The 63676-nt window shown below is 36.5% G+C and overlaps 3 protein-coding genes across 6 annotated transcripts; 2 read left to right on the top strand and 1 right to left on the bottom strand.

Moving 5' to 3' along the window:
- The first annotated feature begins 17903 nt into the window (after positions 1 to 17903).
- LOC142630738 (pterocarpan synthase 1-like) lies at positions 17904 to 18443 on the top strand. Its single transcript, XM_075804779.1, has one exon. The coding sequence runs from the start codon at positions 17904 to 17906 to the stop codon at positions 18441 to 18443; it is 540 nt and encodes a 179-aa protein (XP_075660894.1).
- A 4658-nt stretch (positions 18444 to 23101) lies between these two features.
- LOC142630987 (uncharacterized) lies at positions 23102 to 29686 on the top strand. 2 transcript variants are annotated; one of them, XM_075805041.1, is made up of 8 exons: positions 23102 to 23245; positions 25375 to 25472; positions 26378 to 26451; positions 26615 to 26709; positions 27251 to 27359; positions 28214 to 28227; positions 29169 to 29270; positions 29354 to 29686. In XM_075805041.1, the coding sequence occupies exons 1-8, from the start codon at positions 23174 to 23176 to the stop codon at positions 29492 to 29494; spliced, it is 705 nt and encodes a 234-aa protein (XP_075661156.1). In that variant the 5' UTR covers positions 23102 to 23173; the 3' UTR covers positions 29495 to 29686. The 2 variants fall into 2 exon arrangements, with proteins under 2 accessions (XP_075661156.1, XP_075661155.1); XM_075805040.1 differs by having other exon boundaries at positions 27251 to 27360; positions 28203 to 28227.
- Positions 29687 to 32799: 3113 nt separating this feature from the next.
- Positions 32800 to 57721, bottom strand: LOC142631783 (uncharacterized). Of its 3 annotated transcripts, none has more exons than XM_075806097.1 (16): positions 57550 to 57721; positions 56566 to 56767; positions 56125 to 56347; positions 52715 to 52794; positions 51468 to 51506; positions 51134 to 51152; positions 46701 to 46754; positions 42654 to 42781; positions 42502 to 42570; positions 40180 to 40265; positions 39700 to 39809; positions 38904 to 38954; positions 37432 to 37490; positions 36290 to 36334; positions 34609 to 34683; positions 32800 to 33210 (listed from the first exon to the last, which is right to left on the bottom strand). In XM_075806097.1, exons 1-16 carry the CDS (start codon positions 57717 to 57719, stop codon positions 33088 to 33090), a joined length of 1533 nt encoding a protein of 510 aa, XP_075662212.1. In that variant the 5' UTR covers positions 57720 to 57721; the 3' UTR covers positions 32800 to 33087. The 3 variants fall into 3 exon arrangements, with proteins under 3 accessions (XP_075662212.1, XP_075662214.1, XP_075662213.1); XM_075806099.1 differs by lacking the exon at positions 57550 to 57721 and adding an exon at positions 57330 to 57457; XM_075806098.1 differs by lacking the exon at positions 46701 to 46754.
- Positions 57722 to 63676: the final 5955 nt, after the last annotated feature.

Genomic DNA, 63676 nt, shown 5'->3' with positions numbered 1-63676 from the left:
TCATTTAATATTTTTTTTTTAGAAACACAAATTATTTAATAATAATTAAAGGTAATTGATCAATTTTTAATAACATGATATTAAAAAAACTTTTAGATTTAAAATCTATACTCTAATCCACAAAAATGTATTTATTACGTTTTCTTTAGAATTAGCTTGGACAAAAAAAAAGAAAAAAAATCAACCTTTTTCCTTCTAAAATAAAAAGCTTGGACAAAAAGTAAAAATATAAAGTAATATCTGCACAATTCCTTAATTGGTGTACCTTAAGCTCCTCAATTAAATTCCATCATGTAATTGTATTTACCAATAAATCACATAGTTGAATTAGTTTTTCTTGAAAAATATAACATCGCTTTTGTATATTTTTTTAATTAAATTAAATGGTTGTATTCAATTGTAACCCAAGATACACTAAAGTAATTTTATCTAAGGTTTGTCCATAAAATATTACACAAGGTATTGTATTTTAGATTCCTCTCAAGTATGTGTTGCATTGACCAATAAACATGGTTGAATTTAATTGTTCTTTTCAAAAGATAGTACTTTTGTATTATATTGGTCAATAAGACCATGATTGAATTTAGTTAAGAGATGTAAGAAGCATGCCTAAAATTTTTCACTTAACAATTTTTTTTTTAAAGTCAAAAAAATCAATAATTTTTCACTTAACAATTTTTTTTTTAAAGTCAAAAAAATCAATAAAAATACTCTATCCCAAATGGGCACTTAATCAAAAATAAAAAGAAAGTGAAATTCAAATTAAAAAATATTAGTATATTCATCTAGTCTAGACAATGTGTATGAATCAAAAGCTTGAGCTACTTAAGCTTGTGACAAATCTAAAAATAACGTTTGAGCTTGAGCTCGTGAGAAAGCCAAAAATATTAAGCTTGGCTCGGCTTGGCTTGGCTTGATTAATTAATCAAGCCAAATTCAAGCTTAATATCAAGTTCAAACTCGAGCTCAGATCAAGTTTTTGAACTTAAGATTTTAAAAAAATTACATTATTAAATGCTTAAATCTCTAAAATTAAGGAAAAAGAAAAAGAAAATAGTATACTCATTTTATCATGCATCGAGTCTTACTTACGATTAACCATTATTCAAATTAATAATTTAGATAATTAAATTCATTCATTCATCATTCCTTATCTACAGCTTCAGCAATTATTCAAAATATAATTTTTACATTCACGTTAGATGGTGAAGAACTAGAAAAATACATATTTGTAACTATTATGAATGAGAAAATACTAACATGTTTCATAACTTTATTTTAGATGATTGATAGGAAAGGGTCATATGTAGCCTACTTAATTTTTTATTTATTTTTAAATGTAGCTATAGTCTAAAGTGGTTCTTGATCAGTTTAAAGGGAATGAAAGAATTAAGGTAATATATGTAATGGTCTCATGTTGGCCATGTCATTATTAAGATATGTGAAATGAGTATATTTATCTAATACATATAAACTTATAAATGAGTTTATGCTTGAATTGTTGTGTATCAAGCCTAATAGCTCGTAAGTTTGTTCGTGAACAAACTTTTTTTACTTGGACTTGGCTTGTTTATTAAACGAGTCTAAAATTAAGAGTCAAGCTTGGTTTATTTATAAACAAACAAACATAAACAAGCTTTTCATTGAGTTAAATCCGAGTTGTTCATGATCAGTTTGGTTTATTTACAACCATGTGTCAATGTGTGCAATCCCTCAAAAAAGGAGTGGACTAAATTACAATCAACTGCTACACTTGACAATCTTAGCACCATAGGATTGGCGTTTGACCCAACTTGGGATCCCATAGACGTTTCTACTAAATTCATACTGGCTAGAGTCAGGCAGTTGGAGATAAAGTGCTCACATACAACGTAGAGAAGGAGCTATCTTGGTTAATTTTAGTACCAATCTGTTATGATCCTAGTGTCCTATATGGATTAAATATAAACTTAACCATGTGTCTAAAAACTTTTGAGCACCTTCTCCTTACAAGTTGGTTTTCAAGGGTGATTTCTACCCATGGATTTGTAACACAATCCTTTTGATTTTAATTACAATCATGAATGAGCTTGGAATAAATCTTTGAAACTTATAATTTATTTAATGGAAAATTTGATAACAGGGTAATTCTATGGTACCCCCCCAAAAAGGGGGGGTACGATACCCACTAGTAGGTAACCTGCGATACTAGGTTACTTTTTTCTCACATTTGACGGTTCCTTCCTTACATTATGTAGTTCCAACATCACATATGATAGTTATTTTCTTACATTTGGTGGTTCCCTTATTTTTTTTCTCACATTTGACGGTTCCATCCTCACATTGTGCAGTTCCAACATCACATGTGACAGTTCTTTTGTCATATTTGGTGGTTCCCTTACTTTTTTCTCACATTTGACGGTTCCATCCTCACATTGTGCAGTTCCAACATCACATGTGACAGTTCTTTTCTTACATTTGGTGGTTCCCTCACTTTTTTCTCACATTTGACGATTTTATCCTCACATTGTGTAGTTCCAACATCACATTTGACAGTTCTTTTGTCACATTAGGTGGTTCTCTTTCTTCTTCTTTTTTTTTCTCATATTTGATGGTACCAGTCTCACATTACGCAATACCATCGTCATATTGGGTAGTATCGATATCAAAATGGGTAGTACTAACATCACATATGACCATACTTTTATCACATTCAAAGGTTCCCTTATTTGTTTTCTCACATTTGACGGTTCTACTGTACACATTGGGAAGTACTAACATCACATATGACCAAAATACTCCCAAAACTCTCAAAAAAATACTAGGATAAAACATATAAGACCGAAATATACCTAGAACCTATAAAATGACCGAAATGACTCTAAACTTAGAAAATGACCAAAATACTCTTAGAACCTAAAAAATGACTGAAATGACATTGAAATCTAAAAAATGACTAAAATGACCTTGTAACCTAAAAAGTGACTAAAATACCCTTAGGATCTAAAAAAATGTCTAAAATGTACTTGAAACTTAAAAATTAACCGAAATGTCCTTGAAACCTAAAAAATGACCAAAATACCCCCTCAAGCCCTCTAAAATTACCGAAATACTCTTAGAACCTAAAAAATAACTGTGATGCCATCGAAACCAAAAAAATGACTAAAATGACCTTGAAACCTTTATTTGCAAGACCAAAATGATAATAAAAATTTTATATAACCACTCTACTTGCTTCCCCCCCACCCCCCCAAAAGTCTCGATGGAACTTTTAAAATTTTCTTTTGTCATTAAATTGTTGTATTTTGTTGTATACTTTTTTTTTTTTTTTGAGAAACATTGTTGTATACTTTTTGTAATTTAAAAGATGACAAGTTTTTTATAAAAAAAAAAACCTATCTAGTATACACACACACATGCATGTGTGTGAGAGGTTTGTCTTAACTAATATATTTAGTACCACAAATAATTACATGAGATAATGAAAAAGTCATTGATAACCCTTGACAAGATAATGACTAAAAATCTGTCATCATAGACAACTAATAATTTGCTATTAGTAACAACTTGGACTTGCAAATTATGAATTTATCATATAATTAAAAATAATTTTTATTGTTCCATCATAATTATTATTAATGGAGAGTACAGTCATAATTGATCTAGATATTATGGACAATCATGCACATTCATGCAAAAGATTATCCAGATCTACTGTAATCAGTATAACGAAGCTGCCTGAATTTTGTTTAACAATTAGTAGTTCAAACCCTACGCAGAGGAGAGGTTGAGACTAAGTCAAAGTAAGAAGGAAAGACAATTGAGGTTTACAATTCTCTACATGCATGCGTATTTTATATGCAATTAACTAGTTGTTGTGATAATCACTTTCAGTAAGTGCCTGCATTCAATGTCTGCGCAGTTTATTACTCTTACAGATCCTTATTTACTACTATTCATGTAACCTAACCTCACCTTGATCCACATTTTCCAAACTTGGTTCCTCTAAAATATCCATTTCTTTTACATTGTTCCGGTTTTGTTTCACCTTTTAACTGTAGTTCCTCCATATCTTAATTTTTTTAGAATCCAATTCTCAAGTATATTTCTACAATTTCTGTCATCTTATGTTGAAATTTAACATGTTTCCCACTTTTAGTTCCATTTTTTCTGGTGAATTTATATACGTGACGTGTAGATTTGGACAACTTTACTACCATAAAGAGGAAATAGAAAAATAACCAGTATATAACACCTTTAATTCCTTTGTCTTTCTGTGATCCTTTTTCTTCCTTTTAACATTGGATGATCCCAGTCCTGGTCTTGCCCCACCTCCTCCTTTGTGAGTACCCTTCTTGTCACTAAGATCAAGTGCTGACAAAAAACAATGCTTCTGTTGCAGCCTTAGACTTCTCTTCAGCATCTTTGTAAGCCAAATCCTCTAGGCGTGCCTATGAAAAAAATAATACTACTCTGAAAACATTAAATTATAGAAAGGAAAGAAGGTAACTATATAGAATTTTCAACAAAACTGCAAGGAGAATCCAACATAAACCTGCATTAATGACTTCAGCAAGGGCATCATAATTGATTGGTAGTCATAAGCAGTTACTGAATCAATTTTCTTCCCTGTCTGTTGCATAGCAATAGAAGTTGTCCTAATTATAGCATCAAATTTGTAAAGCTGCCACAACAAACATACTAAGATTCAATCATCCTATAGAATATAATAGTTTATCAAGCAACATATTTAATATACTACAACAAACAACTTGGAAAATTACACATGATCAAAAATTTGGCTATAAAAATTTGCTCTAGTTGGTTTGTCAGTTGGCCTCCTCTAGCTTGAAGAAGTTCTACATATTATTCAATTTCATACATTTTTTTCCAAATTCTACAAGACTTGTGAGTGAATTAAGTGTGATTTTCTGAATGATTGAGGAACAATATGCATGTGAAGCCTTGTACTCTCAAATTTTGTTTTTATAGTTCTTATATCATAAGTAATGAGGAGAGAAAATTAGTTTCTCGATATTGAATTTGTAATTCTGAAGGGTGAGGAAAGGGATCCAGCAAAAACATTTCTTGTTTTCTTGCTTCACTCTTGCTAGGATTGCTTGTAATTGTTATATTTCTTCCATGCCTAAGTGGTAAAAGGAAAAATGTCTTTGCAAACATAATAGGTGAATGGCACAGCTACCTTTATAGGATTGGTTGCAACATGGTTATGAATGTGTGGTTTTCTATGTGGTCTAATACCTTTGCATCTAGTTTAGTTCTAGCCACCAAAAATTGGTAGTGTGGAGAAAGTCTAAACATTCTAATCTATTGCTATTGGTTGTCGTCATTTTATTTTATTTTTAAAACAGTTTTCATATTTCAGGCATGATTGCGGCATGTATGTAATTAACCACATGTATACACATATTTTCAACACCAATTTACCTTTTTTGGTAATATATTTCTTGGAAGTAAATTTTCTAGTTGTCACATAATTTGTTTAAACCGCTTCTTTATCAATAGTGTCTAATTTTTGTAGGAGAATTGGTCGGAACGTTTGCGGTACAAGTTGGCATCAAATTTAGTGCTTTCAACGGAGAAGGAACAATATTCCAAAATTATAGAAAATGCTTCATTGGAAAAGGAACAACGATCCAAAATTATAGAAAATGCTAAAAAAATTCCACCACATGATTATTTTCGATCACCCAAATGACAATGATTTGTATAAAATGATGAATGAGAGATTGTTTATGATTTAGTGAATTTTTTTTTTCAATGGATGAATGAAAGATTGTTTATGATTTAGTGAAATGTCTTATACCTAGAAAAAATGACTTCTCATGTAAGATAATCTTTTGCATGAATGTGCATGATTGTCCATAATATCTAAATCAATTATGACTGTCCTCTCCATTGATAATAATTATGATGGAACAATAAAAACTATTTTTAGTTATATGCTAAATTCATAATTTGCAAGTCCAAGTTGTTACTAATAGCAAATTATTAGTTGTCTATGATGACAAATTTTTAGTCATTATCTTGTCAAGGGTTATCAATGATTTTTTCATTATCTCATGTAATTATTTGTGGTACTAAATATATTAGTTAAGACAAACCTCCCAAAGACATGCATAAATACATGCATGTGTGTGTGTGTATACTAGATAGTGTTTTTTTTATAAATAACTTGTCATCAAATTATAATAATATACAACAAAATACAACAATTTAATGACAAGAAAATTTTAAAAGTTCCACCGAGACTTTTAAGGGGGGGGGGGGGGGGGAAAGCAAGTAGAGTGGTTATATAAAATTTTTATTGTCATTTTGGTATTGCAAATAAAGGTTTCAAGGTCATTTTAATCATTTTATTGGTTTTGATGGCATCACGGTTATTTTTTAGGTTCTAAGGGTATTTCGGTAATTTTAAAGGGTTTTTAGGGGGGGCAGTTTGGTCATTTTTTAGGTTTCAAGGACATTTCGGTCTATTTTTAAGTTTCAAGTACATTATAGACATTTTATATATATATATATATATATATATATATATATATATATATATATATATATATCCTAAGGGTATTTTAGTCACTTTTAGGTTACAAGGTCATTTTAGTCATTTTATAGGTTCTAAGAGTATTTCAATCATTTTCTAGGTTTAGGGTCATTTTGGCCATTTTATAGGTTCTAAGTATATTTCGGTCATTTTTTATGTTCTAAAGATATCCTAGTATTTTTGAGAGTTTTGGGGGTATTTTGATAACATGTGATGTTAATACTACTCAATGTGAACAATAGAATCGTCAAATGTGAGAAAACAAATAAGGGAACCATTGAATGTGATAAAAGTATGGTCACATATGATATCAGTACTACCCATTTTAATGTCAATACTACCCAATGTGACGATGGTACTGCGCAATGTGAGACTGGTTCCATTAAATATGAGAAAAAAAATAAATAAGTGAACCACTTAATGTGACATAAAGAACTGTCAAATATGATGTTGGAACTGCATAATGTGAGGATGGAACCGTCAAATTTGAGAAAAAGGTAAGGGAACCACCAAATGTGAGAAAAGAATTGTCACATGTGATGTTGGAACTGCACAATGTGAAGATGAAACCATCAAATGCGAGAAAAAAAGTAACCTGGTATAGCATGTTATTTACTAATAGGTACCATACCCCCTTTTTTGGGGGGGTACTGTAGAATTACCCTCGATGACATATGCCTTTTGTTTTGTTTTGTTTTGTTTTGTTTTTTTTCTTTTCTTTTCTTGCCCAAAATGGATCTTCATTAAAAACTAATTAAGCTAAAGATTACACCTTGGCATTTTCATTGTGTATGGTTGAAGGTGATAGGGGACTGATTTAGCCTATCTCCGAGTCGTCCATACAGGTCGTCCATAACCCACCTACCACTGTAAACACCCTCAGAAACTTGCCTACAATTACCTCGTCCAGGGAAGAAGAGCTCTGGACGAGGTAAGCACCACCAGAGTGATGCACTTGTCCAGAGTGCCGACAACCTCGTCTTGAAGGAATTTGCCCGTTAGACGAAACAGCCCCTGCACGTGTACCAAAGCACACCTAACTAAGGGACTCCAGGACGAGGGTATCATACTTAGGACAATCTCCGAATAAGACGTGATAATCCCTTATCCCACGCATAACTGCCAGGTATCCGTTGTGGAACAGAAGCATAACTTCCAAACGGTTATGCAAGTTACGTTTGATTTCTACCTCTCCTTGAATCCAGGAGAAGTTCCAATTTTGATAACCGCCTATAAGAACACTATATAAAGGCTGTTTCAGACAGGGCCAAGGTACGTTCATTTTTTACTCCAAAAAAGTTGGAACTCAAATAACATAGAGAGAAAAACTAACTTTGCCATCGGAGGGTTTTTGGCCAGCAGCCCCGGTCGCCTTTGATTCACTTTTCTTTCTTTTTCAGGCTGCAGAGAGAACCAGTAGTCCTTTAAAGTCCGAAGCATCCAGCCTACTGATCTTCTTTGCATCATCAGTTGGCGCCGTCTGTGGGAAGGAGTTATTCTATCCTAGACAAAAGGCCGAATGGTTCGAACAAGATCAAGGGCTACCAGCCCAGGCCACCAGGAGAGTAGGGATGCCTCCAGCAATCCCCTTCGCGATCGCAGATCAGCACCTGTAATGCAACTGCCTTCTATTCAGCACATACAATCCATGGCTGCCGCTATGACAGAACTGACACGTCAGAACCAGGAGTTGAATAGGGAGATCAACCTCAGGAGGCAGCGTTAAGAAGGACACATGAAGGGAAATGCCCCAAGTTAGGAAGGAGGAGGGGAAAATGTAGAGTCCGAAGATCAAACAAGGGGTACCGCATCAAGAAGGGTGCCGCACTTGGAAAAAGAAATGGACCAGATGAGAAAAGCCATGGATGAAATGAGGGAAAACATGAGGCGAGCAAACCCAGTGGATGATATGGTTCACCGAACGGACTCCCCCTTCACGGCTTCCATCAGCAGTCACCCCCTACCTCCAAAGTTCAAAATGCCTTCTCTGGACTCGTATGATGGAAATCGCGACCCTTGCGATCATATTGCAACTTTCAAGACGACCATGCACCTACAAGGAGTCCCGGACGAGATTATGTGCAGAGTTTTTCCTACCACACTTAAGGGACCGGCACGAGTGTGGTTCGGTAAGATACCCCTAAACTCGGTGGAATCCTTTGAAGAGTTGAGTAAGTTGTTTGTCAACAATTTCATTGGAGGACAGCGTCACAAGCGTTCCTCCTGCAGCTTACTGACCATAGAGCAAGGGGAAAATGAGAGTTTGCGATCCTTCATCACCCGTTTTAATAGGGAAGCCCTGACGGTGGATGAGATGGATGATAAGCTATTACTGGCCGCTTTCCACAATGGGGTCAATTCTGACTTGTTCATTTATAAGCTCTACGAGCGGGAACCGCAGACCATGGCCGATCTCGTACATTCGGCCCAGAATTTTATGAACGCTGAGGACGCTATCATAGCCAAGAAGAGAAAAATGGCAGAACGTTCAGAAGCGGGTCACCATCGTTATTCGGATCAAGGACCTCGTCCAAAGAAAGCTCGGGTAGACGAAAGGAAAGATAAGGATGGTAAGAAGGCCAGTTCCTCCGTGAGGAATCAGCAATACACGCCCCTGACTATGCCACTAGAGCAGGTTCTTATGCAGATCAAGGATGATCCGTCCTTGAAGTGGCCAGACAAAATGAAGGGAGACCCCAAAAAGCGTAATAGGAGCAAGTACTGCCGTTTTCACAGGGACCATGGGCATGATACGGACGAGTGCTTTGACTTGAAGCAGCAGATAGAAAATCTCATTAGATAGGGAAAATTGAGGAACTTCCTTGGACGAGATCAGAGAGATGAGAAAATGAAGGCCAAGGTGGAAGAATCATCACGCCTCCCACTAGGAGAAATAAGGGTAATTGTAGGAGGAAACTCGACGGCGCAGTCGTCCAAGTCAAGGAAGACATACCTGAAGGTGGTGCAGAACATCCAACTGTCTGGACGACCTCCTAGGACGAAGGAGGTAGACCAACAGGCTGTTACGTTCACGGACGAGGAGGCAGGACGAATTCACCACCCACACGATGACGCGATAGTCATCACCCTACTCATCTCTGACTACACGACCAGGAGGGTATTGATAGACAATGGCAGCTCTGCAGACATTCTCTACTACCCCGCATTCCAACAAATGAGGCTAGGACAAGATCAGCTTCGACCAGTGAACTCGCCGTTGGTAGGATTCGGAGGAATGAAGGTGCAACCTGTAGGCACCATTACGTTGCCAGTGGTCGTCGGAACGTATCCGCAGCAGATAGCCAAGGAGGTAAATTTCCTTGTTGTTGATTGTGCATCGTCATATAATGCAATTATTGGAAGGCCAACTTTGAATAGTTGGAAGGCGGTAACCTCTACCTACCACCTGTCCATCAAATTCCCAACCGAGCACGAAGTAGGCCAGGTACAAGGAGACCAGCTAGCTGCCAGAGAATGCTACTTAGCTATGCTGGCCATAGACAAGCACATGCAGGCGATGAGTATAGACGGAAGAAGGGGTCATGGCTGAGCCCACTGAAACATTAGAGGACGTCCCTTTGGACGATAACCAGCCCGAGAAGTCTACTAGAGTTGGGGCGAGCATGGAAGAGGGGGCAAAGCACGCTTTGATTCTGTTTCTGAAGAAAAACCTCGATGTCTTTGCATGGAGTCATGAGGACATGCCTGGCATTGATCCGAGCGTCATTACCCATAGCCTGAACGTGTGTCCCTATTCGAAACCAGTGCGTCAGAAGAGAAGAGTTTTTGCTCCCGAGCGAGACAATGCCATTAAGGAAGAGGTGTAGAAGTTGGTCGCCGCGAAATTTGTCCGAGAAGTTCATTACCCAGACTGGTTGGCGAACGTAGTCATGGTCAAGAAAGCCAATGGCAAGTGGCGGATGTGCGTGGACTTCACTGATCTAAACAAAGCTTGCCCTAAGGATAGCTACCCATTGCCGCGCATTGACCAGTTAGTGGACTCGACGGCAGGTCACAGGCTACTTAGCTTCATGGACGCTTTCTCAGGGTATAACCAGATTCAGATGAATGAAGCGGATCAGGAGAAGACCTCGTTCGTCACAAGCCAAGGGTTGTATTGCTACAAGGTGATGCCCTTCGGTTTGAAGAACGCGGGGGCGACCTACCAAAGGCTGGTTAACCATATGTTCCGTCCTCAAATCGGGCAAAATGTGGAGGTTTATGTGGACGACATGCTGGTGAAGAGCCTGGATGAGGATAAACATCTTGACGACCTTCAAGAGACTTTTGATACGTTGCGACGATACCACATGAAATTAAATCCGAGCAAGTGTGCTTTCGGGGTTTCATCGGGTAAATTCTTGGGGTTTATGGTGTCGTACAGGGGAATTGAGGCGAATCCGGATAAAATCCAGGCGATACTGAACATGGAGCCACTGAAAAATATCAAGGAAGTCCAGTCTCTTACTGGACGAGTCGCCGCCCTTAACAGGTTTGTATCGAAAGCTACTGACAAATGTTTACCATTCTTTAAAGTCCTTAGGAAGGCTTTTGAATGGACGGACGAGTGTCAAAAGGCCTTCCAAGACTTGAAGACGTATCTAATGACGGCACCACTGTTGAGTCCGTCTGTACCTGGGGAAGAATTGTACTTGTACTTGGCAGTGTCCCCACACGCAGTAAGCTCAGCGTTAGTCAGAGAAGAGGGGAGAGTCTAGAAGCCGGTCTATTACACAAGCCACGCGATGAGAGGGGCAGAAGGACGATACCCGATGATGAAGAAACTAGCCTTCACATTAATCACAGCTTCCAGGAAGCTGAGACATTATTTTCAGGCACACGTCATCAATATCCTAACAGACCATCCCATAAAAAAGGCGATGAGCAAGTTGGAAGCTGCTGGACGGCTAGTACAGTGGGCCGTTGAGCTCAGCGAGTTTGATATCAGGTACCTCCCAAGAAGCACGATAAAAGCGCAAGCGTTGGTAGATTTCATTGCAGAATTCACCCCCAGTCAGGACGACCTGAACAAGGACGAAGGAAATGAAATGTGGGTGGTTAATGTAGACGGATCGTCCACACTGTATGCAGGAGGGATTGGAACTGTACTGAAGTCCCTTGAGGGTAACAAGCTGGAATATGCGGCCCGTCTGCAGTATCCAACTACCAACAACGAGGCTGAGTACGAGGCTCTACTCAAGGGGTTGGAATTGGCCAAGTCCTTAGGGGCGGAGTCGTTAACAATCAGAGGAGACTCTCAACTGGTCATTAACCAAGTAAATGGGATGTGTGATGTCAAGGAAGATCGAATGAAGAAGTACCTCAACAAAGTGAAACGCCTTGCTCGAAAATTTTCAGCCATAAGTTTTATTCAACTTCCCAGGGAGGAGAATGCGGCTTTCGCCAGCAGGGGTCATAGACGAGTTCGGCGACATCCAGTACATGCCGAGCATAGACATCCCTGACATACAGCAGATAGGAGGAGGAGAGAATTGGATGAGTCCGATAATAATTTACCTCAAAGATGGGAGGCTTCCAGAGGACAAGGATGAAGCGAGAAAGTTAAGGGTCAGGTCGGCCAAGTATGTCCTCATAAATGAGGTGTTGTAAAAGCGAGGCTTTTTCCAACCCTACTTAAGATGCTTGGCCCCTGACGAGTCAAACTATGTTCTAAGGGAAGTTCATGAAGGATCGTGTGGAAATCTTTCAGGGGCAAGGTCCCTTGTCCATAAGGTCGTCCGTGCCGGCTACTATTGGCCAACAATGCAGGCAGACGCTAAAGCCTATGTCAAGGTATGTGACCAATGCCAGCATTATAGCAATGTGCCTAGACAGCCGTCAGAACACCAGACCCCAATGACGGCCCCATGGCCCTTTGCACAGTGGGGCCTGGATATCCTAGGTCCTTTCCCCGTAGGAATCCGGCAGATGAAGTTTTTGGTGGTAGGAATAGATTACTTTACCAAGTGGGTAGAAGCCGAGCCTCTTGCAGCAATCACTCAGCAGAACGTGAAAAATTTTGTATGGAAGAATATCCTATGCAGGTTCGGAGTACCCAGGGTATTAGTATCTGACAACGGACGTCAATTTGACAACGCACCCTTCGGGGACTTTTGCAATCATTTTGGGATCAAGAATCACTATTCTTCACCCTCCCATCCACAGGCAAATGGGCAAGCAGAAGTAGCAAACCGATCCCTGCTGAAAATCATCAAGACTTGGCTTGAGGGGGCAAAAAGGATATGGCCAGACGAGCTACCAGGTGTTCTTTGGGCCTATAGGACGACTGCACGAACTCCGCCAGGAGAGAACCCTTTTAAACTAGCCTATGGGAGTGAAGCTGTCATACCAGCGGAGGTCCACATGGCAAGTCATCGAGTGATGGAGTACCAGGAGAAAGACAACGGGGAACAACTTCGCCTTGACCTCGATCTTATTAATGAGGTAAGAATGGATGCGGAGCAAAGGACGGCAAGGTACAAAAATCTCATGGCCAGACAGCATGATGCCATGGTAAAACCCAGACGGTTCGGTGTGGGGGACCTTGTTCTCAAAAGGGTCTCCTTGGCAACCAGGAACCCAGCTTATGGAAAACTGGGACCCAATTGGGAAGGACCCTACAGGGTCATCAACTGCAAAAGGCAGGGGTCCTACTACCTGGAAGCCCTGGACGGGCGGAAGTTAGAGCATCCTTGGAACGTGGAACATCTGCGAAGGTACTATCAGTGATGAGCAGGGACGAGAGAAGTCAGTGGCAAAATTACAGTCGTGATTTGCGTGTTTGCTTATATTTACTTTTGCTTTTACTACTGTTATGGTGTGTTATGAATAAAAATGCACTAGTTCTTAAACTTTTGCACTACTTACAGACTAGCTTATGAAAGACGATGTTATGTACTTGAGTATCTTAATAAGGCACTAGCTTATAAGCACGTGCCAAGTTTGTGAACAATGTTCATGTAATAATATGGTTTGGATTTCTTATGTATTTGAATTCCAGTTTCCCTGATAATACCCACGGACGAGGCAAAAGCCTTAGGCAGGTAAAATCTCTGGACGAAGGCAAACTCGTCTAAGATTTCCTAAAAATAAGGATAAAGCAAAGGAAAAAATGCTAAGGCATGCTCGTCCAAGCTTTCCTTTAAAAAAAAAAATGAGGATAAAGCAAAGGGAAAAATGCTAAGGCATGCTCGTCTAAGCTTTCCTTACCAAAAAAAAAAAGGGGGATAAAGCAGAGAGAAAAATGCTAAGGCTTGCTCGTCCAAGCTTTCCTTAGCCGGAGCCCACTCGTTTAAGAAGGAAAGTAGGCATTAACGCATGACATCCCAACGACGAGCATATGGTCAAGACGATTACGAACTCGCGAAAATACGAGTAATTATCGCCTAAAGGGCAGGCAAAATGATCATCGTCCTAAGCGAGTCGTCCATAAGGGAATCGTGTAAACGATCACCCAACACTTGGGAATATTGCTTAAAAGGCAATGGAATAAAACATAAAAATGCGTAAAATCGTCCATGGAACAACAATAATAATCGAAAATAAACATTCATTAGACATTAAAGGGTGGACGACCATCGTCCAAAAACCCTTAAGGAATAAGCCTTGAAAGGCAATTGTTTATAAACTCGCCAAAAGTACTCCAGACGAGATAAATGTATTATACATTTAAAAAAAAAAAAAAAAAAAAAGACGAGAGCGAAACACTTGAACAAATAGTAATAAAATCTTTGAATAACAAAGGGCATCAGGCGTCAAGGTCGTCTTGAGCAGGCTTGGTCGAGGCGTCGTCTTCAACATTGACGTCTTCAGAACTAGTCTGAAGAAAAGAACTAGAAGCACCTCCTAGTTGAAGGACGATGGGGCTGAAATCAACTTCTGGAAACTTTTCTTTCGCCTCCATGCGAAAATCCTCAAATCCAGCTGCATAGTTGGCGTCCAGAAGGTCAGTGAATGGCTTCGAAGCCTTGAATTCGTCCACAGCTTCGTCCTTAGCCCTCACAAGGGAGTTGCTTAGCTCGTCGATTTTCCTTTGAAAGTGGTCAAGACGAGAGTCTTTCTCCACTATGTCAGCCTTCAGCTCCTCGAAGAGGTTGAGCAAACCCTTGGCCTCGTCCTTAGCCTTGGCAGCCGTCTCAGCCCAACCCTTGCAATCGTCCTTGACCTCCTAGATCCTCCTCTCCAACAGTAGCCTCGTCCTGTCCAGCTCAGTAGCCTACCTGGACGCAGCTATAAACTTGGACATGGCCTGCACAAGCAAATAAAAGTTTTCGTATTAAGCAAAGTCAACAAGCATAAAAGCAAAACTAGTGACGAGAATAAATTCATATCACTTACCTTGAAAAGATCGTGGACACCTGAGTGTTCAAAATCTTTCAAGGACATGTTATAGCATGCAGCCACATCCTCGTCAGACACTGCTTGTTAAAACCTCTCCCAAGCCAAGCCCTCACTCTCAAGAAGGTTAGGCACAACGTCAACGGGAGGCTGGGACGAGGTAGGAACATTGGTTTTGGACGGAGGAGGATGAACAGGCTCGGACAACTCCACATCGACGATCTGGACGGACGGCAATTGAGGAGGAAGAACAGGGACAGCGGGAGAGACAACCCCAGGCTTGGACGACCTCCTGTGCTTGGCTCTCCAGCTGGGGAGGTTTTCAAGGTTGATAGCCTTTGACAGGCTTCTCTTATCCCCAGCAGCAGGACGAGCCCTTGCCTCGGAGTCTTGCTTAGCACGCTCGTCCGCGACTCCCTTGCCCTTGTTTTCCTTCATAGTAGCCATCCCTAAAACAAATAACAATAATAATAGGTATGGGTGAATAAGTTAACGAATCTGTCTAAGACGACAAAAATGAGTAATAAAAAAGAGGAAATTCAAGACGAGAACTCACATCGACGAACTGTGATTTCGTGGGCTAATGCTTCCGGAGAGGGCTCTGGGCCAAGTCCCCAAGTCGCAAGACGCTGCAGGGTGACCAAAGAGTGGAAGTCCCTCTCTGGGTGAAGACGAGCTTTCTGAACGCGTCCTAGATGGAACTTGTTCAACGAGGGCCTTCTAACACCTGCAATAAAGATGAGGAGTTTAACATAGAAAGATGTATAATAAAGGTAATGTTACGGTAGTGGTAAGCATACCTTCAGGACGAAGGTTCCCTATGTCTCCTGTATAGGGGGGAAACGAATCCCTGCTCAACTCAATAAGGCGTCCTGCCCAAAAACCGGAGACGAAGAAGAACTCCGTCTTCCAGCTCCTATCTGAAGTGACCAAAGATTTAATAATCCTACAATCTTTTCTCCTGGCTGTGAACTGATAGAAGCCACGAGATTGACTAATTTCAGAGGGTTTATAGCAAAAAAGGAATTCGTCCACAGTAAGAGGACAATTCCCTTCAAAAACCTCTCTCCACAAAACTTGCATAGAAACGACTAGTCTCCATGCATTAGAATTTAGCTAACACAAACCTAAACCTAACCTACTAAGTAACTCCCTGGCAAAAGCATTAAGAGGCAGCCTAAAACCCCCTAGAAGATAGGCCTCATAAACCCCAATGCCAAAGTGAGGTTGGCAACACCACTCACCACGACGGCTAATCTAGGATTTAGCTCGTCTGGGATTTGGTACCAGCTTATAAGGGACGCTAACTTCCTCTCGACTGTCTTGGCCGGAACCCCTACAGCGCAGCTGTATATGGTCTCAACCTCGTCCATTCTAGTGGGCGAGGGGGCGCTAGAGGGACCAGCCCCAGACCCAGACCCTACCCTCGTCCTAAGTTCTTCCTGGAAAACTTCTAAGGGAACCCCAGGAACCCCAGAAACATACTCGTCTGTGGTATTACCACTGCTCCTACTGTCACTACTAGAACCACTATAGCTAGTTGTGTTACGATATTCATCTATCTCCCTATCAACACTATTGCTAGACGAAGAAAAACTTTCGGACATTTTGGAAATATAAGGGAAACCTAAAGACGAGCGTAGAGAAAATACCTGGCTCTAGACGAAAGAAACTAGGGACGCTGGAATACTCCTAGACGAGGCGATGGACGAGAGATGTCAAACGAGAGAATTTGAAAAATGGAGAGGGTAGGGGAGGAAATCCACTATTTATAGGTGTTGAAAAGTAAAACCCAGAACGAAATGACCAATCAGAAAGAACCACGTGGCAACCTCCTCGAAACCCAAATCGATGCAACGGTTAACCCAGGTAAGTAATGACACATGGAATAATACGTTGAAACGAGTCCAGAAACCAAAGAACTTTGGACGACCTTAGAACAGGGGGCAACTGATAGGGGACTGATTTAGCCTATCTCCGAGTCGTCCATACAGGTTGTCCATAACCCACCTACCACTGTAAACACCCTCAGAAACTTGCCTACAATTACCTCGTCCAGGGAAGAAGAGCTCTGGACGAGGTAAGCACCACCAGAGTGATGCACTCGTCCAGAGTGCCGACAACCTCGTCTTGAAGGAATTTGCCCGTTAGACGAAACAGCCCCTGCGCGTGTACCAAAGCACACCCAACTAAGGAACTCCAGGACGAGGGTATCATACTTAGGAAAATCTCCGAATAAGACGTGATAATCCCTTATTCCACGCATAACCGCCAGGTATCCGTTGTGGAACAGAAGCATAACTTCCAAACGGTTATGCAAGTTACGTTTGATTTCTACCTCTCCTTGAATCCAAGAGAAGTTCCAATTTTGATAACCGCCTATAAGAACACTATATAAAGGCTGTTTCAGACAGGGCCAAGGTATGTTCATTTTTTACTCCAAAAAAGTTGGAACTCAAATAACATAGAGAGAAAAACTAACTTTGCCATCGGAGGGTTTTTGGCCGACAGCCCCGGTCGCCTTTGATTCGCTTTTCTTTCTTTTTCAAGCTGCATAGAGAACCAGTAGTCCTTTGAAGTCCGAAGCATCCAGCCTACTGATCTTCTTTGCATCATCAGAAGGTATTTGATAAAGAGTTTCAATTGTAACATATGACATTATTTATTGCGAAAATTTAAATATTGTGACAAGGTTTTAGCAAAATTCAGTTGTTTATTGTTGCAAATAATGATAAAGTTTTAACGAAAATTTAATTATTGTGGCAAGGTTTTAATGAGTGAATATTGCTTTTAATAAATAGGTATCAAAATTCTTATACGAATGAAATTAATTTTGTATGACATACATTTTTTATGTATATAGTTTCACAGTTCTTCAAATAAAAATTTTATTTTAATTTTCTCGCTCAAGAGGTATCACATGCCTTGAACATGCCACCACACTAGTATATAAATAGAGACCAAAACCCCCATATAAGGAGTACAAACTTAAGTCACTCTACCTATTCCTAGTTAGTTGATAATGGCAACAAGCTTTTTACCAGAAATTCTTACCAATATCTTCTTGGTATTGGTCGTAACTGCAGCCATGTATGCAGCCAAAGCTACGGACCTTGAAGAAACCAAGCTATCCTTTTACATTCATGACATCTCGGCCTTCGGCAACCCCAAAGCCACGGTGATCCCAGTTGCAGGCATTATTGGCAAGGCTTGGACATTCACCCAATTTGGCACCGTCTATGTCGTCGACGCCAATATCACCAAAACCCCAGATCCAAAGTCACCCCAAGTTGGGCAATTTCAAGGCCTGTACTTGACAGCCGCGTTGGATGGGTCGCGTACATTTGCTACGGCATCAATAGTGTTCACAAATAAAGAGTACAACGGAAGCACCATACAAATACAAGGTACTAATAAGGATCCTGCTACAGAGGTTGCAGTGGTGGGCGGGACTGGGAAATTCCGATATGCTAGGGGCTATGCAACTTCTAAAATATATTTCTTGGACATTGCTACCCAACACTCGGTTGTTCAGTTGAATGTCACGGTGCAAACTAGTTGAAAATATTGTCGGGTCACAGATATAAGATATGAACCAATAGAACACGTGTTTGTATCCTAGCGTATCTAGTGGAACTGACTACTGAACAGAAGTCTCTCCCTACTTCTTGTGCTATACTCCTATTTGTGTTTATGGTTTAAAAGCAACAATATCAATGTCCTGTGTTATTGAAATAAAGTACTGGATTTCATCTTTGATTTTTTTTTTTTTTTGCACTCATAAAGTATTACTATTATCATTTTTCTCAAAAAAAAAGAGAAGAAAAAAAAAGTATTTCTATCATCCCATCATTCCCATGCCTGAGATTATTCACTCTTCCAAAGAATCCTATCACTAGTGCCCAGTGATCATTTCTCTCTAATCGCAAATGGCCATCTATTGTAAGATGCTAGTCATGCAATGTAAAGAAAATCTAAAACCTTCATGTTTGTGAGTTTGATTGGATATGCCAAGATATTGAAATTTTCATTCAAAGGATTAAAATTTTTAGTTTAAGAAAATTCAACGGTTGATGTAAATGATGTGGTACTGAAAATTATTTTAAACTAGTCACAACCCTGCACGATGCACGAGAATATCTGATTATTTTGTAATAAAATATAATATATAGTTTATTTTCTAAAATATTCATAAAATTATATAATTATGACTAATCATTTGCAGCAAAGCATTTTCCTCGTATGAGAATTTTATTTTAGATGTATTAAACTATTAATTGATAAATTTTCTTTATATATCCCTTTACCAAACCAATAAAGGGTTTGGTAAACAAGGGGCAGGGATCTTTTTTTTTTTTCCCTAAAATAAACAATGTTATACTACTTTTTAAATATTTTTTAGGTAATGACTTTTGTGTTGTCTATAAATAAAAATTATATATATTTTTTGCTTTCTTTTAATATTAAAACTTTTATCTACTCATATTATGAGCCAATTTGCTAGTGATAGAATATAGTGTGTATTAAGTTTTTCCAATCATGATAGTTAGAAAATAATGAGAAAAATATTTTTCCCCACCGTTCAAAATTTCAGCTTGTAGCCTTCTATTTTAATGTTATCCTTAATCCCAAATCAGTCTCTCTCTCTCTCTTAAAGTATACAAAGTATGACTATGATATCTCTTCTTAAATACAATATTTATCTCTATACATTCATAAAATATACCAAATCAAAACAAATCCATATGAAGATGCTTTTCAAACAAACAAAATGTTATATCAATCATCACTTAACAATGATTAATTTGACTAATTAGAAAAACAGTTTGTTGTTGATAATCTATTAAGATTATTTTCTCTATAGAAACTGCAAAATTTTTCACCCAAATAGATTATCAAATAAACAACTATTAGCAAATCTCATTGTTAAGTTTCTATAATAATAATAATACAATTACAAAAGCGAAAATATGTCACTCGTCCAATAATTTCGTTTGACTAAACTTTGCTTTTATCTAAATAAGTGATACTATAGAATACTTCTAATAAAACTATTAAGAGTACTTTCTCTACAAAAACTACAATTTTGCCGACCCAAAAGGATAAAAATAAAAAATAAAAAAAAAACTTCTTAAAATCTCATAGTTTAACATCTAAATGGACCACTAAAAAAAAAAATCAAATTCTAACTTGCAAAACAACTAATTATAAAATTAAATCAATTCAAACCAATAGGATAAAGAAAAACAATGGGATTGGGAATTGGAATAACAATATACCTTATAAATATACATAAAAGTCGATACAAATTTGCCAAAAAAAGAAACAAATGTGTGTGACAATTAAATCAACAATAACAAAAATAACCATTAACGGAAAAAAAAGGAGTTGAAACAAAAAAAAAAAAAAGACTAAAAAAGAAACAAAATGAGAGAGAGAGAGTATTGACCTTTTTGCCTTGAACAACTTGGAAGGAATACAGGAGAAAGGTGGAAAAGAAGTAAAAAGAATTTAAAATATGAAATGTTGAAAAAAGTGAAACAGTAGAATTTAGAAAGTATTGAAGGAGAAATTTAAAAATATATATAGGGAAAAAAAATTAAGAAGATAGCAATTGGAGGAGATGAGGAATTGAATTAAAAAGACAATAGTTGAAGAAGATGAAAGGTTGAACAAAGTAAAAATTGCAAAAACTAAAAAATAAGAAAGAATGCTAATGACGTGACACAAAAAGAGCTTTGTGTGTATGTGTGTGCGTATTTATAGATATTGTTTGTGGGTTTAGATTATTCACCGAGTTTATTGTTTAAGTATAAATATCCAAATTAATTTAGGTCAATATGTAAATGCAAAATTATACATAAAGTTAAAATCTTCAAAGTTGAATGTGTAAAGTCAGTATATATATATTGTCCACAAAATTTAAGAATAAAAAATAAATAAGAAAAAGAATGATTATGTACTTACTCTAAACACGCGAATCATATAAGGTGTTTTCCATTATTCTTTCAACCACCAAAAGTTAGACTGTGGAACATGAATTCCGGGTTTGAACTTCTTTGATTCTATCTACCATGGGGTTTATTTATTAAAAAAAAAAAAGCATTTTTAATTCTAAAATCTAAACCCAAATTTTTAGTTACATGCCAAATTGTATTAAATTTTAGGATCTAAATTCCAAACCTATCCCATTTATATTTGAAAAACACAAACTCTCTTGTTTATTTAACAATGAATAGAGTCGAACGGGTTGAATCAAGTCGTGTTCACTGAAAATTGAACATTTGAATTTCATTATTTTTTTCAAAGGAAAATTGCAAATTACACCCCTAAAGTTTGGGGGTGATTGAATTTTACACCTTGAAGTTTGGTGATATTTGAATTTTACACCCTAACGTTTCAGAATTTGGATTTTACCCCTATAGTTTAAGAGTATTTGGATTTTACTCTCTAAAGTTTTAGAATGTTTAGATTTTACACCCCAAAGTTTCAGAATTTGGGAGTGTAAAATCCAAACACTCCTAAACTTTAGAGTGTAAAATCTAAGTTCTAAAACGTTAGGGTGTAAAATCAAAGCAACCCAAACTTTAGGAGGTAAAATCTAATTTCTGAAACTTTAGGGTGTAAACTCTAATTACTCCCAAACTTTAGAGGTGTAATTTGTAATTTACCATTTTTTCAACAACCAAAGTCACACCGTGAATTCCGGGTTTGAACTTCTTTGATTCTACCTACCATGGGATTTATTTATTAAAAAAAAAAGCATTTTTAATTCTAAAGTCTAAACCCAAATTTTTAGTTACATGCCAAATTGTATTTAATTTTAGGATCTAAATTCCAAACCTATCCCATTTATATTTGAAAAACACAAACTCGCTTGATTATTTAACAATGAATAGAGTCGAACGGGTTGAATCAAGTTGTGTTCACTGAAAATTGAACATTTGAAATATTAGTTATATAAATTCAATTATTGAGAATAACTTTTATACTATATTAAATAATATTTTAAGAGAGAAAATGAGACACAGTTACCTTTGTATTTTTTTTATATAGGTGACAGAAATTTTTGTTATATTTAGTATGTTTTTGTAAATAAAATTAATATTGAGGCATTTTAAAATTTTAAATACATAATCGAAACGATTTCAAGTACATAACGTGTAAGATCAAACCTTTCCCAAACTTACATTGTTCTTTCTCGAGAAAAAAAAAAAAAAAACTTGGGTTTAAAGATTTGAACCTAAACCCTCACTATTATGAATGGGTTGAGATTAAAAAAAAAATCCTACTAAATATCCATTGTCATCCATGCCCTCTATGATTAATTATTCTGTATAAAGTTGCATGCAAGATTTCTCTCTCAAAATTGTTAGGTCTAACTCCATGGGAAACATGAGCTCTCTTGTTGTTCTTCGAGTAGTGCCCTCTTCTTATTTTTAAGAAAGCATATTTCATTCTAGAGATAAAACATGCAATGCTTTATTAGAATTTGATTGACAGCAAACATATGTTCTCATAATGTACCCATCATTTGCAAATACAAATTTTTTATACCACTTTTTATATTTCACTTTATGTTTCATCAATTACAACATGTCATATATATATATTTTTTTTCATTTTAAACTTTAACTATTTTTTAAGGAAAGTTAAATAAATATATGACAAGTTTTGATCGACGAAATATAAAGTAGAACACAAAAAATGTTACAGAGAATTTATATTCATCACTTTCTACCATTGGTGCCTCATATTTTCCATATGACCTATTTCTCACTTAATTCTTTCAAGTCTTTGTTGCACGCAGTGGTTAATGGCTATACAAGTTTTTGGAATTTTCTTAAAACTGAGAACTAAATTTGGTAGCAATCCTGTAAATACATCGAAAATTTGTAGGGGCCACACTATGTGTTGTCTCCTTCAGACTAATCAAAATTTGTTTTCAAAATAGGAGCCAAACACAATTTTTGGTTTTCTCTTCTTGAAAACTTGTTTTAAAAAAAAAAAAAAAAAGCCAAACACAAATCAGGTGAAAACTGTGTTTTGAAAACTGGTTTCAAATATAATTTTTAGAAAAAAGTTTTCTAAGTTTTGAGAACAAAAAATACAAAAATTGGAAGACCAAACTGGCTCGAATCTCCTTAAATCCTAAAGTCAAACGACAAGTCGCATACCAAACGGTATGTCGTTGAGTCCCAGGATGATAAAAAATTAAATTAAAAAAAAAAACCCGGATAAGAACCTGTTTGTAAGAACAAGAATCGTCAAGGAAGAAGCAGCAGTAGCAGCATGGCTTCAATCACGACGATGATGATGACAACAATTCCTTTAGAATTCCAGCAACAACCTCGAACCTCCACAGTAAGAGACCTAAACTTATAAATTATCACAAACCAAACACCAACTTAAGAAGTAGATATGATCATGAACTGCATATATACACGGTTAGTTATGTCCATGCATGTGTAAGAATAGAACTGCACATGTTAAGAGAGCTTTGAGAGAGTAGTACTAAGATTGATGACCTCAAGAGAAAACAATAAAACGAAGAATTACAACGTTGACACTTTTATTTTGATTTTTTATGAGTATATGGCTTAATGGGTAACAAAGAAAATGAATTTTTTTTTTTATATAAAACATTCATTATATTCCCATGCTTCAAATGAAACTAAAATTCTTAGATTAGAAATTTAGTGACCCTTTTGGTTGCTGAGGAGGCATCTCGTGGATTGGATATATGTATCGGTTGTGAGGTCCACACACTTTAAGAGGTTGGATGCATATATTGATGCATGATATGATTATTATTGGTTTCTGGGAAGCTATTAATTTATGATTGCAAGCCCCTGGTTGATAAAATCAATAGGAGGATAACTTCATGTTGTGGCAAGCAGTTGTAATTTGCTGGGAGGTTGCAATTTCTTTATAGTATCAAGGTATATTGGGCTAGCTTGTTTATTCTTCCCAATGAGAGTAATTAAGTTGGTGGAGCAGAAATTAGACTATAATTTATGAAATGACTTGGGTATGGCATAAAAGGAGGGGTGGAATTCTTTTGGATTGCGGGTTGGTATAAGCTAGGTTGCTGTGTTGAGGTTTATTTGGGACCTTTTTGGGTTTCAAACTGACCTCCTTAAAGGGAGATACTTTGGGGGGGTGTCCATACCAGTTGATTGTTGATGGAATTGGAGAAAAATACTTTAGTTGAGAGGTGTGGCAGGGGCCTCTGTTGAATCACATTGTGGGTAGTGGCAAGCATATCTTTGTTTGGCATGACTCTTGCCATGAGCATGGCCCTTTACTTCAAAACTATGGCAATAGAGGAATGCATATGATGCTACTAGTTTTCCACTGACAGATTGTCTAAATTCCTTGTTGATGGTAATTGAATGTGGCCTCCTGCAAGATCTAATGACTTTGTGCATATTTGGAGAAAAGTCTGTGAAATGCGGCTTGGAGGTGTGGATGCTGTGATTTGGCTCCCTGCTGCAAAAAATACTTATAACTGCATGGATAACTGGAGAGCTATAAGAGCTGTCAAAGCCTTCAAAGTTGTTGGTAGCACATGATATGTTTTGCTAAAAATACTCCAAATATGCATTTATGTCTTGGATAACTTTTCAAAAAAAGCTTACAACTAAGGATAGGCTTGCTTCTTGGGGATATGAAGGTTACTTGCTTTGCTCCTTTTGTAAGAGTAGAATCAAAATCCCATAATTATCTTTATTTTGAGTGCTCTTTCTCTAAGAGTTCTGGATGAAGGTTCTGTCTAAGTGCCTCTATGGTAGGCAGATTGGAGGATGGAATGAGGAGGCAGGTTGGGCTTTGAAGAAATCAAAATGAGAGAGCTTTCAAATGACCATAAGACTGAATGTATTCGTGCTTCAAGGGGACCTTATTCACATGATTCCAGCTTAAGCGAAGAATAAAAACCTTAGCACCAAAAGAGGAATTAACAGACCAAGATAGGCAATTAAAGAAAGAGCAAACCAACTAAGATTGTTGGTTCAAGGAAATTCAGGAATGATATAAGCCATAGGTTGTTGTGGCGAAAAAATCTTAGGAACTTAATCCTAAACAAATCTCTTTGCTTTTTGTGGAGACTTCGGTCTGTGTCTCAGCTCTTGACGCTTATTTATTTATCTGTGTGTTGTGGGAATAGTATGGTTGTAGGTGTTGTTTTGCATGTAAGGGTTATGTTGTATGCTCTTTTGCTGCTGGTTTGACTGTGTGCGGCCATTTTCTGCTTGGTGCTTGTACTTTGGTTTGTTTTTCAATGCAATCTATTTCATTTTTCAAAAAAAAAAAAAAAGACTGAAGCTAGGAGACATTAATTGAAAGTGATTAACTAGTTATTCTTGTGGCAAGAGTGCAACATAAATCATGTTCCACATCAGTCCTGTGGAGAGAGCATCTAAAAAGATTAGGAAGCTTAAGTTTTTATTTTTATTTTTTAGCAGATAATTCAGCTTAGCTTTCTTCTACAGAAATCTTGTCGTGTAACAATTGGCTGCAGTCATGTTCTTACCTGTCCAAAGTCCACATGCACCAATTTCTGTGATATGCAGCACTATCTGTGTAGAAGGTAAATCACTTATTTCTGTAAAATGTTTTAGCAGTTATTTTATGCTTATATAGAGAATCTACTCTAGCTTATTGCATAATGAAAGAGGCGTAATTAAGATAAGATGATTGTTTCACTGGCTCCAATGGATTGTGCATTCTTATTGTGATCACAAACTGAATTAATTTCCAATGTACAAATCAATACTGGAACATTCAATGTGAGACAGGCATATATCAGTTCATTCGAATTAAATTATACACCAAAAGTTGGACTTTTTTCTTTTAGTTTAGAATAATCATATCAAGATATTACATGAGAGCTCCCATGTTGGACTACTCTCTAGGAAGCATTGATTTTGAATCTATTGCCATTTCAACAGTAGTCCTTAGTTAGCGCCTAGTTTACATATATATATATATATATATATATATATATATATATATATATATATATATTTCAAATTAATTAAAATTTTGGACAGCAATAAGTCTATTGAAAAGGTTGACAAAGAGTTACAGTAAGACAATATGAACATGCTGAATGAACTGATTACACATTAATTGTTATAAGCTGCTGAATATCCTTACAGATTCCTTCTGTGTTTGTTTGTGTCAAGTATTTATTAGGCTACTTCATTATGCTGCTTACAGATTCCTTCTGTGTGTGTTTGTATCAAGTATTTACTAGGCTACTTCATTATTCTGCTTAATCTGAACCTTAACTTCTCTGGCTTAGTAAAGGATTTAGTTCTCTGAAGTTAAATCTTTTTGTGTGCCAACTTTTTTGATGTTCTACATCTAAATTTTTTTTAAGCCGTTTAATGCTCCATACAAATATGGGTTTAACTTAATTAGCTACTGTTTCTTAGATTTATAAATTGTAGTTATAGGAACACTCATGTTACATATTTTTGTTGTTTTCAGTTTATTATTCCCTAGTAGTCCCCAAAGAAGAGGTCTAACACATTTGACCAAGCCGATATCTGCTTCTAGTTCAGGTGAAGTAACTTTAAAAGTACACTTGTAAATTCATGCAATTTTTTTCTTCTTTCCCTCTTCGTTTTGTCTTTCTTCCACCTCATTGGTAGTAATGCAATTTGATCTTACCCCTACATTTGTTTTTTGTAAGTAATCAAGTATTATGTTGTTTTGGTGATGTAGGTCTTGAGGCATCTATTACAGATCAGAAGGGCAAAACAATAAAGTTGAAGAGTGCTAAGATAGTTATTGAGTCTCAAGATGAAAATAAGATGCAAGTGAGCCTGCAAGATTAAATTTGTATTACTCATTTGTTTTGTTGATAGATAATCTCATATAACAGATTTTTTGGCTTTTGTACAAGGTGATATGATATTTCTGTGAATTAAATCTTATGCTTCTTTCCTGCTTTCTTTTTTCTTTAATTATGCGTGAATGTGAATTGATAAAATAATTACCAAATATGAACTGATCTTCTACTTGGTTTTGCTAAGCATGTTTGACTTGTGACTTTCTCCATTCTGGATATAGTTTTAAAATTTGGTATGTCAATTTATGAAGATGGATGAAGACAGAACTAGTTTTGTTCATGCTAATTAGAAATTCCAATACTATTTTTATCAAGTTGGCCATATAATTCATCTTTGGAAGATGCGTCTGAATATATCTTTATTACAAACATTTGTTCTGTGGACAACATATGGTTTCTTAAACTTATTGTGAAATAGATGGACATATTTGGTTGTGTTTCTTGGATTGCCTCTACTTAGATGTCTTGGAAACTCATATTGCAATGCTCTCATGACATTCAATTGGTAGATACAAGTGGACTTGACTGGGGATGAGACGGAAAAAGTATTTGATCAGGTTTTAACAAATTTGGCTCGCACAGCACCACCTGTTCCAGGATTTCGCAGGCAAAAAGGAGGTAAAATTCTGATAACCCTTGCCAATTTTGTTCAAGTTATAACCATGCTTTGTGTTTATTCTCTTTGGAAATAATTAGATATGGTCATGGAAAGAAGTTTCTCGAGATATGGGCATATTTTATCTGACAGGCATAGGTGGATACAAAACAGATTATGGTTATTTTATTGATGACCTCTAAAACTCTCAGATGCTTTGTAATTTCACGAAAACAATAATATACATAATTGCGTATGTAAATATGTGACAAAAATTATTACGCTTATTATTCTTCTGTTCCTTCTAGAATATATTTACTTTGTTGTAATAACTTTTTCCTAACCTTGCAAAGCCTGGCTTTACTTCAATTATTGAGGTTTAAGATCAGCCAGTATAAAATATATTCATTTTACTGTGTTTAGTTGTTCTTGTATAATATCTAATTGAAAACATAAGGATTTAAAAATAATAAAAAAAACAATTCAGTTCATGTGCTTTGGCCTTTTAACTGCATTTCTAATGGCTCAAATTGGTAGCTTTAGCCTTGTGATAAATTACGTGATACTTTTTAGGCTTTTAACTACATTTTTAATGGCTCATACTGGTGGTTTTAGCCTTGTGATTAATTACATGATATTTAATGATTGAAATAACATGGAGAAGGGCTTGATCACTTTGACAACCTTATGATCATAAACTTGAACTTTAGTTCAAGGTAGTTAATTTTGAACAGTTATTTGTGTGAAGGGCATAGTTTATAATGATAGTACTATGACATCCTTTTGTTTATAATATCGTATTGTTGCAGCTTATTAGTTTTTCTGTTCATGAATTCTAACAAAATTTTGTTTTGCTTGTGCACTGGCGCTACTCAAGGAAAAACATCGCAGGCAAGTGGCCTCTGATCTTCGGCTTTCTATAAAAATATGTATAAAACAATTGTTATTGCCTGAATTTTGGTATCCATGTTTAATCTGTAATTTTTTAGCCTCTTTCTAGTTATGTGCTTGAGATCTTCATAGTTCCAACTTTGATGTTGATTATTTGGAAAAGAGATCAATACTTAAACATCCTAGTCTCAAACTGTTGTTTCACTATTCTTCTTTAGTTCTTGTGTGATTCAACTTTCATAGAAGGTATTTATGGCATACCAATGGAATAATTCTTCATACCAGCAAGTTCTGCTTCCTACACTCTCTTTATAGAACCTTTGCTCTCCTTTGAATGTCTGCAAGTATCCTACATGTACAAAAGGAACTGATTTTAGGAGTTATGTGTCTCTGGGTGGGACTTGCCTGCTCACCATAACTTACAAGTGCTTCACAAGCTCAGGTATTCTACAAGAAAACATCCTTTCGCACTTGAGAAGTAAAAATAAAACAGAGATTAAATTACTTCTCTCATAGCAAATCTTGCAATTTCACATCACTTGGTTTAAAATTGACAAACCAAGTTATGACACAAAAATTTTAAACTTTAAACTTGACAATGGTATTGGTCATATGTAAATATTATATGAACATATATAAGTGAAACTATTTTCAACTGTTTCTGTCAGCTCCAAATGTCAGGTTTATGTTTGAATTGTTGGTGTGTGAGTTATAATTATCTGATAAATATCTGAGGTAAATTAAGTATGCAGTGCCTTTGCACTTGTCTCCTTTTACCAAACCTATGTCACTCATATGAAAGATATTGTGATTTGATAAAATAGCTGATGTTCTCATCCTGTAGTTTTTCTTGTGAAGGATTTATGCATTTTTAGAAATATTTTCTTTGGTTACATGCAACATAGTAGTTTCACAAATGGCAAACTTATAATTTTCCTCAGGTCCCAAAAAGCTTTCTCTTACAAATGCTTGGTGAAGAGCGTGTCACTAAGTTTGTTATACAAGAAATAGTTAACTCAACCATGGATGATTATGTGAAGAATGTAAGCCATTGTCAACACTTATTAGTTATCGCCATTTATTTCTTAAGTTATGGTAATTATTTTGTTTCTCAACTCCATGCCAGGAAAATTTGAATGTGAAGGACAACAAAATTAACACAATCCAGAAGGTAGAAGAGCTAATGTCATCGTTTATACCTGGCAAAGAATTCAGATTTAATGCTATTCTTGAACTTGAAGGTTCAGAAATCAAGACGTCGAGTTGAATCTCATGACGACCTTCTTTATGAAACATTCATTTCTTTTTTTCTTTCTCTGAATCTTCTTTACTCATTCAATGTTGAAATTGATTTGTTCAGTTACAAATAAAAATAGTTTGTTATATAAAATTTATAAAAATAATCATATAAATTCCTCTATTATAAAATATTTATGCGCAACAATAAATAATTAATATATGCATTTACTCTATTGGTTAATTCAATTAACTGATACTTTAATATAAATGCAAATTTTATTGAGGGGGAAGTCTAAATAAATAAATAGATTTCTAATAGTGATATATATATATATATATATATATATATATATATATATATATATATATAAAAGTATAATGCCTATATTATTAAAACTTGAATTTTTAAGGTAATCTTTTGAATATTTATCTTTTTTTATTTAGGGCCATATCTCACATTTCTAATGCTTATTTTGTTTGCATTTTTTTTGTAAAAAGCTAAAGAGTTTAATTCAAATAAAATAAAATTTCATACTTTTTAACTCAAAAATTAAGGGGAAAAAAAGAAAGAAGAATTTTTAGGTCAAAATTGAGAATACAACATATAACAAGAATTAATCTAAAGCCCAATTAGTCTAAAATTGACTGAACAAGAACCAGTGAACCGAACTTGACTAAAATAGACCAAATTGGGCAAAAGTGAACCGAAATATTATGCTAATATGACTCAACAAGAGTATAAAAATAATAAATGCTATGATTAATATTGAGTTGTGTCCTTTTATAACAGTATACAGTTCTTGCAGTGGACTCCATCTCTTCATATAAAAATGTTATCTCCCTACTAGTGATCAAGGGTTTTGATGTTAGATTTGGGATTTTTTTTTTCTTTCAAAATAACACTAAAACTCAAACAATATCGTTAGTTAGCACATTGTACATAACACTAACGCATGAGAGAATGCATAAGTGGTTGAATCTGGACTCTACACGTGGAGCAGCTGTGAGATAAGGGAGAGTAACTGATGGCTAAGGGACTTTGTCTTGGTCAATGCAAAAGGCATGATTGCCTTGGGAAGGAAGTGAGATTTACACCTGACATGGTATTCAAGCATTAACAAAAAGGGACATAGTGACTTTTCAGAGTTGAAAGCTATGAGGACATCTCTTATTGGTTGAATGCATAGTGAGTCACCTTGGAGACATATGTACCAATCATAGTATTCCCGATGTCCCTCTTGATGACCAAGACTTGTCTTTCAAACAATGGCAAAGCTACCTACCTTCGGGTCCCAGTGCCACGTTGGCACAATTCTTATCCCTTAGTCAGCAGATTACATCACAACTATGAAAAGATCTTAAGAGAGAGAATATGGTAGTTTGACACCTATCCTTGTACTCAATCATGTTCCTTAAAGTATAAAAGGAGCATGCAGCTGAACTTCTAAGGCAAGAACGCAAGTAGATATTTTGAGATGAAAGTAGAGGGTAGTAAGAGAAGGCAACTTTATTGTAAACTAATCTCTTTATGATACATAATACAAGCTGAGCCGAGCAAGAATGTTGTGTTCTTGCTCAAATAGTGATTTTTTATCCCTTCTCTAGGGTTTTCCATGTACATCTTGTGTTGTTTTGATAGTCAGCTTCTTCTTTTTCTCTAAATGTGCGTCTTTTTCATGTTCTACCATCACTTTCTTTATTTTTTGTTCGAGTGTCATGTCAAAGTTTGCATCTTTTCGAGCTTTCTCATGTAAATGTACTATTAGATAACTTATTTCACTTTTATAAATAAGCTCAAATCTAACTTGCACGCACACACGTTTTCAAAACTATTTAGCAAACTAACATCTCGAGTGCAAGGGGTCGATTTTGTTGTGCTAAATCAAGTATAATGAACTTGAGTTCTATGCGTGGAAATCGAGCATTATAGACTCAAGTTCCATAAAGAGATCAAACAAAGCTGAAGAAACCCAAACTACACAAAGAAGAAAAGAAGAAAAACAAACCAAAAGGGAGAAACCCAAACAAAATGAAGAAGAAAAACAAACCAGAAGAAACACGAAGAACAAACCTAAACAAGAAACATGAAGAAACATCAAACCACGAAGAAGGAACAAACTAGAAGGATTAGACCCAAACAAAAACCATTAAGAAGGCAAACCCCACGAACCCAGATCTCCCTAACTCGAACCGTTAGGCTCAGACTGAACCCAAGTAATGACGACGAAGGTTCTAGGCGACGATAGTGGCGGTGACAAAGCTCCAAGCCAAGGTTTTCCTCTAATTCATTGTTTTTCTTGTCTGGGTCTTTAGGTTTGTTGTTTTTCTTGTCTAGGTCTTTGGTTTGAAGATGTTTGTTATTTGCTGTAACTCTCAAGGAAATCAAGTCTAAAAGACTCGAGTTCCATGGAACTCGAGTTCATCACACTCGATTTATAACAACAAAATTGAGTCCCTTGAGCTTGAGATGTTAGTTTGTTAAATTGTTTTGAAAATATGCTAACGAAATTGTTTGAAATTTAGTGTTATTTTGAAGAAAAAAAAAATTCCTCAGGGTTGTGGCCAAACACAAACAAATAAAATAAAATAATATTACGTAGAAACTAAATTTTGGTATTCTTGTAAAGCAAATGCAATGCAATATTCATGTCCATCCACGATTAAAAAAAAAAAAGTAAGTGGGATAAATTTGATTTAAATAAAGAACTTAAGAGTTCTGTTAAAACTCTCACTGCATTATAAATTTTTCATAGCCAATCATTCAACCATATACTTGTCATACATGGGAAGACACAAATACCATCGTGCACATCCATACAATACAATATTCAACATCCAGGTCTGTTTTTGTTTTGCTTCAGCCATGCAGATCTTGGCTATGGCGATGATTACGCAATGCACAAATGGAACCTGTCATATCTTTCATCTACGTGCCATTTTAAGACAACTTAGCCCAACTGATTTTCTTTTTCATTTTTTTCATTATTATTTTTTTGAAGAATTTCTTTGCTCCTTTGGGATATAAGAGGCACGTATTAAACAGTTCCTTTTTTATGACATCACATTAATAGACATCTAAACCGCAATGAGAAACTCCACAACCGTGAGTCCATTTTCCTTCATTTGCCTGCTATTTCTTACAAATTTTACAGCTTCTGAAGCCTTATAGCCGTAAGGACATGAAACATCATTAGAGGTTAGACTTCTGTAAAGACGAGAAACATTAGGCCTTTTGCCAGAGAAAATTTTACTCTGCAAACTGCAATCCTTCCTATCAACAAACAATCAAAGCAAAGGAACAGGCTAAACATGACCAACACAAACCACACCATCAAGAGTAACAAAAGAATTGCTAGTAGAGTGCATTGCATTAATTTTCTTGTGTTAAGAGTTATAATATCTATATATAGAGACTTGATGTTCTTTCAAAGATTTGAGGCCTCCAAAATAAGACAATGAAAAAATTAAGAACCAGCAGATTTGGACCATATTCTTTCTATATTTTACAATTTAAAATCAGCCAGTCTTGCCAAGTTAACTGTACAAAGAAGTTTGCCATGCCTCGTTTGCTGGAAAACCTGCGCCAATAGGCTGTCTGTGATGCCCAATTGCAGAACCAACTTAACGTTGAGTTTCAAGCTTCTTCCACAAGTAAAATGCCCTTCTAATGATAGGATCAGCTGAGAATCCTTCTGCATAAGCACTGATGGCATTTAAGAGGCTCGTGAATTTCTCCCCGTTATCCTGTACCCATTTTCAATTAGTTACTAAAGATGCACATGAAGTACTGTCATTGAAGGCTTCATCAATATGCAAAAGTATTCATGTGTAAGGTAGACATGTTAAAATGTATTTTAATGGGTAAATGCAATTAGAATATAAATATGATTCATTCTTTTGATTCACTACACCATAATGCATTTTCAACAGGAATAAACCCACTTAATAGTAAAAGAAAACAAAGAAATAAGCCCAGTAGTAACAGCATTACATATATGTTTGTTCTCCATCTCTTTTTTCTTTTTTTTTTTGTGGAGAAACATTCAAGAGAATAAAATATAAATATATTAAACAAAGAACTATGATTGCACTAGTACTATGGTACATGTCAAAATGTCTGAAGACGGCAAGGTGCCACCAAGAAAGGTGTGTTGAAGATCACAATGAACCCACTTAATAGGAAAAGAAAATGAAGAAATAAGCCCTGTAGTTACAGCATTACATATATGTTTGTTCTCCATCTCTAAACATTCAAGAGAAAAAATATAAATAAATTAAACAAAGAATTACGATCACACTAGTAGCATGGTACATGTCAAAATGTCTGTGAAGAGGGCAAGGAGCCACCAAGAAAAGATGTGTTGAAGATTGCAAACTCACAAAACAAGGCTTCAAAAAGAGAAAATTGACAGAACAGTAATGGCCAGCTGGCTGATATTAGATATTATATGGCTTAGTCAATGGTGACAAACTGACAATGATGGGAAATGATTTTAGAAATGCAGTGAATTCATATATGAAACCAACTGAAATATATCTGTCACCATAATTCTACAATGGTATTAAGATATGGAAAGTGGCAAAGAGAACGGAAACCAACATAGGTGACAAAGTAGACAGTGCATTAGAGTGTGGGGATAAGAATTCACACAGTATATCCAGAGAGATCAATGAATTCCTCCAAAGGAGTAAATTTGAAAAGACATTAACACAACATGGTAACAAGACTTACATGAATGGAAATCCCTGAACCCATCTGCTGACCATTATTTTCTCAAGAATTCATTTCATAACAATCATGCATGAAAATTCAGGAATTCAACTATTCAACTAGACTAGCTTTTAAAGGCCAATGCTTCATGACAACTGAAGCAAATATACCACTAAGAAACTAAAACTAATCATGGTCCTGTGTAACTGATTTTAAATAGCCAAGTCAATATTTTGACTTAAAGACTTCTTCTTTTTCTTTTTTCTTTTTTTATCCAGTAAGTTTTGGGCCAAGGGAAGGGGGAAGGGAAGATTCCCCTTGGGGCCAAAACTTACTTTTCAATAAAAAAAAAAGAAAAAAGAAAAGACAAATATATCTGGAAATAATAGCCTTGAATAAAGAAAGATTAGTCTAACGGTAACCGCACACACCTCTGGTTTCTTAAATGCAAGATCTCCAGTAGCAAATGGTACCATATAGAATGGGAGATCAGAACGTAGCAGAGCCTGCCATAACATAAAGCTTTCACATGTCAAAACATATTCCACTGAATACATATTCAAGCACATTATTGCTTGTCAATTAAAATGAAGATGATTGGTTACTTCCTGTTAGAAAAGTAGGGCTGAATCACTCAAATTTTCTCAAATGCTTGGAGCATATATTAGACCCAATCTAGTTTTTATAGTCTTCTATTGTAACCATTTCCTACAAGATATGCAATGCAAAATGACTTACGAAAAAAAGAAAAAAAGAAAAAGAAAAAAGATATGCAATGCAAAATGGATGAAAATGAAAAGGACCAGCTAACGCAGACAGGCTGTGAAACACTATTGATTGTTAAAGCACTAAAAAGTACAGACTTCACCTTCCTGGACCTGGGACATAAAAATAGTTTTCTTTGGGGGGGGGGGGGCGCAGTTAGTATTCATGTATAGAGATAAAATGGATGACAAATTGGGGGGCAAAACAATTGAATTTGACTCTATAGCCCATAATGCACAGCTACCTTCTTTATCATTTTTCTTTTATTGGCAAGAGTTTGGTTATATTTTGATCGATGTTCATTTTAATTAATTTCATGGGAAACTTAAAGAACTAAATATGGTTATATTTGTAAAAAAATCAACCATCTCCACTTCCCTTACACATGCAACACCAATCCACCAAGATGACATTTTTTTTTAATCAGATTATCTACTGTTAAGATTTTCACCAAAGCTGCTGTTCAAACTAAGAAAACAACCTTTCTAACTCCAAGAAAACTGTACATCATTGTAACTTCTTAATAAGACTACACATCAAATTTACATGCACGTTTTAGTTTCCAATGTAATCTACCATTCCCACAGCCCCTCAACACTACTTCCTAACTCCCAATCTTGAAATGCATGGATAAAAGTAGGATTCCATAAATGAGATCTCCCATTTTCGGATCAATCCATGAAAATAATATACACACATTTTTTTTATCTGTAGCTATTACGAACATTGTGTTTCCACATCACATGTAATGCCAGATCGCACACTTCTACCATCTCTAGCCAGACCCAGTAGTCCAACCTGCATTAGTGCTTCACCACAAATAACATCCACGAGGTCTCCTTACTAAATCAAACGTCCAATGTCCCTAAGCTTCCCAATATTTCACCCCAATAACATGTCTTCAAAAATGATTTTCTTCATCCCCGTACTGCCATAACCATTTGCCAAGAAAGCTTGATCGAATCTTGATAACTTTCACACCCCAACCCTCTGTTAAGCAATGGAGAGCACAACATATTCCAATCCAATGAATAAATTAGGCCTGTCAGCCTAATAATTTAAGATTTTTGGTTTGGATGCTTTAGCATTGTATCAGACTTGGTTTGTTTGTTCCTTCTAGGACTCCACATGCCAAGCTCATTGTTTCCATACCAGTTGAAAAGCTTCTTTATGTTGAGGGTTGGAAAGGTGTCATTTTTTAAATTTGATAATTAAGATATTAAGTTCCTTATGCTCTCAAAAATCATCATTTTTGGTACAGAAAATCACAAGAATGAGATCCCATGCAAAAAATATATCAAAAGAAAAGTTACCAGTACAAACAATGTCAAAGGTTAGAAAAATTACCAAGTTCTTGCTCAAGACAGCCTGATCAGCATTTGCAATCAAGGCCTACAAGGGTAAAAACAAATATGGGATTATGGGAATAAGAGTACTAATTAACCAGAGACTGTAATTATGCAAGAATACAGTTCAAAGGAATATGTATGTATGTATGTATGTATGTATGAATGAAGAAGAGAACATTTATATAGCCAGAACATTTGCTTTTATTATTATATATGGGTCATATTCAACTAGAAAGGAAATCAAGGCATGTATACATTCCAAGAACCTTATAAATAAAATTTCTATCGTTTTTCCTAACAAAGACTCATAGTTAAGACACTCACCAAAACAGTTTTCGTTTTTTTCTTTTTTTCCTGGATGGACAGGAATAAAAGTACCAAACTCTTTGCAGCATTGTTTTATGTTTATCTGAAAATTTCTTCCCACTAATCACATTTTCTATTATGAACTGAAACAATATTGTTAGAATTATGGTTTAATGAGTAAATTCATATTTCCTAACAGCTTAAGCATTTAGGAAAATTTGTAATTTAACATAGTATCATAGCAAGAAATCCTGAGTTTGATCTCTGCCTTTACTCTACCTCCCAATTAAAATGTTAAAAATCCCACGTGTTGGGCCCCCTTATTAAGGGGAAGTTAAGGCTCAAACGTGACAAGGAGTGTTAGAATAATGGTTAAATGATTAAATTCACAATTTCCTAATAGCTTAAATTTTTGGGAGAATCGGTAATTTAACAAACACATTCACAGATCTTTAGAGGAATTTTTTTCTTTTACTATCCTTCACCTATCATCAACTTCTCTATTTGGTTTGGCAAACACTTTTCTTTTTTTGGAATCTAGCTCCCACTAATAGAACCAAAACAACAAAATTAAAAGTGGATAACTATCTTCTTTGTAAATTTTGACTAAATACAAAATGGGTTCCAGAACTTGCCCAATGTACTATAACATACTTGATCTAGTTCACAGTGCATAGAATATTCAAATAAGATAATGTTTTCCAATTTTCTGGATGCCCTGGTTATGAATTTTGAAGAGATCAATGTTGATTTTAATACACGAACCATGGTAAAGATCAATAAATACTTATGCCCAGATCACTCATGCAATAGTCATTGCCTGAATAGTTCTACCTTTCTTATACGCTCCTCTTCAACTTCATCAACACATTGCAACAAATTCTCTAATGTGCCTGCCCAAAGAAGTGAGGATATCTTACCAATCCGCAATTAAGAAAGTTCAAGCACCAGAAAGAAAGCAATTGAAAACGAACAAATTAGAACATCATGAAAGACTACAGATCTTGGACTATTATGCTTATTGAGTAATTGGACAGTTGAATATAATTTTAGAGGATGATTCCCAAAATTGTTGGGTTGCTTGGAATCAAGAGCCAATCATTTACCATTGAAAATTAATTAATATTTAACAAAATGTAAGAAAGGTTGGTGCCATTGGTATTTAAACAATTTATTGGAAGGAAAAGTTTCTGAGCATTGACATACACCTTCATGCATTTTATTTTTATTCTGAATATTTTTTGAGAATACTAAAGCAAACCAACTGATAGTTTCTGAATTTCTTATAGACTTACTGAAACAACTTTTTGGCATTTTGGGAGTACAACATATCTGCTCCTGTATTTATTCTTCTTCTTTTCTTTTCTTTTTTGGGTACCAGTATGATTTAAATAGAAGAAGCTTGAGAGACATCACAATTTTAAATTATATGAAGATTTTACTTTGAGATAGTGAAATGACAAAATAATTAGATAAAAAAATTTACGATTGGAAGTTAGAAAGGTTAAAGTAAAGTGATGGGTATAAAAAACTTGTAAAACAGTTGGCCAATGAGCTCTTGCTCAAATGCCACTTCCTCCTTCCACAAGAATAGGTAAATGTGAGGTCATGCATTCAAAAGTCAAAAATCAATGGCCGCTTAAACAATACAAAGCTTTTTTTTGGTTTTTTTTTTTTTTGTTGGGGGGGGGGGGGGGGGGGTGTGTGGGTTGGGGTGGCAGAGGCATAGTAGGCAATGATGGTAAACAATCGGCTTAAGTCAAAGCATGCCAAACCAGACCTTTATTTTTATAAACAAGTTTCAAAGTCAAAAGGTAGATAATAGCTGCTTTGCCTTGAGTGGCCCTGATAATTTCTCCCTTCCAATTATCTAACTTCTCAGTAGTTCTTGCCATGATATTATCCCAAATTGATGTCATCTTTCAAATGTAAATTTTGAAACTACAGAAATGTTTACATATTCACTGAGAGCAGCAGTATATAACTTTTTAATTTATATTGCTTTGCTTTAGAGTAAGTAATGAAGGAGAAACATGCTGGCACTGGCACATTGGATAACCCCGATTTATCTTGTCAGATAGACTATTATTAGTTGGGCCAAAAAGGCTTTAAAAAATAAATATAAAAAGCTACATATAAAAGAGAAATAAACAAATAAAATAGTTTGCAAATACGCTAGGTCTACAACAACTTTTACAAATGTCAAAACATAATATTACACCTATTTTTCACTGCATAATGATATACAGAATATACTCTGGCTACGCATTTTCTAAAGAGAATATGAGAATGAGATATTAACGTACCATATTTAGTGATCAGTTGCACTCCATGAACATTTCCAATTCCATCAACTCCTGCATTTATAAAATATAGATGTATGAGGCACCAATATTTCACACTACTTTAAATATCAAGAATAGTTTATAAAAGTTCCAAAAATAGCTTCTTTCTCAAGGATTGTAAAAATTAAATGAAAAAAGTTGCAAATCACAGTCCAGAATTATGATTGATTTTCCAAATAACAGTCCTTCACAGAATATTTTTATAGAAGGAAATCTTATTCAAAGACAAATTTTAATTACAATGGCCAATCCTTGGGTATTTATACACTATGGACTTGATCATGCTGACCTCATGTTAATAACAACCCCTTAACAAACTATAGCCAGCATATGTGTAAAAACAATTAATCGCATGCTCTAAAAGCATAAGAAACTATAGCCACATGTTTTGGATAGGTCTTCATGCATTCTGGCAAGTGGAATACTCAACCGTGTCATTTCCATTTCCATATGACATAGTCAGCCATATCATTATCATAGCTATGTAGCATACTCAGCCATGACAACATTTCCCTGTGCAATTGCCATCAGGATCCCCCCTCTAAAAGAAAATTTTTTCCTCAAGTTTTGCATCAATCTACCATGGCTGCATCAGCATCTAACACATCCTAGCCGCATCCAATTCGGATCGATATGTGATAATAGATATGTTTCTTTCCAACAACTAGGCCCATAAAAATTATAAAAAGAAACTACTAAAATGTTTCAGATTAGAGAATTCTGAAATTAATTTTACAAAGAGAATGAAAACAATGACCTGGAATGTTATCGGACTTATCACCAACAAGTGAAATCACATCAACAAATTGAGAAGGATTCAAGGTTCCATATTTTTCAGCAAAATCTTCAATTCCAAATGAAACCATCCTGAGAAAGCAAACGATATACGTTAAGCCCAAAACTATATGAATCAAAGAATATAAGTAAAAGAATACTGTTGTGTTAACACTAAAAAAGATAGAGACCTACACTTAAACAACATCAAGATGAATCAAATGCCATATAACTTATAGATAGGAAAAATATTAAGCATAAAACAATAAATTTGAAAAAAAGGACATCTACAAAAATTTACCAACCAAAATAGGAAGATTCCTAAAGATCTTATGCTAAGATTAACAGAGGGCAGCTTCTGTGTACATGAGGTGGTTCCTCACTTCTAATACAATTTTATCACTAAAAACTATTTATTGAGGATGGCACTACAAAAAGGTGGAAATAAAAATGTGACACTTACTCAAAGCCACGTGGAGCAATCCGTAGAAGTCGTAATGAAGGACTTAGTATCTGAAAAAAGTCCTTGTCTGGGGACACAACTCGTACCTGTCAAAAAGACATCACAATCAAGAGTGACTAACAAAATTTATATATATTTCTTTTAACTTGTACCATTTGTTGTTTATTACTTCAAAATGCTACATTGCCCACCATAACCTTCTGATTAAAGTATATTCCTCACCTTTGCAAGAACACTTTTGACTAATAGAATGCTATGTTGCATGGTCAAAATGTTATTCTAATTTAAATTCTCACCACTGTAATTAAGATGACAACTTACACAACACATGGCTCCACAAAAAGAAAAATGTCAAAAAAAATAGGAAAAAAAGGCCAAAATTCATTTTAGTCCTCTGACTTTGTGCTTACTGTCAATTTGGTCCCTCAGGGACTAAGTTTGAATTTTTTTTCTAAATCCTAAAACAAATTGACATTTTTTAGGGGTGATGAATTGTTAGTAGTTAACAGAACCTGATGGGAGGCCAAATGGACGTCAATTTGAATGTTTAGAGGGTTAATTGTAAGTCTTAAAACTTTTTTTATACCTATCAAGAAGAATTGAGCAATACCATTGAACCACAGGACTCAGTGTATTGAAAGTTTTGAAACTTACATGGACCAATAGTAAATTTCTTTTCTAACAAAAGAAATTTCTGTATACATGTAATTCCTATATTATATAAATATATAACTCTCGTCTCACAGTCCAATGCCCCAATTCTCCATTGATCCACTTTTTAACCCTACCTAACAAAATCTTCTCAATCATATCTCTTAATGATCATATCCTTTCTCACTGTTTTGCTGTGTCATTTTTGGCTTCCCTTTAAACTGTTTCACTCCAACTTGAAACAAATCATTTTTTTCTTCACCCATGAACTGGTAGGTCTTCATTGCACATGACTAGACCAGCTTAAGCTACTCCCATCATCATCTCAACCACAATTGATGTTACCTGCACCTTTCGCTAGAAATCTTCCTCCCTTAATCTATTTTTATTGTGTTTCCATCCTAATATACTTATCTCAACTAGTCATTTGATAGATATTTTATCTCTTGATTACCTAACATCCCATACAATAAAGCATAGCTGGCCTTCTAGGATAAAATGCAGTCCTAGAACTCATGTGAAGTTTCTTTCCTCTATCAGCATTATCATTATCAGAGGGGTTAGACAGGAAACAAAGTCTTGAAGTCCACAAATAAACTTGAGCTCAAATCTAACTAATCGCCAAAATGCTGATCGGAAGATACCCAAAACCAACTGAAAAAAAAAATAAATATATATATATATATATATCTTTTGCATGGACAACTCATCCAAAGAACTGACTTTCAAATTTCAAGGTATAATAAATATAGAAAGAATTTATATGCTGAATGCTAGTCATTGACCTGTATGAATAAGGAATAAAACAAGAGTACATATTTTGCATGGAAAATTCATCCACAGAACTGACTATCAATTTTTTTGTTAATATGTTACACATGCACCAAGTAGGTTTTGAACCCCCGATCTCACCCTCCATCCATCCACTCTTGTGAGAGGAGTTAGTGCTGTCTGAGCTAAAGCAAATTGGCTTTCAAATTTCAAGTTATCCTAAAATTGAGAAAAATTTTAATGCTGAACGCTATGAGTAGACCTGCACTTATGTTACACTCATAATAGCAATTAATCATTAACTAAAACTCAAAATGACCTTAATTGAACATAATAATGCATTTAGCTAGAACTATTGAAAGGCAGACACTTGTAACTGACTACTTAACAATGACATAGCTATTCAAGCCTCTTCAACATGTCTATTTTCCATCATTTTTTTGAAAAGTAATTTCACTCATTTTTTGTGTCAATAAATTATTGAAAACCGCTTAATGAGCTTTGGCTCAATGAAACTTCCTCTCCCACAAAAATGAGGAGTTTGAGATTGTTGGATCATGGCCCATTGAATGCATGTATAAATTACGGATAAAAAAACCATTATTGCACAGCCACAATTATTGATTGTAAACATTGCTCATATGTCACTAGCCATTTGTTTCAGTCATCAACACCACTTTAGAGTTCTAAAAAGTAAACCAATGGTCATCCTTACAGCAAGAGGAGCCTTTTATTCACAAAGCTGTATTTTTTGCTTCCAAAACAGTCTGAAGTATCCAATCTAACACATTGGATACTCACATGTGACAACCATGGAGACAAAACAATCCCTACTGGAAGAATATTGGTTATGTTTCAAGGACATTTTTCCATTTTCTCAAATATGGTTCAGAACATCACCTTGTACCCAGCACCAACACTCCGTGCTGCCAATGTTCCAATCACATCATCAGCTTCTACACCCGGTACCTGCCTTTGAGTATACTCATGATCAACAACCAAATTTGACTAGGGTCTAGTAGCCATATACATTTGCAATAAAAAGCTATTACCTCAATCACCTTTACTGACATTGCCTTGATGGATGCTTTCAAGTACTGAAGTCCCTGAACAATAGTGTCAGGTGTAGGAGGGCGGTTGCTCTTGTATGCAGGATATAAAGTGTGACGAAAATTCTGGCCTTCAAACAAAGAAGAAACATAAGTGAATATAATAAAGCAAATGAAATAAGGCACGTCAGTTCTAACTTCCAAGGGAGCTAACTTACATAGATGTATTGCCTTGACAATACAAGGTGATAAAAGATATGTCTATAATTATACAAATGTACAAATAACTATCCTTACAATAAGAAATAATTAAGTCAACTGAAGGAGCAGGAAAGAGAAAGGAGAGAAAAAACTACATACAAACAGATAAACAAGGGTCAGGCTGTTAAGAAACCATCAATTAACAAAATATAAGACTGATGCAGGGAAAGTGATGGACTGTGATACGATTTAGAATTAGATGGAAAGTGAGTTGCTTAGAACACATTGATAGGTGGTTAGGCACCTCTGCAAAGAACACAAAGTTCTGAAATAAAAGCTCTCAAGGCTTATTTTCATTCACATATACAAACTGATTTACAAAGTGCTTACATTCTGGTACTTATACTAGTTTTTTGGCATTGGCAACCTCTAGATGATTGAAGAATGTCTAAAACCTGTTGGCCAATGCTTAAACAATCATCTAACTAAGTAATTAGTTTCTAGAAGATTAGGATGTAGCTGCTTGAAATGCCCTGCATCAAAGACCCTCAAAAGAGCAGAATGGGAAAAAATGTCTTTTGAAGCCAAAGCCAACTCCAAGTGGTTGGGACACGGCCCCATTAGGTTCAACAGAAAAATGCAATTTGAACATTGACTTTAACATCACTAACTCCTTAAATTGTTCAGGATATGTCTCAAAATTCTATACAATAGCACCCACTGATTTCAAGTATCAGCACTAGTCATAATTATTAGGTACCACAAACACAAAGGAAATTAGCAATAGCACTAACTAGAAAGCCAAGCCACATGGACATGGGGCACGCATGTGCCACTTGTCTAATAGTGCGTTTGGATACCGCATATTTTGCTAATAACTGAAAACAATAAAAAATAATAATTTCCGGCTACTGTTTACACTAAAAAATACTGTTCATATACTTGATGCAATGTTCATGTCCCATGAACAATGCACCAGGTGCTGGTCCTAAAAAAAAAAAAAAGCCAAAAACTCAAAAACGTAGGGCTGAAGATGCAATCCATACGCTCACTAAGAATCAATTAGAGACGCTTTATATTGTAACTTTAGAAATGTTTAAGATGCCAAAAGAACTGATTATGGATTAACTAAAATAATATTAAAAAATTGTATGTTGTACATTTTTAAATAATGCAAAAGCATAAAAGTATATACGATACATATTATTTTCATCCTATCAAGATCATCACCAACCATCCTTTCTCACAAATTATGAGAAAAATTAACCATTCCAGCTAGTTGTTCCCACACCAACCCTTGGGCAACAACAAAATTAGAAAAAAAGGCACCTTTTACCTATCTTTTTTGTTGTCATCCTTTTCATATCTGGGGGTATGGTAGCTGTAAACCCTACCAGTGTCTATGACATTTGTCAACATGGAAAGTCAAGGTAACAATCCACGTAAAAATAAAGAAAAGTGGCATGTACACAAGTAAAACAACTTATGGCAAGAGGTGAAAGCCAAGTTGGCTAGATCTGAAAATGGCTGATTTGATAATTTAGTTAAATTAATGATTAAATCATTATGGACAAACATGCTCGGGCTCAACCTCATTTAGGTAAGTAATAATGACTCCGAAAGGGTTTTGAAATATAAGAGATCCGTAAAATCTAGCCAACAAGTTATAGCTCAACTAGCCCTTTCTTCACCCATAATAATGGATAGAGGTTGAGGTCGTGGATTCAAGATCTAAACGGTACATACGTAACTTACTAATAAGTAAATGAGAGAGAGAGAGAGAGAGAGAGAGAGAGAGAGACAGGGAGATAGAGATCCATAAAATCTACTTTGAGAGAAACAATCTTCAAAGAATGTTGTCTCATGAGAGGAAGACTGAAGAGAATTGGCAGCCTATCATAATATCAAAAATATATAACCTAAATCAAATGCATTCAGTGAAAATGACAAGTGTCAAGACATGAGGCCATGCCTTCAACATGCACACACACAAATTCAATAAAATGTAATAGACGAGGTTTATCATGCATATCAGCTTCAAAGTCATTTGCTAATAATTTTTATAATGGGGAGTCATTTGTACCATCCTGCAATTCTAGTATTATGAGTTGCAAACAACCTCTCTCGTCATTGAATGCACTAGTAATTCAAGAAAGCACACGGACACACAATATACATACCATATCAAAACAACAACAAAGCCTTAGTCCCAAAAATTTGGGGTCAACTATGGATTAGGTTGGCCGCGTGTATTTTTCACCACTATTCTATCCTACACAAAATCAGTCTCTCTATCACCTGTTCAATTAAGGTACCATTTTTTTACAATTTCTACTGAAGTTATTCTAGGTCTTCCTATATCTCCTTTTGTTCCCTATAACTTGAATCAAATTACTATTTCACCAATGCATCAAGTGCTTTCCTTTGTACATGACCAAACCATCTCAAATGACTCTTCTTCACCATATATTACCATATATGTTCAAGAAAATGAATAAAAAGACCTCCGCTATGTTGGAGGTCGTCTATTCAGAAGGGTTTGGAGGTTCGAACTTATTATAGAGCTTTAGCTTGGAAGGGTGATGAAATGTTCCCATGGAAAAGCATCTGGAAGCCAATAGCACAAACAAAAGTAGCATTCTTCCTTTGGGCAGCTTCAATGGGGAAAATTCTAACAGTAGAAAACTTGAGTAAGCGTCATATTATTCTCATGAGTTGGTGTTGTATGTGTCAGAGAGATAGGGAAACAGTGGATCGTTTATTATTGCACTGCCCTATTGCCAAGGAGTTATGGGAAAAGGTTTATGCACTATAAATTTGGGGTTTAGTGGGTGATACCTGGGAGGGTTGCTGATCTACTAGCGAGTTGGCAAGGCCATTTTGGGCAGCATCACAATTGGGAGATTAGGAAGGCCATTCCTCATTGTTTGATGTGGTGTATTTGGAGGGAGCAAAATGCAAGACATTTTGATGGGTGTGAGATGTCAATTTCAGATCTGAATACGCAATTTCTGAGGACTTTGTTCTGGTGGTTATCAGCCTCAGGGAAGTTTTTCTTTCTCAAACTAGATGGAACTAATTGATTATTGTTCTTTTAAATCATAGTTGTATGTAAATCTAGTATACCACCCGAGTACTTGATGTTTATTTCTTTTTAATAAGATTATTACTTCTTATCAAAAAAAAAAAACTCTTTCAATATTGACTATCATTGTGGGCACCTGACTCAACATATGAATTATTTTCGAAGGGGAACTTCCATTAGCTTTCTTTCAATTTTGACTAACATTGTGAACACCTGACTCAACATATGACTTATTTTCCATAATGAACTGCCATTAGCTCTCTCTCTCTCTCTCTCTCTCTCGCTCTCTCTCTCTCTGTGAACATTAAATCTCTCATTTATAGTGTAGAATTAGCCCACATGGCAAGATACAGCTTCACTAGTAAGCAATTAGGAAAACATAAGTTATATGTCTGGTCACATGCTCATAACATTAGTCAAAATCAAAATAGGGCCAACAGAAGGTTCACCTTGAAATGCACAAGCTTAAGATAAACTTCCAAAATCAAAAGTTCTAGAACTAATGCTTCACTGAGTTTGAGGTACGAAAATTTGGTTCACCCTGTATTTTAATACTGTATTCTCTAATCATTTGCGTAAGGGTCACCCATAATCACCCACATCTACGGATCTACCTCTGAATTCTGGACTTTTTTCTCTTTTTTCTAAGAGAGATTGTGATCTCCTAGTCTCTTACAAATTTACTTATATTATGAACTCTATCACGTAAAAGAAAATTTTTTTTGGAAAACCAAAAAAAAAAAAAAATACATAAAAATACATACCTTTTGCTCTAACACTTTCTTTGGATGAATTACAAGTATGACCAAATGGAAATCCTGAAAAGAAAAGGTTTGCTCTATCAAAAATTTTGATTGAAGGAACATCTTCACAAACAAAAGTTTCCGAAAACCCATATAAATTAGTCACTGTTTGGGGTAAAAGGTTTGCAAGACTAAAAATCTTATTTCAACATATTAACATAAGATACTACCAAGAAATTAACTAGTACTAATATCTTACATGTTAACATGAGATACTACCTACTTTCAACATGTTAACATGAGAGTACAACTAATATCTTACATCCCAAAATGAGAGCTATGAGACTATTTTCAGCTTTGCACATACAAATTTGGCAATAAATGTTCACTTCCATCCCCATTCAAGAGGTTAAACAAACAACAATAACAACCAAACTTTAGTCCCAAATTTTTTTGGTCAGCTATGGATCCTTATTAGATTAGTCAAAGTCAGCCATATGCATAAAGAGATTAAACATATACTCGTCTACTTTTTCCAATAAGTTTAACTATATACTGTGTCTTCGTCATTTTAAGAAAGGGCCTTGACTGAGAACAAGCTTGAACACCAATATGTTTCTGCAAGAACAATGTGAACTAAGATTGAATTAATACGCACAAGCACATGCATACACATGCGCATAACAGGGAAAGGGAGAGAGAAAGGGAAAATCATACATAAAAGTTGACCAATATGATCATTCACTCAAGCCTCACATCAAGGAGTACAATGGTGACATGTTGATAGAAATTAGCCACCTAAAAATTTTTTTTTAATAAGTAAAAATAATTTTATTCAAAAGAGGAGACTTGTCAAATGTACAAAATGTGCACTTGAACCACTCCTAAAGAATTTCAAAGTCGGATTCAAAAGATCTATGAAATCAAAAGAACACAATGAAGTGGTGCCACCCAAAGTAGCCATCCACTCGTAGTCTCGTACAAAGATCTAAGCAAAAGTTGTTTGATAATATGATTTGGGTATTCAACACCATAAGAAATTCTTCTATTCCTCTCTCCCCAAATTTTCCACAAAACACACATACAAGTTGCTTTCCAAACCTTTAACTTAAAATGGCAAGGTTATTCATTTGGCCAACACTACAGCAACTAGAGCATAATCTTATGGAAACACAAACAACCATTTATCTATTGAAACTTAACAATGGAGGAGAAGATGCTAGATTGACTCTCTACTATTCTTACACATACAACACCAGTCAATAATCATGAATTTCTTTTCCAAAGATTATCTATTGTCAACATGATTTCACCAAGTGCCGCAATCCATATACATTGTGAGGCACTTTGGCACCCCATATAGATCCCCAAAGGGAAGAACTCTCCTTCATGCCCTTTCAAAAACTCATAATAGCCAAAAAGTTTGAATACAACAATCTAAAACCCTTAGCCACAGACTATGGTTCCCAATCATGGAAGGGGTGAATAAATTTGCAATCCCAACTCCATGCATTTCGATCATATACAATACCCAAATTGGATGCCACTGAGGCTTCTTTATCCACTGCTAAACTGAACAAATCTGGGAAATGATCTTTAGGAGAAAATTCCCACGTCTAAAGTTTGAAGGAGAAATAAGAAGCGAAATATTTATCAATCTTAAGTAAGATCTAGTGGGATGATTATAATGTGCATCTTTTTTTGTTTTTGATAAGTAAGAATGATATATATACAAAATGCTACTCTATGCAAAAAAAGCACAGAGCAAACCAAAAAATTACAAGAAGAAAAAAAAAATACATAAAAGAAAACCAAGCAACAATTAATTACAAAAGAGAAAGAGAGCTAAGAAAAGAAGGAAGAGAATCACTTCTCGTGAGTCCCCAAGTACGAGACCAATCAAAAAGAGTTACACTACAAGAAGCAAGCATCTGGTCACTGGAATTTTCCAAATCCTCAAAAGTCCGCTGATCCCGCTCCTTCCCAAGACACCATAGTATGCACTGAATTCCTGATCTGAGATGAATGCTTCCCCAACCAATTCCACCAGCCAAAAAGCAAATCTAGAATCGATCTAGGTATGACCCACAACACTCCAAAAGTTATAAAAATAAAGCTCCATAACTGATAAGCCATCTCGCAATAAAAAAGTAAGTGGTCCACCGTGTCCCCACAGTGTCGACACATAATGCACCAGTCCACAAAATCTAAGCCCCTTAATCTCAGGTTATCACCCATTAGGATCTTATTCCAAGCTACACACCAAACGAAGAAAGAAACACGTCTAAGAACCTTAACTCTCCATATACATTTCCAAGGAAAGACAACTGAGGAAGAATACCGAAACTTGTTATAATACGACCGGATGTCAAAATTCTCATTAGGCTTCAACTTCCATCTCAACCGATCTCCAACATCCATTGAAGGAGTATTGGCTCCCAAAATACGAAAAAAATGCAGCCTTTCATCCATCTCCCAATCATTAAATTCCCAAATAAAATGAACATCCCAAATTCTTCTATCCTTTGCCCCTTGCCTTGACAAAGAAGCTTCTATAGAAGCCTCCCTATCAATAAGAACACCATACAGCCTCGAGAAAGCCACTTGGAAAGGTTGATCCTCATACCACCCATCCTACCAAAATCTCACTCTATTCCCCAAGCCAACAACAAACTTAGCATTTTTTATAAAATCCCCCCAACCTATCCGAATAACTCTCCACAAACCACACCCATGAACTCCCCTAACAAACTTATAAGTCCCCCCCCTCCCCCCCCCCCCCCCACTCTTCCCGAAACTTTGAAGCTACCACCCTCCTCCACAACCGATTCTCCGTTTTCCCAAACCGCCACAACCATTTCTCCAATAATGCCTTATTGAAAGTAAAGAGTTTCCTTATACCTAAACGACCATTGACTATGGGTGCACAAACTTTATCCCATCCTACCAGAAGCTTAATCAACTTTTTGCTTGCTACAAGGCCAATTTTTATTTATTTGTGGGTCCCACTAGCAAGGGTTACTGGTCTTTCATATGTATTCTCTTTAGCAATAATGCATTCTCCAAATTAGTCTATTTAAGTCGAGAATTAGTTTCTTAGGTCATTGAGAAGCCTAATTGAGTTTAAGAACATTATTATTACTACTATTAGTATTTATTGGTGGCTATCGGTTTAGAGTTTCTCTTAAACCTAGAGAGCATGATGGTTTCTTCTTTGGAGTGATTCCTAAGAACCTACTGGCATGATGCTAATAATTATCTTATTTTCTTTTTTTATCTCCAGCGAGTACAATCAGATTTGATTAGAGCCTTAATTTGCGAAAATTGATTTCAATTCATCCCAAATGGTAACAAACATAACCCCAAATTTTTCTCTTGACATGGTCTCAGCTAAAATTGAGGCTAGCATGCAACCTAAGGTTTCTTAGATAAAAGAAACCTATGAAAAAAATACCTGTCCAATCTTAGACAAAGAGCAAGGACGATATGAAGCTCTTCTGGGTAGACATGGTCCAAGGTTGTACATGATTGGTTTTTTGATACACCTAGGACCAGACTGTATATGAACACAACACTATGCACCCAAGTATTTATGAAATGAGATGAATACAAATATTAAATAAGCATCCCACACCCAAAAGCTTGCCACATAGGTGTCCAAATTCCTAATGGTTGAGTGGCTTCCACTCTTATTTCAGGGTATATCGGTAAAGATTGCATACTTGGAGGAACTCTATAATGCATTCCCCAGTCTAGTCACATTTCCTCTCTCAGTACTTAAGACAGGAGGAAATCACCAGAGAAAACTTTAATTTTTAAAGTAAAATCACAGTAGACAACTGGAAAAAAATGTTTGTAACAATGACTGGAAGAATCACAGGAGATGGATTTTTTTTTTTTTAAAGTATAATGCTTTACTAAAAAAGCAACTAAAGTGATCCCCAGGTACACAGGCAGTGTACTAAAGGAGGCAACAAAGCTTCAACTAAAAGTGAATGAATCTAGAAACTCCTCTAAGGTAGAATATGGAATATAACAAGCTATCCAATTTTTTTCTCCCTTGTTGAGAATCCTACAGGCACTACACCAGTTGGGTAGCTTCATTTCTCTGTCTAACCACAACCATCCCAAAGGTTGATGCCAAACCCAGAAGCAAAGGCAGATATAATTTTTCAAGATGGATGGAAAAGATTGAGGTAACCCAAGAACATCTGGAGTCACATCACTATCAAATTATGTATACATTGCAGATGAACTCCAGAACAAAAATTAGCAAGTTTAAAAGGCTTAGTTCATGCAGAAACAGATACTGCATGGCATGCATAACAGCTAACGTAGTTAGAAAATATAGAGAATAGAAGAATACATTATAAGCATAAGGTAACAAAAAATAGAAGAATGTTCATGTTTTTAAGGGAACAAATCAAAAAGAAAAATGTGGCTGAATATCTCACCATCATGGTCAAATACCACCTGCATAGGAAAAGAAAAATGATGAGCCAACTTTTAGAATTAAAAAAGAAAACATATATTAAAAGGAAGTCCAAAAGAATAAGGAAAACCCATTAAGATAATATAAGCAAAATCTGACAGAAGGTGAAAATGATAAAAAGATATCTTTTTTTTATAGGTTAAAAAAAAACTATATGCAAAAAAGGAATCCTTTAACAAAACAAACATTCTAATAAAGCAACTCTTTGGGAGACAAACAACTACATGTTTATACAACCATGCATCAACTTGTGAGTGAGCACACACACGCATGCACATATTAGAAAGAAATCATACCGCCACATGGGAAGGAATAAATTCCAAGACATCAATTATCTGCAAGAACAAGAACAATGAGAAATGTCTTAGACCTACTATTCAATAAAAGTTGAAAAGATAATAGGGTTCATCAATAAGACAAATGAAAATGTTGCCATTGTATTTCTTGGGCTCCATAATCCTTCAACAAAACATGCTTGGTACATTACTTGGAAAAAAAAATTGAGTCTTCCAACGTCTACATATCTCCATTTACCATACCTTCTTTTGGGACTAATAGAATAAAAAGGTTACAGCCTAATTTCTTATAGAGAGGGCAGTGTGATGAGTTAAATTCCATCTTGTGGATTGGAATTTTATGTGCTCTCCAATAAGAAATGGAGGCTTCGGGGTAAGAAAATTGGGCACCTTCAACCAAGCCCTGTTGGGCAAATGGATTGTGGAGGTAGGTCATTGACTCAAAGCATGGAGCGGATTGATGAAGTAAATTGGTGTTGCATGCGTAAGTATGGTGGTGAGTCTGTGGACATATTTGTTTTTGCACTGTGATACTGCATATGCTCTGCAGACTTATATTTTCTTTTGTACTAGGAGTCCAGTGGGTCTTGCCAAGAAGTGTTGGTGATCTTTTGTTTAGTTGGAGGAGTTGATTTGGCAAAGAATGCTTCTTTTGTTTGGAATGCAGCCATTCTAGGACATCATAGAGGAAGAGGAGTCATTGCACTTTGATGATGAGGAAAACTTAGCGAGTCAATTAATAACGTGTTTCACTACATCATTATATAAGCAGTCTTCTGCTTTAAGTTCTAGAGCTACTCTCTTTTTTCTTTTTCTTTTTGTAGATTCAACAAATTCTCTCTCATTTCATTTGCAATTCTTTAGGATACCTTATGTATACACCCTGTGTACATGAGGTAAATCCTCATTTTCAATAAAAGTTTATTACTTATCAAAAAAAAAAAATATATATATATATATATATATACACACACGTATATATATAAATACATACATAATCAGCCTCGGCAGAAGATATTCAGGGTAACACAGCACATATTGGATACTCAAATTTCTAATAGGAAAGAGAAAAGAACAAAATTACGTAAGTTTGCCACTATATCTCATATTAAGAGAAAACATAACTCTAACAAGGATCTGAGAGAAAAGGAGTTACACCAGGTCAATGTTTTAATAAAGTCATTTCAAGCACAGTAGAAGAAACAAACTGAAAGAAAATCTATAAACCCAGTATAAACATTACTTACAAGAGATAAAGCTGAAAATATAGTTAAAACCCAATCTCCATTTCCATCAGCATGTGATAGATGGCCATGGTGCAATTTTGCTAATCTCGATCAAAAGAAAATGAAATAATGGTAAGTAGAATTATATTATAGTCAACAATAAAAAGGAAGAAAACACATTTTCATTATACTATGCTAATATTAGTTGCACCCTGAAGCGAAAAGTTGCTGTTACATAGGAAGCTTTTTTTTTTTTTTTTTTTTTAATTGTTTAGTTACACATACCCGCACCCAATGGGTCCTGAACCCATGACCTCACCCAAAAGGAAATCTCTAAGACTTCAAAAAACAGGACAAGTCAAATAGTGAAGTTTCTACCTTTTTTACAAATGAATGGAAAAACTAGTCCAGCTTCAGGCTGGGACAAAACTTCAGTTCTACCAAATTGGAACAAGATGAATTTCACTACTGTCTTATGAAAGTTCAATATTGGCCTATGCAATCAAAGGTTAAAAACTTATTCAACTTCTAAATAACTTACTTTCCACCAAAGTAAAGGAATAATAATAGCTCAAACCTATCTATTTTCTGATGAAAAAAAATGCTAGGAACACAGAGCAATTTCCCCTTTTTTTTAATTAATGGATTTAGGAAGCAACTTCAGATAAAAATAAGTGAAAGATTACCAATGGCCATTACTGTAAATTTCAAATGTTCCATTGGCTATTTCACATGATATTTGAGACAATTATAGTGACTGGACAACCAGTCCAAAAAGAATAGTTCTCTTTAAAGCCCAAAATATTCTAATAACTTTATCCTGACAGCAGATAACACCATCATCATTTATGAACCGTATAAGCAGTCAATTACCTAATTGTTAGATATAACCACTGTCAAAATACCATATGTGCAGTCAATTACCTAATTGTGGTCTTCTTCATGGTTTTCATGTGGGGCTAGTTAACTCTATTGGGGTACGCATTTCACACTTGCTGTTTGCAGATGATACCATCATGTTTTGTGATGCTTCTAGAGATCAGTTGTTGTTCATTAGGCTGGCTTTGACTTGCTTTCAAGCGTTTACTGGTTTGAAAGTAAATGTGTAGAAGAGTGAGATTGTTCCGGTCGGGAGGTTGAAAATATAGGAGTTTTGGCTACCATACTTCAATGTAGGGTGGGTAGTTTGCCTATAAAATACTTGGGAATGCGGTTGGGTACTCCATATAAAACAGCATCTGTTTGGAATCCTATTTTGGAGAGGATGGAGAAGAAACTCTCAAGTTGGAAGCATCTTTGGTTATCGAAGGGTGGTAGACTTACTCTATTGAAGAGTACTCTTTCAAGTCTTCCTACATACTACCTATCCTTATTTACCATCCCTATAGCAATAGTTAATAGGTTGGAGCGTATTCAGAGAAACTTATTATGGGGGTCTTCAGAGAAATGTTTCAAATATCCTTTTGTGGACTGCGAGACGGTGTGTTCACCGTTGGAGATGGGTGGTTTGGGGATCAAGAAGTTAGTGCATTTTAATCTAGCCCTATTAGAGAAATGGTTATGGAGGTTTGGACAAGAAGGCACCCATCTCTGGCGGAGGGTTGTTGCAACTAAATATGGAGAGGGTTAAGGGGGATGGAATACTAAAGTATGTAGAAGGGCCCACGGGTGTGGTCTATGGCGTGGTATTCACGATGGATGGGAGATTCATGTGGCCCTAGTAGATGATGGCTCTCGTATTCTTTTTTGGCATGATAAGTGAGTTGGGGATAACTCGCTTAAAATTATCTATCCTCAGTTGTATGCCTGTTCAAATGACAAGGAAGCTTGCATTTCTGATGTTCAATGCTATCAGGAGGGAGGAAATGATAGAATTTGGAAGTTTGAGATTTTATAGGAATTTTCATGAAAGGGAATTAGAGGTTGCCTTCTCTTTCCTTGAGTTCATTCAATCTCAAATTCCTAGGGGTGTTAGGTGTGATATTTCCTATTGGCGCCTCAATAGGAATGGCAAGTTTGATATTCAGTCCTATTACGATAAGATTCAAGGTGCATCTATGTCCAATTTTCCTTGGAAGGGTGTTTGGAAAGTTAAGATTCCTAAGAAGGTGGCATTTTTTTTGTGGACAGCAGTTCACAAGCGGATCCCTACCTTGGATAATCTTATGCTTAGGGGGTGCTCTTTGGCATATCGGTGTTGTATGTGCTACAATAATGAGGAATATGTGAATCATTTCCTCCCCCATTGTCCTGTAGCTCACTCGCTATGGGTGCATATGCTTCAGTTTTTCAGGATCCAATGGGTCATTCCAAGCTCTGTGGAAAGCTTGGTGTTTTGTTGGAGCTATTGGCTGGGAAAATTTAATTTAGAAATTTGGAATTTGGTTCCTGTCTGTTTGATATAAATTGTCTGGACAGAAAGAAATCAGTGCTCTTTTAAGGATACTGAGAAATCACTGGTTTAGTTACAAGCTCTATGCCAGAAGACTCTGTTTATTTGGTCTAGGTGTTGGGGCTCCTCGAATTGTTCTTCTATCATTGAGTTTTTTTCTTCTCTTAGTATTGCACCTTAAGTTTTTTTTTCCCTTTTTGTTGTTTGTTGCTTTTTCTTGTGTTTACCATCATGAACACCTTGTATTTGCTTTCTTCATTTGTTTCATCTTGATTAATATTATTCTTATTACCTATAAAAAAAAATTAAAAATTAAAAATACACCCCCATTTCATATGTACTGTAAAACATGTACTATAAATTAGCTTAGCTACATAACCATAAACCCATAGCCTGAAACTCAAGCACTCTTTTCAATATTTTGGATGAAGTAATCCAAGCTCCATATTTTTATATAGGTAAGAATAATTTTATTAAAAAAAAGACTACTTCAAAAACAATGAGCATGAAGAAGCCTAAAGATTTACATAGAAAAATTATGAACAAAAAGACCTCTTAAAGCACCACAATATAATCACAATTCATAAAGACCCCATGTATGAAACCAATCAAATAAGGAGTTAGAAAAGCTGCTAGCAACTGACTCCCCATACACTCCACATTTTCAAATATGTGCAAGTTATGTTCCTTCCAAACAGTCCACATTAAGCACAAAGTAACCATGTTTCAAATAATCCTAGTTCATGCAGTAAAATAAAATTACTAAATATAAGAACCCATCATCCCGCACAAGTATACTAAATCTAGTTCAAAAGACATAAGAAGCAAGACAAAAGTTCCAACTTTGTCCTAAGCCAATGAGATCTAGCTCAAATAACACCTCCTCCCCTTTTAAGAGCAAGGTGGAGAGTAAGGTCATCGGTTCAAGACGCACTAAATGTGTGTAATTACCAATAAAAATTTAAAAAAAAAAAGGTTCAGACTTTGTCCTATATAAAAATCATTTGATATAAGCCAAGAGGAAAATATCATAACATACCTAAAAGCTTGTAGTAAGCCCGGTAGATGATTGATGTGCCATCAATGAGCATTACTCTACCGTCCAAAGGATTAGTATTCAGTGCCCTTTCTTCACACTTGACTAAATTAAGCTGTGCATCTTGACGCAGTACATCAGAAGGAATGATTGCATTATTAAGAGAAGTTGCATTTGCAACACCAGTTAAAGACGACTTTGCATTATTGGATAAATTACAATAGCCCTGAAAACACAAGAATTGGGTACCAAAATAAGATGAATGAATGACAAACACAACATTTAAAATCACTTGTCTGTGCTCTAAAAATGAAAATTTCCCTAAAATTTGTGATGTCATATCCATTGTTGAAACTGCCAATCCTAAGGAAGAAAGCTTGTTATATTTCAGAGAATCTAATAAGTAATAATCATTAGATAATAGATACATATAATTAAGTATACCTTTGTCGATAGCTTGTAGGAAGGGAGAATCACATATGATCTCTTTAGATTGCATAAATAATTTCCAATGTTCGGCGTCCTTAACGAATTTCTCCCTAAGCATGTAAAGCTGCTCCAGAAGGAATGAATGTGGACAAGCGTTGATTGATAGGATGCCATGAATTCATAGCAGCAAACCTTACATTGTAATGTTTGCAATGCCCTGAAATTTCAATGATTTTGACCATATCAGAATTACATGCATAATAAAATGACCAAAAGCAATGAATAATACAAGACGAAAAAAAATAAATAAATAACCCTACTAAAATAACAATTTTTAAAAATTAATTATTTCCTATCAGATATTCAGTTACGTAAAGTACTATACTTTCTCAACAACCAAAACACTAATAACATGAGGTCTTAAAAAACATTTTCTTTTCTTTTCCTGTGGGTTCAAGGCAACCAAACATAGTGCAAAAAATGAAAATTAAACCAAAAAACTCCACCAATGAAAAAATAATAACTATTATTTTCCAAGTCAAATCGAAGTCTCGTTTTCGTGAATATTAAAAAACAAAATAGCGTAATTAAGACAACCCTACATGTCGAAAATTGGCTCTATATGTTCATAACTAAGCAATTTCTTACACAAGTTCCAACATTCACTGAACTACCTAACATATAAAATCTGGTACATTTCTTAAACAATCCTCTTTAGTGGATTAACTGAAACCTGCTGTTTGGTTGCCGAGAAACTGAGGGAAAATTAGAATTCTAACATTTTTCAGTAGTGTGCTGGCGAAAATCCTATCCAAAAAGTAAGCCAGAAGTTCGTAACAGTCACTGAGTAAGTGAAATTCTTAGGGTTTGTTTTCTGGAGTCAAAAAACAGTACAAAACCCTAATGTTGTTTTCTATGTTATTTTCTCGGTAACCAAACGGAGAACAAGTGAAAAATCAAGTTTTGAGAGAGAGAGAGAGAGAGTTTGTTTTCTCTAACCTGATCTCGGCAAAGCTATGTGTGGGTATGAAGTATGAAGTACAATCGCCCGCGAAAACAAAATTTATGAGTTTGGGATTAGACTTCAGAGATAAAAATGTGGGAATTAGGATAAGCTGCTCTGCGGTGCTTGATCTTCCATGAATGTTTTCTCGTGCCACTGTGATCATAACACGTGGGTCTACATGCTGGCCCCCACAAATTTTTTTTTTTTTTTCTTTTATACATTAGTGGGTATTTGAAATTTTGAATCTCTCCATCACTGGTCTCAGATTTCGGCCGAATCCTTATACCTTTTGTAAAATGTTATTGCTAATTTTTATAATGAAAAAAAATTTAATTACAAAATTAATTGTAGTATTAGGTTATAATCTTATTAAATATTCTTTTTATTGAAGATGAATTTTGATAAATTCACTATTAGATTACATATTCTTCTTATATCTTTGTGCATGCAAAACTTTTAGAAAATTAAAGATTAATAGTTATGTCATCAATAAATTATTTAAATTGTAAGTTTTTGAAATTTAAAATTATGCATAAAATATAAGTTTATAGATTATATAGTAAATAATATTTAATTGACACAAAATTTGACATGTGTATTAAGAGTATATAGAATATGCAATTCAACAGTTAGATATTTAAAATATAAGGTAAAGTTTATTTTAATGAGTAAGGTTGTAACTTTAGACTACAATCAATTTTGTACTTTTTATAAATAATCTTATTTGAATTAATTATTGGTGTGGGGGGTAAAAAGATCATGATGGGAATGTGGGCCTTTTGGGCCGTGTTAAGGAATGCCGACCTGCTCCTGGGTTTAGAATCTGTTAGTACTATGGGTCGGCCCATACGCCGAGGATCCGAGGATCCAGCCGAGGGTGAGCTTACCCTCGGATGAACATCGAAGAACTCGGGATTTCATGGTAAAGATTATAGGATGACACGGTTAAGGCCAATGGTTAAGAGGGGTGAACCCTAGAACGCCCCAGAAGCACCGGTGTTGAAGAAATGTCAAAGATAAAGACTGCTGCCTCCACATTAAAGACCCTGCACCTACCACCCTGGCCGCATTTATGGGGAAGTGACACCTGAACAGTGGAAGGGAAACTTCTAGTTACTGTTCAAAGGCACTAAGAAAAGAAATATCTAGGCTAAGGGAGGAGTTGGGGCAACACGTGTACAAAGTATTAAAAAGAAGAGTATTTAAGGGGGAACCTGGAAGAGAAATAGGGACGGACTTTTTGTAATCTAAAAAAGAAAACAGACAGGGAGAAAGATATAATATAAGAACAGCTCTCGACTTACGTCCGAGGAGGCAGATTTATAATATTCCTTGTTGTTTCCAAGTGTTTGCAATCTTTAAGTCGTCATTTAATCCCCACACACTTCTAACCTGGGTTTCAAGCCCACTCTCTACAAATTTATATTGTTTAAGGCTCATTGGGCCTGAGCCCATAACTGTTCTTGGGACCAGGTGTAATTGTGCACTTACAATTGGCGCCGTCTGTGGGAAATCTAGTCTCGAAGAGGTAGGGATATTATGGCAGGCTTAGGCTCTCACCATGCAGAGTCACAAGGATCACAACCGGAAGATCATTTCGAACGTCTTGAACATCGTAGAGATCGTGAGGGAAGCGTCCATACAGAATACCCAGGGGCTAGCCATACTCATGGAGGGGGTAGCACTACCCATGATGAGGGTTCTAAATCCATGCAGAAGGAAATCAATCGTTTGAAGAGGAAGTTACGCCGTGCTAAACGTAAAGTCTCCCCGTCCTCGTCTAGTTCTTCCTCAGAGAAGGATAGGGGACTTGGCTACAGTTCAAGGTCATGTTCCCCCGCGGCGCAACATCCTGCGGTGAGGAGGACGACCGGCCGGCCCGCAGACGTAAGAAGCTTCGTTCTAGAGGCTTGGGCAACGATACCATGAGTAGGGCGTTGCACCGGCTCTCTAAATCTCCGTTTTCACGGAGGATCGAGAGGGGAGGCTTCCCGGGAGGTTCACCCAGCCCACCTTTACCATATACAATGGTCGGACTGATCCGGTGGAGCACGTGAGTCACTTCAACCAAAGGATGGCAGTGCACTCTCACAACGAGACTTTGATGTGTAAAGTCTTCCCTTCCAGCTTGGGACCTGTGGCTATGAGATGGTTTAACGGTCTCAAATCGGGATCTGTAGGCTCATTTGGGGAGCTAACTAGGGCATTTGCTTCGCGGTTCATTACGTGTAGCAGAGTCTCTCGGCCATTGGACTCGTTGCTATCCATGGCCATGAAGGAAGGGGAGACACTGAAAGCATACTCCGACCGATACTGGGAGATGTTTAATGAAATAGACGGCGACTTTGATGAGGTGGCGCTTAATACCTTTAAGGTGGGTCTCCCAACTGATCACGACCTAAGAAAGTCCTTGACGAAAAAGCCCGTCCGTAGCGTACGCCGTCTTATGGATCGTATTGATGAATATAAAAGGGTGGAGGAAGACCAGCAGCAGGGAAAAGGAAAGGAGAAGGTTATCCCACAGGAGAGAAGGGATTTCAGGTCGGACAGATATCACAACAACAAGCCGAGGAGGGATTACTTCGGACAATCCGGCTCGGCAGCACCTCAGTTGTAAATGCGTGTTCCGAGAACCGGTGCATCGGTTATTAGAAAAAGTTCGTAAAGAGCCCTTCTTCGGATGGCCGGCAAGATGGCGGGGACCCTGCGAGAAGAAATCAAAACATTTTCTGTCAGTATCATCAGGATGTGGGTCACACTACTGAGAACTGTCGGACCCTGTGGAACCATCTAGAGCAGCTCGTCAGTGAGGGAAAGTTAAAGCAGCACTTGTGTCAGCCCACTGGGCAGGTCAGTCAAGTTGGTTTAAACAACCAGAGGAATAGTTCATCCCGGCCAGCATTGGGAACAATCAATGTTATCTTCGCTGCACCTGGTAGGACCGGCTCGGGTCCCACTAGGGTGATGGCGGTTTCCCATCCGCAGGCCGAGGATGTGGGTAGCAGGCCGAAGAGATTAAAGGGCACTTTACCTGTCTTGGGTTTCTCCGAGGAGGATAAAGTAGGGACTATCCAGCCCCATGACGATGCTCTCGTGGTTACCCTCAGGATAGGGAACTATGATGTGAGAAGGGTGATGATAGATCAGGGCAGCGGTGCAGATATCATGTACCCTGATCTATTTAAAGGACTAAGATTGGAGTTGGAAGATTTAACCCCTTACGATTCCCCACTTATAAGCTTCGAAGGAAGGGCCGTTGTGCCGAACGAACAGATCCGTTTACCCGTTCAATCCGGCACAGAAACGGTTGAGGTAGATTTCATTGTGGTTGACGCGTACTCTCCATATACAGCCATCCTCGCCAGGCCATGGCTGCACGCTTTGGGAGCTGTTTCCTCTACCTTACATGTTAAGGTGAAATTCCCCTCGGGGGAGCATGTTGAAGAAATCCTCGGCAGCTAGGTAGTGGCTAGACAGTGCATATCGGTTGCGGTGCTTCGTCAATCGGAAATTGAGTCATCAACCTTGCCCATCCAGGAGTCATAGCAATTAACGGCTCCGGAGGCACCTGGAGCGATGACAGGAGACGAGGCTGTTTGTGAGGAGTTAGAGAAGTTTGTAATAACAGATGATCCAGAGAGGTTCTTCCAAGTTGGCATACTTTTGCCACACCAAGAGAAGATGGAGTTGTTGAAATTTCTGAAGGATAATTTAGATGTTTTTGCGTGGGACCCCTATGAGGCTCCAGGCGTAGATCCGAACTTTATTTGTCATCGTTTAAACGTCAATCCTGCCATCGTTCCGAGAAGGCAGCCACCTCGGCGATCTTCCCGAGAACATTCTGAGACTGTGAAGGAAGAGGTTCTTAAACTCAAAAGGGCGGGGGCTATCAAAGAAGTTTTCTACCCTGAATGGTTGGCTCATACTGTTGTTGTTAAAAAGAAGAACGGCAAGTGGAGAGTATGTGTGGACTTTACTGATCTGAACAAGGCCTGTCCTAAGGATTCGTTCCCAATGCCACGGATTGATCAACTGGTAGATGCTACTGTTGGACATCCTCGGATGAGTTTCTTGGACGCTTTCCAGGGTTACCATCAAATTCCCTTGGCGTTAGAGGATCAGGAGAAGACTGCTTTCATTACTCCAACCGAGAACTATCATTATAAGGTCATGCCATTTGGATTAAAAAATGCTGGGGCTACTTATCAAAGAATGATGACCCGAATGTTTGAACAAAGAATCGGGGAAAACCATCGAAGTATACGTGGATGATATGGTGGTAAAGAGTAAGACAGTACCTTCACACATGACAGATCTGGCCGACACCTTCCAGATGCTAAGGAAGTATAAGTTGCGCCTTAACGCCTCAAAGTGTTCTTTTGGCGTGGGATCTGGAAAGTTCTTGGGATATATGATTACTCATAGGGGCATAGAGGTAAACCCAGTGCAAGTTAAGGCTATTCAGAATTTGCAGCCGCCTAGGAACCCAAAAGAGATTCAGAAATTGACTGGAATGATTGCTGCGTTGAATAGATTTATTTCTCGGTCAGCTGACCGGTGCCGTCCTTTCTTTCAGTTGTTGCATAGGTGGAAAGGGTTTCAATGGACCGAGGACTGCGAGTTAGCTTTCCAACAGCTTAAGCAATATCTTTCTCGGCCACCTATTCTACCTCGCCCTGAAATGGACGAGGTTTTATTCGCTTATCTGGTCGTGGCTATTCACGCGGTGAGCTTAGTCCTTATAAGGAATGAAAGCGGAGTACAGAGACCGATCTACTACGTTAGTAAGTCCTTGAATGAGGCCGAGGTGCGCTATCTGCCCTTGGAAAAAGCACTTCTGGCTGTAGTCCACGCCACGCGCAAACTTCCTCATTATTTCCAATCTCATACTGTGGTTGTTTTGACCCAGTTACCTCTTAAGGCTGTGTTACGTAGTGCTGATTATTCTGGCAGGGTGGCACAATGGGGAACCATTTTGGGAGCCTTTGATGTTAAATACAAGCCTCGCACTTCGGTAAAGGGACAGGTCCTCGCTGATTTGGTGGCAGAGTTTGCTGAACCATTGTTAGAAGAAACTTCAAAAGAAGCACACATGGGTGAAAAATTAGTTGGTGTGATCACAGACGTGTCGCCCTCGGTTTGGAGAGTTTATGTGGATGGGGCTGCTAATCAAAAAGGGTCTGGTGTTGGACTTGTTCTAATGTCCCCTGAAGGAATTGTCTTCGAAAAATCTTTGAGATTGGCCTTCTCGGCTACTAATAATGAGGCCGAGTATGAAGCAGTCTTGGTAGGCATGCAAATGGTACATAAGATGGGTGGCAAGGAAATCCATGTGTTCTCGGACTCTCAGTTAGTGGTCGGCCAAGTCATGGGGACCATGGAGGCTAGAGACCCCCGAATGCAGGAATATTTGGCCCAGGTCAAGCGTCAGCAGGCTGAATTCGACTCCTTTGCCTTAGCTCACGTCTCTAGGAGTGGAAACACTCATGCAGATTCTTTGGCTACGTTGGCAACATCCTCGGCTCAAGGTCTACCAAGGGTTATTCTCGTTGAGGATCTGGTAGAACCTTTTCTTGTAACTGCTAACGCACCTCGCATCCATCTAATAAGGCCTGCTCCTAGTTGGATGGATTCGATCATATCTTTTCTTAAGAGTGACATTCTTCCCGAAGATAGGGTTGAAGCAAAAAAGGTACGTCGAAAGGCGCCGCGTTTCCGGTTGTCCGAGGATCAGAAGCTATACAAACGATCCTTTTCAGGACCGTATTTGTTGTGTGTGCACCCTGAATCAACAGAAACATTAATGGAGGAACTGCATGAGGGAATTTGTGGGAGCCACACCGGGGGAAGATCCTTAGCCCATAGAGCCTTGACTCAGGGTTATTGGTGGCCTAATATGCAGAGGGAGGCTCAGGATTATGCCAAAAAATGTGATCAATGTCAGAGGTTCGACCCTAATATCCACCAACCTGGAGGGGTTCTTAACCCTCTCTCCAGCCCTTGGCCTTTCGCACAGTGGGGCTTGGACATTGTAGGGCCATTTCCGAGGGCTGCTGGCAACAAGAGATGGCTGCTCGTGGGAACAGATTACTTCACTAAATGGGTTGAAGCTGAGCCCTT

Source organism: Castanea sativa, chromosome 4, assembly GCF_040712315.1.
Source record: "Castanea sativa cultivar Marrone di Chiusa Pesio chromosome 4, ASM4071231v1".
NCBI lineage: Eukaryota > Viridiplantae > Streptophyta > Magnoliopsida > Fagales > Fagaceae > Castanea > Castanea sativa.
This window is presented reverse-complemented; position numbering and strand designations above follow the sequence as displayed.

Bases quoted from the DNA above. Each gene is read 5' to 3' on its own strand.
- LOC142630738 (XM_075804779.1), top strand. From the start codon at position 17,904: ATGGCAACAAGCTTTTTACCAGAAATTCTTACCAATATCTTCTTGGTA.
- LOC142630987 (XM_075805040.1), top strand. From the start codon at position 23,174: ATGGCTTCAATCACGACGATGATGATGACAACAATTCCTTTAGAATTC. The intron at 25,473-26,377 runs GTAAATCACTTA...TGTTGTTTTCAG, and splicing joins CAGCACTATCTGTGTAGAAG to TTTATTATTCCCTAGTAGTC. The intron at 28,228-29,168 runs GCAAGTGGCCTC...AATTTTCCTCAG, and splicing joins CTCAAGGAAAAACATCGCAG to GTCCCAAAAAGCTTTCTCTT.
- LOC142631783 (XM_075806097.1), bottom strand. From the start codon at position 57,719: ATGATCACAGTGGCACGAGAAAACATTCATGGAAGATCAAGCACCGCA. The intron at 56,768-57,549 runs GTTAGAGAAAAC...TTGAAATTTCAG, and splicing joins CATAGCTTTGCCGAGATCAG to GGCATTGCAAACATTACAAT. The intron at 33,211-34,608 runs GTGTGTGCGGTT...AAATGGGTACAG, and splicing joins TTGCATTTAAGAAACCAGAG to GATAACGGGGAGAAATTCAC.